Source organism: Dama dama, chromosome 30 (genome assembly GCF_033118175.1).
Source record: "Dama dama isolate Ldn47 chromosome 30, ASM3311817v1, whole genome shotgun sequence".
Classification (NCBI taxonomy): domain Eukaryota; kingdom Metazoa; phylum Chordata; class Mammalia; order Artiodactyla; family Cervidae; genus Dama; species Dama dama.
The window spans coordinates 79,509,735-79,581,823 of NC_083710.1; the positions used below are offsets into that span (position 1 = coordinate 79,509,735).

At 40.4% G+C, this 72,089-nt stretch overlaps 1 protein-coding gene, 1 non-coding gene and 1 pseudogene across 2 annotated transcripts; 2 read left to right on the forward strand and 1 right to left on the reverse strand.

Annotated features, from left to right (window-relative positions):
- Window positions 1-4,610: 4,610 nt before the first annotated feature.
- TM9SF2 (transmembrane 9 superfamily member 2) lies at window positions 4,611-57,068 on the forward strand. Its single transcript, XM_061133553.1, has 17 exons — window positions 4,611-4,952; window positions 21,018-21,085; window positions 24,557-24,650; window positions 27,593-27,720; window positions 32,402-32,531; window positions 33,839-33,963; window positions 34,852-34,963; window positions 36,035-36,114; window positions 36,894-37,002; window positions 41,091-41,223; window positions 43,574-43,693; window positions 45,855-45,912; window positions 46,651-46,810; window positions 50,061-50,212; window positions 51,279-51,390; window positions 53,231-53,402; window positions 56,374-57,068. Exons 1-17 carry the CDS (start codon window positions 4,788-4,790, stop codon window positions 56,439-56,441), a joined length of 1,986 nt encoding a protein of 661 aa, XP_060989536.1. The 5' UTR covers window positions 4,611-4,787; the 3' UTR covers window positions 56,442-57,068.
- On the reverse strand, window positions 21,662-23,240 carry LOC133049119 (heterogeneous nuclear ribonucleoprotein A1-like; annotated as a pseudogene).
- A 9,285-nt stretch (window positions 57,069-66,353) lies between the features above and the next one.
- TRNAG-CCC (transfer RNA glycine (anticodon CCC)) lies at window positions 66,354-66,426 on the forward strand. Its single transcript has one exon. It is a non-coding gene; the product is annotated as a tRNA-Gly (tRNA).
- Window positions 66,427-72,089: the final 5,663 nt, after the last annotated feature.

Sequence of the window (72,089 nt, forward strand, 5' to 3'; positions counted from 1 at the left end):
AAGGGGATGACAGAGGATGAGATGGTTGGATGGCATCACCGACTCAAGGGACATGAGTTTGGGTAAACTCTGGGAGTTGGTGATGGACAGGGAGGCCTGGTGTGCTGCAGTCCATGGGGTTGCAAAGAGTCGGACACAACTGAACGACTGAACTGAACTGAAAGTGAGTGAATTGCTTGTGAAAATTATACCTCGATAAAGTTAACAACAGTAATTCCAGAGAAGACCAGCTACATAAATCCAGCAAACATTCTCTCTCTATAAGCAAACTACACAAGCTACGTTGTAAGCAGAAATTTGGTTGGGACATAAATTCAGAGCAAGTTGAACTGGCTATATGTGATTAGAATACTTCCATTTACATCACAGACACACAATCACTTCAGATGTGGAGTCTATACTTTAGTGTTTGCCTCTGCGGTTTTCATTTTTCTAGGTTCTGCTGGCCAAATAAGCATTCTTCTGGTACAATGCCTACTTGTAGCCTACAGATCAGGTTATGTTGTCCTGGGAACCACTTTTCATCTTAAAACTTCAGCTATCTCGGCTCTTAACTACCATGAGTTGTGTTTACAGCGTCCAGGCCAATTTTGTTTCCGAGTTGCAGTGTTCAAACTGGGAGGGAAGAGGACAATGGTTGACTTTTTGTCCCTATCACAATTTTACATCAGAAACGGAATGGCAATGAGGTGATTTTTATCTTATAAAAAAATTTCTACAGGCACACAACGAGCAGGGCAGAACTGCCTCTCTTTGCAACGTGACACGAAAGTAAGGCTGCCAGGTAAAACATACCCAAGTCCCACAGAATATTTGGGATGCACACAGACTTAAAAATTACTCATTGTTCATCCGAAACTAAAATTTAACTAAGATCCTGTATTTCATTTGCGAGTAGACATAGAAGCCCTGGGAATTGCAGAAAAACATACTGTCCAAATAACTTTGGCAAAAAAAGAGTGGAAGACCCAAACTCCAGGCTGTCAAACAGCCTTGCATCGGAGTTGGCAAAAGCTACCTGTAGCAGAGTAAAAGAGAAAAATCCGAAGTGTTACAGCCGAGTGAGAAATGGTAGTAGTCTTGGGAGGAAGGGCAGGATCACAGTCCAGGGAAGGATGGAAGGAGAACTTCATTTCTCATAATAATTTCTGATCAAGAATTCCCCACTCAGCCTTTCTACGTGGCAGCGGCCAGAGAGCAAGCGCCTACAAGGAAGGAGCTCCACTTTGCGGCCTGGGTGACGAGTCGGACGATTTTCCCACGCCAGTCCCTAAGACACCTGGCAGGCGCACCTGCGCTGAGTAACCGAGAGAAGCCCGGCCAGACCGGATGCGGAAGTGAGGAGTGCGCTCCGCCACGCGGCCAAGCTCCGCCCCGCGGCCGAGCCCCGCCCCGGCCGCGCCCACCAGGCCTGGCCTCGCGGGGTGACGTGTCTGAACTGTGAAGGCGGAAGCGGGGACGAGGTCGCCCGGGTAGGAGTTAGCGAGGTGCGGCTGGTTGTTGGGTGTACGCACGCGCAGTCCTCGCAGTGGGCGGGCCAGATTGCGTCTGGAGCCGGGAGACCATTGTTACAGAGGCAGGCATCCCTTTTCCGGGTTTTTGCTGATGCTGAGCTCGGCGGATAGAGGTGGTGATGTGGGTAGGGAAGCGAGAAGACACGCCTTAGACACCCCCACTGCTGCGGGCTGGGTCTCCGGTAGCCTTTCGACGGCGAGCCGTCAGCCGCCCCATTTCTTTCCTCTGTGAATGGAGGAGGATAAACGCGTGTGGAAAACGTCAGGTTTTTGTCAGCGCCGAAAGTCTGTTGTTTTTCAGTCGCTCAAGTCGTGATTTTTTGCTATCCCAAGGACTGCAGCACGCCAGTGTTCCCTATCCTTCCCCATCTCCCCGAGCTTGCTCAAACTCATGTCCATTGAATCGGTGATGCCGTCCAACTATCTCATCCTCTGTCGTCCCCTTCTCCTGCCTTCAGTCTTTTCCAGCATCAGAGTCTTTTCCAATGAGTTGGCTGATCGCATCAGATGGTTGAAAGTCTGTGACTGTCAATTCAGATCTAGAATTGATGTGGTCTGGCCAGTACCAATTCCAGTAGTGTTCCAGTTACTAGCTCCTCCTTCACGTTCTAGACGCTACTGTAGGCTCCCCGGGTGTAGAGCTAATGGGGGTGAGGGGTGGGGGGTGAGGCAGTCCACAAATAACCACGTTAGTGCCAGGAAGCGGTAAGTGTTTTGGAGTGTCAGCGTTAAGCAGAAGAGTGGAATTGAGTGCTTTAAAGATTTTATAAGGTCGCTATTGTCAAGAGTGGACGCTGGGAGGCTATTGCAGGAAGTACACGTCCGAGAGAACTTAAGATTTTGGCTTGGACTAGAGTGTAGCTGTGGATTTGGAAAGTATTGAAAGGACTTATCGTACTTAAGCGACCCAGCGAACACAACTTGTTGAAGGACTGTATGTGGTTATCTTCTAGGTTTGGGGCTTGAGAAGCAGGTGATGTGCAAAACAGGAGGAAAAGGTTGGGATGGGGCCAGTGAGATAGTGAAGATCAAGTATTTAGTGGCACCGGATAAACAGTGGACAAGAAATGTTTATTTTTCTGCCCCTTTCTAAATGTAGAGAACATTTGCTTCCTCTTATTATATTGGAAATCTCTTTGACTTCAAGTATGGAAGTCTTTTCACAGCCCAAATAAATTCAACAAATACGTGAATTGATTTGCCCAAGGGAGAAGTGACCTAGACAGGATGCCACCGCTCAGGCCCCTTCAGCCTCCTACTCACACCCCCCCAACCCCAGCTTTCTTATAAAAATGGCTCCCTTTTCTCTTTCCTCTACCCTGCGCTTAACGTATATTCTGGCCCTCTCTCCCATCCTCCCTTAATCTTCCCAACAATCTAAAGAAGATGGACAACCTTTTTACTTCCCAGTTCTATTACCTGGAACTTGATAAATTAATTTGCCCAAGGTGCACGTTACTGGATAGTAGTGTTCTAAAGCTGCAGTTCTTCGTGGGCACTACTACCTCTGCAAGCAAGAATTCTTCCATTGTTCGGTTATCCCCACAGAATATAGATCAGTGGTTCTTAGCCTTTTGCTGGATCATAGATTCCTTTGAAAATTTCATAAATGTTATAAAATTTCCAGGGGGGAAACGTGCAGATACTCAAAGAATTTAGATAGAGTTGCATGGGGCTCCACACTTTTCTGAATTATCCTCTTAGCAAACTTGCCCATCCTTGAATTCTGAGCTGGGGGTACGTCTGGGTTATAATTCCTTGCTATGTGGTCTAAATTGATGCCTTCTTCTGCAGATTTGATTGAAAGTTAAACACGTCAGAGGAATGGACTTTGTAAACAAAAACTGTGGTCCATACTTCCAGTTCTGCAAGGACCAAGCCATTTGCTACTGCAGTCACCCAACAACAGTGCATCCTGAGGGGAATTCAGGATGGAGGAAAAAACAAAAATATTCTGTGCTTTGGAGCCTGGCCCTGGAGAGTTAAAATGTATATCTAAGGAATAATTTCACTGAACTCAGATGCTTGCATCTGCTCATATATACAAAAGCACTAAAATCTTTAACTTGAGATGTCTATTCTTTGTGATTAGCAGTAACCTTTTGATATTGGCCTAGCTATTTTGCTCCAGCCAAAAAACCCATATACATCCTGTCTTCCTCCCTTACCTCTTGAGATCGGTTCTTCAGAGCTATCTGAGAGGGGGTTTTCTATGCTATGTTCCTCAGTAAGGTCCCTGAATAAAACTTAAAACTTCCATGTTGTGTTTCCCCTTGTCACCTAAAGCAAGTTTCTCCTGGAACAATGTAACACACACACACACACACAAGTACATCGTGACAGGCAGCGCGTCACTTCAATAGGGAAAGTGACAAATTTGCTCAAGTATGATCATACCAGATTTCTATTTTGCATGAACTACATTTCTCACTGGGCTCTATAGAGTAGGCCCATGTCTTCTTTTGTAAAGAAATGTCAATCTCATCTTCCCCTACTTGCCTAGTCCCATGTTCCTCCCCACCTCATTTCCACTCACCCTTAAAGGGAGTCTTATTTAGTCTATGCAAACACTATGCAACAAACAAACAAATAAATTGTCCCACGCAAGGAGCCACTGCATCCAACATTGGGAACCGGGCCCTGCAAACACCTCTGAGTAGCTACTTGAAGATTGGGGGCTGGTTTCTCCCCCCTTTTCTTCCTCATCCTGCACCTAACCGTCTCCCAAACTTCTCCTTCCCTCCGCCAACTCAGCCTTCATCAGCAAGTACTTTGTGTAACATTCCAAGTCCGTAATGGGGGTTGGTGTGCCTCAGGCACTGAGGTGAAGAAAACAGTGGGAAAATAGGGCAAGGCAGCAAGCCTGGGGCGCTGGGCAAGTGAGACACGCTCCCCGACGCCCCAAGGGGGCTCCAGATCGGAATTTAGAATCGGAATGCGGGCGCTGGAACCTCTCTCGCAGCAACAGCCCCAGCCGGCCCGCCGAAAACATGGAAAGTGGATTTCCTCGCCGCTCCCTCCCGGAAACTCCCCGGGGCGCTCGCGGCCGCTCGCACGGAGCATGTGCGGGCGGCCTCGCGCATGCGCCGTCAAGGTCCGGGTCGGTTTCTGTTGCGGAACCCGCGGCGTCTCCTAGCGCCACCGGAACTCTCCGTCGCGGGGCCGGCCTCCCTCAGCTCGGGCGGCCTGCTCGTCGTCTCCGAGCCTCCCCCCGTCCCTCCTTCCCTCTCTTCCACCCCGCGGCTCGGCCTCCCTTTCCCCGAAACAGCCGTCATGAGCGCGAGGCTGCCGGCGCCGTGTCCCCCTCGGTGGTGGTTGCTGCTGTCGCTGCTCCTGCTGGGGGCGGCCCCGGGCCCGCGTCGGGGCGCCGCTTTCTACCTGCCCGGCCTGGCGCCCGTCAACTTCTGCGAGGAAGAGAAGAAGAGCGACGAGTGCAAGGTGGGCGCGGCCCGGCGGACAACACTCCCCTCACCCTGCCCTGGGAGGAACTGGGGTCCGAGGGGAAGGGGGCGTAGCCGCCGTGGGGCGGGAGTTGGGCGATCCGTGTCCCCCCTCTCAGAAGCGCGGGGCCGTGAGTCGGAGGCGGCTCCAGAACGGCCTCGGTGAGCGGCGGGGGTAGGTTTGTGGAGGACTCGGTGGGCCTCGGCGCGCCTCAGGTCCGACGGGGCCAGGGCGAGCGAGCAGGTGTGTGTGCGTGTGTGTGTGTGTGTAAGAACTGGGGGCGGTGTGCTGCGCGCGGCGGTAAGTTGCGTGCAGGTCGGCGAGCGCTCCGCGGGTGAGAGGGTGTGTTCGCTCCACGGCGCCAAGGAAGGGGCCCCCGCCAGGTCTTGCAGGAACTTTTTCATCTCATGGCTTCCTCAGTTTTCTACTTTTCTGGAACCCTGGTCGGTTATGAGGACTTGTGCTTTCTAGGACTTGGGGGTGTATTTTTAACCTCACGATTATGAGTCGCTTCCTTATTTGTGGGGTTGTTACACCCAGAACCGTGTGACTTGCATTTAATAAAGAGTTGCTGTGATGGCTGAGACCGTTCAAGTCTTAACCGTTTAAGTGTTAAAAAGTTTTTAGTATGCAAAAATATGTGTATAAGATCCCACTGTTTAGTTTCTCTAAGACGGTTTTGAACACTTAAAAGGAGCAGGCGACGTTTTCTTCCTAGGACAGACCTTGAAAACTTTGTGATCTCTTAACGACCTTAAACCCAAGGCTTTTCAGTTTTAACTACTTTGTAAAAGAGACAGAAGTAACCTGCTTTGGGGTTATTCGGTGTAGGGCAGGACAGTATACCTACGCAATTATTTTAGATGGCTAAAACTTACCCTTTGGGCGCGAGAAAAGTCTTTGAACCGTTAATAATTTTAACAATTCAAATAGTCGTTCAGCAGACTTTTACAGTCTATAAATAGGTTTATTTACTAAGTTTGAATTTTTTAAGCTGGTGTTAATTTTATTACTACTAGCTTTACTATAGTTGTGAATTTTGAGCTTATTTTAGGGCACTAAAGAAGCTGTTAAATTTTTCATGGCATTTTACAGTTTCTGTTTAAAAAATTGGATCTCTAAAAATGTCTAAAGATCTTTAAGTTTCACGCAGGTTAACAGCGCTTCAGTGCTGTAACTCTGGTACCTTGCAGTGCAAGGCGCTTTCACTCAGAGTTCTGACTGAAAAAAAAAAAAAAAAAAAATAGTGCTTCCAAGCGAAAGAGAGAGCTAGTCCCACAAGCACACTAGTTTTCCCATTAAATATTTTAGTAACCAGCCTTTAAAACTTAGTGTTTGGTCTTTAAACTTAACAGCAATTGTGTATTGTATAACTCGAGCCGTTAGAGACAGAAATATTCCTGTCTCCCAGGAAACTCAAAGGTCATAAGCTTATGACAGATTATCAAAATGTGATGTTATAAAAGATGTATGTCCAAAGTGCTCTAAAACACAAACGAGGAAACATCTGTGGATTGGAGTCTTCAGGGAAAGCTGCAGAGAGGAAGTGACATTTGAGATGGACTTCAGATATGAGTATGAGTGAAATTTACAGGTGTTCTTCCAGTTAGGTAATTTTGTTTCCTCAACAGGTCCTTTAGGTAGCTACTTTGTAAACTTTCAAAATAGTAAATTCTTGATTAATTTCAGGGAGTCCTTTTTTGGTGTTTTCATTCTCACAGATGTAGGGATAAAACAGGCAAGACAGATCATGTTTGATTTCTGAGATGTTTGGATTTCTTCTGTGTGGCCAGCTGCATTCACATCTTGGTCAGTGGTAGCAAATCTCAGACCAGTACAAAGATGTACTTTTAGCAGTTTTTCCCTAGAATTTGACTAATTGGTTTAGGGAATTTAAAGTATACTTTAACATTTCTTCTCTTTGCCTCTCAAAGGAGAAAAACAATAAACAGTCTAAACTTTCATTACATCAATCAGGGAATTAATAATTTTTTTCTCATCATTCCATGTTTGTTAAGGAAGACAGTCTTCTGTATACTGTCAGAAAAATGAAAAGAACTTATTTTTAAAATTGGAACTGGAATTGTGAAATGGGAATAATTATAAATAATTATAATAATTATAACTATATTAAAATACATTAAAATTATAAATATATAAATATTATTATAATTATTATAAATGATTATTTCCAGAAGATGCCATTCAGTTCAGTTCAGTTGCTCAGTCGTGCCCGGCTCTTTGCGACCCTATGAACCACAGCACGCCAGACCTCACTGTCCATCACCAACCCCCAAAGTCCACCCAACCCATGTCCATTGAGTCAGTGATGCCATCCAGCCATCTCATCCTCTGTCGTCCCCTTCTTCACCTGCCGTCAATCTTTCCCAGCATCAGGGTCTTTTCAAATGAGTCAGCTCTTTGCATCAGGTGGCCAAAGTATTGGAGTTTCAGCTTCAACATCAGTCCTTCCAATGAACACCCAGGACTGATCTCCTTTAGGATGGACTGGTTGGATCTCCTTGCAGTCCAGGGGACTCTCAAGAGTCTTCTCCAACACCACAGTTCAAAAGCATCAATTCTTCGGCGCTCAGCCTTCTTTATAGTCCAACTCTCATATCCATACATGACCACTGAAAAAACCACAGCCTTAACTAGATGGACCTTTGTTGACAAAGTAATGTCTCTACTTTTTAATATGCTGTCTAGGTTGGTCATAACTTTCCTTCGAAGGCTGCAATCACCATCTGCAGTGATTTTAGGTTAGGAAATCAGGAGTTGGATGAACTGGGCAGGTCATTGATAACTATTTCCATCAGTTTTTTTCCCATCTGTAAAATAGAGATCATCATATATGCCTGTTACATGGTGGTGGTGGTTTAGTCACTAAGTTGTGTCCCAACTCTTTTGTGACCCCATGGACTGTAGCCCACCAGGCTTCTCTGCCCATGGGATTTCCCAGGCAAGAATCCTGGAGTGGATTGCCATTTTCTTCTCCAGGGGATCTTCCTGACCCAGGGATTGAACCTGGGTCTCCTGCATTGTAGACAGATTCTTTACTGGCTGAGCCAATACAGACTGTTTATTATATATTCCCCTTGAAGGATATTTTGCCTTCACTAGAGAGAAAGTACAATATTTATCATTGTTGCAGTGTTATACAGTATTCATAGGTGTACAGATGAATCAAGTTTATCTTCAGTGTAAGTGTAATTTATGGAGTATAGTCTTTACATAAGCTGTGAAGTCCATGTCCTGTATCTAGCTCACTATGTATACTGAGAGACAGTCAAAAGAACCCTAAGGATTCAGTTATTTTCTCCTCTCAAAATTATTTTATGTTCACTTTATTGGCATAGAATCAGGAATCCAGTGAACATCAAAGCCTATTCATATTCTTCTAGCTTCTGATTTATGATCTTCATTTACCTTTATAAATGGTATGACTGTGTTCTATGGCTTTGTATGTGTGTGTGTGATTTTTTTTTTAGCTTGCTATCATTACATATACATTTGAACATCAACTTGGTGCACGTTTTCATGAGGTTTCTATTGAATATATAGTATTTCATTGTGTTAGTATACTATGGTTTCATTTCTTGCTTACAGGGCATTTCAATTGGTCCCGATTTTTCTCTACTATAAATAACATTGCTAGGATGTATTTAGCAGGAATTACTTGCGTATTCACAACTTACTTGGTCAAAGGCAAGAAACAGTTTTATAGCCCTATTTAATATCTCCAGGTTTTTTCCAAGAAAGATAGATTTGATTTACAGTGCCTGTATGCATGCTAAGTTGCTTCAGCCATGTCCTGCTCTTTTGGACCCCATGGGCTCTGTCCTTGGGATTCTCCAGGCAATCATACTGGAGTGGGTTGTCACGCCCTCCTCCAGGGGAGCTTCCTGACCCAGGAGTCAAGCCTGTATCTCTGTCTCCTGCATTGGTAGGCAGGTAGTTCACCACTGATACCACCTGGGAGGACTGTCATGAGCTAAATGACTCCCTCTGTCTCTGTAGAATTTTATAGTTTTTATTTATAAATTTAATAGCTTTGTCATGGTACCCAAAACATTTTTTTAGTGCTGCATTACTTTTGCTGCTATTAACGTTTCTCTTTTTTTTCTCTTATTTTGTTAGTTTTTGAAGCCACAGTATTAAAGAATTAAACCATGGTATTCCTTTCCTCTAGCATTTTACTTTCTTAAACTCAGGGGATGATGTGTTGACTACAATAAGTAGAATAAGTCCTGGTCAAGAGTGAATAGATCTTCACAGGGTAAAATGTGCAGTTAGCTTTAAACTGAGTCTTAAGTGTACTGAGTGGCATTCTAATGGCTAATAGCTGAAGATTAGTAAGCAGTTCTGGAGAAGGCAATGGCACCCCACTCCAGTACTCTTGCCTGGAAAATCCCACGGACGGAGGAGCCTGGTAGGCTGCAGTCCATCCTAAGAGTTGGACACGACTGAGCGATTTCACGTTCACTTTTCGCTTTCATGCATTGGAGAAGGCAATGGCAACCCACTCCAGTGTTCTTGCCTGGAGAATTCCAGGGACAGGGGAGCCTGGTGGGCTGCCGTCTGTGGGGTTGCTCAGAGTTGGACACGACTGAAGCAACTTAGCAGCAGCAGTGAGCAGTTCACCCTTGCTGCTTTTAACTTTCAAGCAGTTATTTAATGGCTTGTGAATATGAATAAACTCTAGAAAATGTCTGTCGCTTTTTTACTGTTTGATTTATAGATAATGTTCTTAGATGAAAGATTAAGATTTTCTTTCCTGTCTAGTAAGGGGAAATGACCAAATGTACCCCCTAGTGGTTAAGAAAAAAAGTTTAAATTGAATTAGTTTAACAACTTTTTAAATTAAAAATCAGAACCTCACTTTTAAATTTCCTTTCTTGGTAGTTATTTTTAGAAGCTTTTAATAAATTCTGTGTCTGTTATTTTGGGAGCAGTTGCGTTTTATTTTAGAATTAGTCAAATTTAAGAAAACAGTTCTAAATGTTGCTCTGAACAGATACAAGAATGAACACTCATTTACTTGTTTTAACTTGACCATAGAGACAGTTTGGAAATTTTGAAAATTTAAAGAGAAACTGCTCCCGCGTCTCCCTCATTGCAGGCAGATTCTTTACTGTCTGAGCCACGAGGGAAACTCCTTTTTTTTTTTTGCATAAAATTATTTTAAAGCTGTGGTTGTTCATTATAGTGGATGTGAGAGCTAGGATTAGGAAAGCAAGCATGATTGGTATAGATAAAATACGGTCCTACTGTCTCTGGCTCTCCATAGAAGGGAGCCTTGTAAGAGGTGTGTTCTTGAACATCTGAAAACCACAGCCATGTGCCGCACATGCAGACACACGTAAGTTCTAGAAACTGGTCTGTGCTCTTTCAGTCTCAGAGCCCAGTTCCCGAAACCCCTACTTTGACTTTCCATTGCAGTTTACTATCGCCATGTCTTCTTAGTCCGTGTTGTACTGTAGTTAATTGCAGCTCCCGTGTATCTGCGCTCTATGAGGCCATTCTTTGTTGCCATGAAAATTAACTAAGTATCTATGAAAAGCTTTGTAAGAAATTTGTGAGTGTATTTTTCTCTAAGAGAGTTCTTCTCACTCTCACCTTTCATTCCTATTTAGTGCCCTTTGCTAATAGCAGTGATAGAGACTGCAGTTTGTATACTTTGTATGTGCCAGGTATGTATTAACCTTAGTTGATCTTCAGAACAGTCCTGTGGTTTTTAGATGGGGACCCTGAAGGCTGGGTAGGAGGCAGTGCCCTCCAGTCAGGACGAACCGAAGGTGCGGCTCCAGGAGCTGTGAGTCCGCAGCCTGGGCTCTTCCCGTGGGCCGAGCAGATGCCTCTTCCGCGGCCCCGCCCTGCAGGTGCCCGGCTGCTTGTGATCCTGGACCTGCACAGTTGCTGCACTTACAATGAAAAGCTCTTCATCTACGTAATCAGATTTTAACCAGTCACATTTATGTCTCTTCTTTCCTTTGATACAGTCTAAAGTTAAAATTTTATTTTTTGATGGGGGAGCAGAAGAACCACCTTAGGATCTAGGAGAGCAGCTTCTGGGCCCCGTTGGTGAGGTAACTCAGCATTTGTGAGTTCCAGCATGTCTGTTGGGATTTTTAAATTACATCCGTGTTAAGGTTTTCCTTCTTTAGACGTTTTCCTACTGTGGACTTCTCCATTATTAAAGTAGTTGAAGCTTCCATAGTTTTCCTTTCCTATGGCTATACCTTGGCTTTCCCCACTGGCTCGGCTGGTAAAGAACTGCCTGCTGATGAAGGAGATGCAAGAGCTAGGAGTTCGATCCCTGGGTCAGGAAGATCCCCTGGCAAAGGAAATGGCAACACACTCCAATATTCTTGCCAGGGAAATCCCATGGACAGAGGAGCCCGGGTATAGGCCTTGGGGTCACAAGAGTCAGAAATGACTTAGGGGGCATGCACACACACCTTGGTATCTCAGATCTTTTTGTGACTAGTCATTTATATTGGTCATTGTACAAAGTGACTTCTTTGTTTTTTTGGCCGTGCTGAGTCTTCATTGCTGCCTTCAGGCTTTCTCTAGTGTGGCAAGCAGAGCCTACTCTCTATAAATTGCGGTGCATGGGCTTCTCATTGCCATGGCTTCTCTTGCGGAGCACAGGCTCTAGGGCAAAGGGGGCTCGGTAGTTGTGGCCCACAGGCTTCATTGCTCCATGGCATGTGGAATCTTCCCGGACCAGGGATCGAACCTGTATCCCCTCCAGTGGCAGGCAGATTCTTAACCACTGGACCACCAGGGAAGTCCCCAAAGTCAAATTTCTTCCCTGAGATTTCTCTCTACCTTGAAAAACAATAGTAGCTGTAAGATGGGACATATGTGATGGCAGTTGTAAAAGCAGAATCAAAACAAAGGAACTAGGAAATTGGAAATGCGGTCCTACAGCAAGGTGTGCCTTGAAGCCATAAAGTAGGGTGTAGTTGTGACCAAGGAGAAGGAAATGACAGCCCACTCCAGTATTCTTGCCTAGAGAATCCTGTGAACAGAGGAGCCACGGGATTCTCTAGGTGGGCTGCTGTCCATAGGGTCGCACAGAGTTGGACACGACTGAAGCGACTTAGCAGCAGCAGTTGTGACCAGAGTTGGGATCAGAAGCGGAATGGGCCGATGGGGACTAGAAATAAAATTGTATGTTTGGGAGGAGAAGGATTTAGAAGGGGGATGATAGAACTCTCTATAAAAATATTTTCATAAAAGATTTCTTAGGGTGATGTTGTAATCAGTCTTGTTTTGTCTATGTCTTGCTTTAGGATTTACAGTCTCGCTTAGGATTACTCTGTACCTTTCTTATGTTGTCACAACTTTTCATGCTCGTAAGATCTTGAGACAGTCTGAAAGTGGGGATGTTGAAAGTAACCTTAAGACTCTTCAGAGTCATGTCAGATTTTGGAGTTGGCGGTCTCTAAGGCAAATTTCCAGATGGAGATGCACTTAATTAACGTATGGATGTGAAATAAAGATGTTTAGAATGGAAAATGACCTTAAAGTTAATCAAATACTGCTCTCTTATAGCAATTGCCATTTTAATAAAAAAACAAACTAGATCCCATAGATTTAGAAAACTAACTCCTAGTAGCTACCCCCAGAACACATAAATAGCTTTGTCACTTTTTTCTTTTACTTCCTTCAATGAATGCCCTCTCTTCCTCACCTGGATTATAAATTCTTTAAAAGGCAAAGCATTCGTGTGTTTTATATTATTATAGCATTCACAGTGTCTAATACAGGACATTATGGGCTTTGAATAAATGTGTTGAGTGAATGAATTTCTCATGGTTTTTCAGGATTTGTCGTTTTAAGTATTCTTCGGTTTTCACATACATTGCAAATTTTAGTATTTCCCCCTATTTATTACTTCTTTTGAAGTCATCTTTCCTGCTTCTGACATGTTTCCACACTAAATTTTACTCTTTCGTCTTTATTTCTTATTGCTTTCATTTGGCTTCTGTCACTTGATAATATGACTGAAGTCCACTCTTATCTTTAAAGCCTTTTCTTTTTCCAACTTTTAACTGCAGCAGTTTTCAGAATTCAAGAGTTGAAAGAATAATGATCAGTATATCCACTGCTTAGCCCGCTAGAACCAGTGTCTGTTTAAATTTTCTTCTATTTATTGTATCTGTGTGTGCACTTAACATTTTTTAGAGACAAATGTCATGTTTGTAGTGTACTTTTGCCCTTCATGAAACCACATACGCTCACTAGCAGTCTTAACTTGCTTTCTCCTTTCTTGCGATTTTTAACATTTATCCTACAGTCGTATAATGAAGATCTAGTAATACTATTTCTATGATACTTATAATACTTTTGAGATTCTTTTTGATTGTAACAGTCAATATTTAAAATAGAATGTTATAAATGTAGCATATTTACAAATATATTGTAAGTTGCTATATTCTGTGTGAAAAGGTCTCATTAATTTTAATTTACAGTTCTTATCATGCTGTATTTTTTGGTTTTTTAAATTAAAAAAAATTCTTTTGTCATGCCCAGAGTATGTGGGATCTTAATTCCTCCACCAGGGATTGAACTTTCACCCCCTGCTATGGTGTTAACCACTGGACTACAAGGGAAGTCCCCTTAGTATGTTGTAAATGAGATGTCTTAAATTTTCAAAATCTCACAACTTTAAAAAGGGAGAATGAATGAAACTGTGGCAGAAATAGCCAAGATGAACTGAATATCCAAGGTGTGTTTTGATTAGTTTACCAGATGACAGGGAAGGGTCCATAATTTAGTGGTGATATCTATGATGGACCAACTTTCCTATAAAAGTAATTGTGGGGAAAAAAAAAGTAATTGTGGAAAAGTGTCAGAAGGAGAAAAGTGGAGGACTGAGAGCAGCAGAAATTAAAAGTGGTAGCAGCAGTTCAGTTTACTTGCTTTTCGGCAGTCCAGTTTTTGAACTTTTTTCTTTGTATTAAAGTAGAACAAGTAATCCCTAGGTCATAAGGTTATTATGAGAGTTGTGCTTGATAATTATTACCTTCCTCTTCCCTAGACTAATAGCCAAGAAGGGAGTAATGAATAGGCATGAACAGTAAATGAGAAGCCACTGTCCTTAGTATCCTTTAATGAGAGGGAGATGGGACAGCCTCTCCCAGAAACCCTCAAGGTTATCCTTACACCGATAGGTATTCAAATTGAAGAAGGTCCAGTTTCTCTTAAATAATAGATAATAATAGCTATCTTTAGCTTATAGTTAAGCATTTATTGTTATAGTTTAGTCATTAAGTCGTGTCCAACTCTTTTGTGACCCCGTGGACTCTAGCCTACTGTCCATGGGATTTCCCAGGCCAGAATACTGGCGTGGGTTGCCATTCCCTTCTCCAGGGGATCTTCCTCACCCAGGGATTGAACCCCTGTCTCTTGAATTGGCAAGCTAGTTCTTTGCCGCTGAGCCACCAGAACCCCCAGTTAGACATTTAACTTACTAGTTATTGTGTGAAAACTATAAACCTGTATTGTTTTCTTTTTTGTTATTACATCATTCATTCTTCACGTTCAAAATTACTTGCCCGTAAGCACGTGTTTGTTAACGGTAGACCGAGGGTTGGAAACGAGCCCAGAACTCTAGCCCTATTCTCCCTCCCAAACTGAAGTCTTGTTCTCTGTTTGTATGTCGTGTGTTAATTTTTGTTTTTAGGTGAAAGATTTGTGGGAAGGATTTTTTTTTTTTTTTGCTGTTTTGGAAAATTGTGTGGACAGCCCTCCACAAATTGTAGACATCCTTATAAATCACAAACCAAGAATGAAATATGTTTCTTAGGTGATGTTAACATTTTTGTTATTAGGAGTAGAATTCAAAGCTACTTTAACAGATCAGGAAAAGTTGATAGGTAAATTTAATGGGATGTTGATACTAGACAAAATGCCAAATGTTAGATGGATAAAAACTAGTAATGTACAACTAAGAAAATAGCAAGGGAGAGTGTGTGAGTCTTTGGACTCTAGCCTGAAATGCAGTAAGTGTGGTAATAATCAGTTGAAATGATGCTAAGTTTTGTAATCAGAAGACTGGCAGGATGTCTAGAAGAGAAATTTTCCTGGCTTCTAGAGTTTGATTCAGAGACTTAAAGTAGAGGAAGCCAGTGAATTTGATTTCTAAATTTGTGACAAGATAGTTGTTTTAAAAGGTTAAACTGGAATTTAAAGTGTTGTGGGTTTCCTAAAGGCGAGTGAAGTAGGGAGTAAACCATCAGTTCAGTTCAGTTCAGCTCAGTTGTGTCCGATTCTTTGCAACCCATGGACTGCAGCACGCCAGGCCTCCCTGTCCGTCCAGCTTACTCAAACTCATGTCCATTGAATCGGTAATGCCATCCAACCATCTCATCCTCTGTCATCCCCTTCTCCTCCTGCCTTCGATCTTTCCCAGTATCAGTCTTTTCAAGTGAGTCAGTTCTTCACATCAGATGGCCAAAGTATTGGATTTTGAGCTTCAGCATCAGTCCTTCCAATGAATATTCAGGACTGATTTCCTTTAGGATAGACTGGTTGGATCTTCTTGCAGTCCAAGGGACTCAGAAGAGTCTTCTCCAACACCACAGTTCAAAAGCATCGATTCTTCGGCACTCAGCTTTCTTTATAATCCAGCTCTCACATCCGTACGGGACTACTGGAAAAACCATAGCTTTGACTAAAGGGACCTTTGTTGGCAAAGTAATGTCTCTGCTTTTTAATATGCTGTCTAGGTTGGTCATAACTTTCCTTCCAAGGAGTAAACGTCTTAATTTCATGGCTGCAGTCACCATCTGCAATGCTTTTGGAGCCCAAGAGAAAAAAGTCTGTCACTGTTTCCACTGTTTACCCATCTATTTGCCATGAAGTGATGGGACCAGATGCCATGATCTTAGTTTTCTGAATGTTGAGTTTTAAGCCAACTTTTTCACTCTTTTCTTTCACTTTCATCAAGAGACTCTAGTTCTTCTTTGCTTTCTGCTATAAGGGTGGTGTCATCTGCATATCTGAGATTATTGACATTTCTCTTGGCAATCTTGATTCCAGCGTGTGCTTCATCCAGCTCAGCATTTCTCTTGATGTACTCTGCATATGAGTTAAATAAGCAGGGTGACAACATACAACCTTGACTTACTCCTTTCCCTATTTGGAACCAGTCTCTTGTTCCATATCCAGTTCTAACTGTTGCTTCCTGACCTACATATTTCTCAAGAGGCAGATCAGGTGGTCTGGTATTCCCATCTCTTTAATAATTTTCCACAGTTTGATGTGACCCACATGGTCAAAGGCTTTGGCATAGTCAGTAAAGCAGAAATAGATGTTTTTCTGGAACTCTCTTGCTTTTTCGTTGATCCAACGGGTATTGGCAATTTGATCTCTGGTTCCTCTGCCTTTTCTAAATCCGGCTTGACTATCTGGAAGTTCACGGTTTATGTATTGTTGAAGCCTGGCTTGGAGAATAAACCACGGGGAATGGTAAAAGTGGAGACACACTTCCAGAAGTATCTGAGGCTAATTTGGATCTTAAATTTAGCAAAAAGAAAGATGTGAAATGTTTTAATTTACTAGTAATATTAAGCTCTTGTAGTAATAAAAAGCCACTGGGAATATGCTTCCAGAAGCTCTCTTAAAGTTATATGAAACAAAGAGTAGTAAATTTGGTCATGGGTAAGATAAGAAAGTATATTTGAAGGAAAAGAGTTAAAAAGTATATCTTTGAGGTGATGAGATCTAAATTATCAGTTATAAAACATAAAAAAGAGATGAAGAGTGTCATTGAAGAATTTATGCTTTTGGCCAGAAAGGCTAATGAAAATTAACAATGTCATCCTATACATATGTGAAACTTTGATGTCTGTATCTTGAATTCTGCCTGTAATTCTCAATGGTACACCTTTCAAGAAAGATAAGAGAGTAGGGCAAGGTCCTGTGAAAAGCAGCTAGCATGATCAAGGAGATGGGAAATTCAGAAGATTAAGACCTTTCCGTTTTGAAAGATTAAGACTCAAAGGAGAGATGAGAGAAGTCAGAAAATGAGAATAGGGTTTTCCTTCAGTCTTGGAATCCTACAGCCAAGAGATGTACCATGAAACTTCAGAGAGTACACCACAGACTAGGAAAATACCTTGCTTCATCCATTAGGTGAAATGGAAGAAACTTTTCCTCTAAATTTATATGCTCTTCAACAGTGTCCTCATTTTTTTTTAATGGCATCAGATCTCTGAACCGTTTGCCCTGTTTTGGGTTTCCAAAGGTGGGAATTGAGAGAACGTTGAGAACTACCTAGCAGACAGAGCTCCGGGATGAACTTCAGGAGTCCTGTCCAGCGTGCTGTCTGTTTTGTAGAGTCCTGATCTAAGAATGGACTTTTTACATTTTCAAGTGATTAGAAAAAATTTTTAAAAAGAATATCATTTAGAGATGAGTGAAAATTACATGAAAATCACATTTCAGTGCCCTTAAATAGTTTTACTGGACTGCAGCCAGGCTAATTCACTTCTGTAATGTTTGTGGCTGCTTTTGCACTACGATCGCAGAGACTGTTTGTCCAGAGAAGACTAAAATATTTACTCTCTGGCTCTTTGGGGGAAAAGATTTGCCAACCTCTGGGATAGACTAACATTTGAGTTATTTTTCCAGGTAAAGAAAAGTTTGTAATGACTGAAGTAAAATATGAAGTGTTTGAAAAGGCTATATAAAGGGTACTAAGCAACATTTTATTTTTTTTCCCCATTACTATGCTGTCCTGTATAGAAGCCATTAGTCTCCTGTAGCCTCTTAAATGTAAAATTAAATACAAATTTAAATTCAGATCTTCAGCTGCACTGACCACATTTCAAGTAACCGATGGTCTCGTGTGACTGGAAGCTACTGAATTTGACAGTGCGGATAAGGCTGTTTTCATCATTGCTTAAAGTCTCTTGGACATTGCTGCATAATAATACTTACATAGTACTCTGTGACAGGCTCTGTTCTTGAATCTTCTCAGAAACCACTTGCAGCAGAGATTATTATTACCTCCATTCTACAAATGAAAAAACCAGGGCCCTGGGAAGTGAAACGACTTGTCCAGGATCACACAGCTAGTAAATGTCAAGAGTCAGGATTTAAACCCAGGCAGCCTGGCTTCAGAGTCTGTGTTTTTAATCACTTTGTACTGAACAAGGTCGAGAGTAAGGAGTGTACTTAATCATAGCACAAGGAAGCTAGCTTCTGTGGTGAAAATGTGGCTCTGTGGATTTTGAGACTCAAAATATAAAAAGTTGTTTAGAGGGACTTCCCTGGTGGTTGAGTGGCAAAGACGCCGCATTCCCGATGCCGGGGGCCCGGGTTCAGTCCCTGGCCAGGGCCTTGGGTCCCACATACCACAATGAAGAACCAGTACAAACAAATAAATAAAAATAAATATTAAAAAATAGTTGTGTAGACTATAGTAGCTACATTCCTTCCTGGAAAGAAATGTAAAGATGTGAACTGGATTAACTTTTTAGGAGCTTTTGTTTTTCATAAGATAATATATTAAGTATAGTGCTTGGATTCTGGTGTATCTTCATAGCAGTGTTGACCTCCTTATAATTAGTGAAAATTATTTTGGCAGAGTAGGCTGTCACCTGGGAATTTTGCCTTCAAAACAGTTACAAATATTTGTGATAATTACTCAAACAATCTGTAAGGTTAAATATCATGCCCTAATTGTCTTCTTAGCCAAAATGAGCAGTGGTACATTCTTGAGTATTTTATACAAGGAGACAGTTAAACTTTTTGTGTTTGAGACAGTGTTGCCATTGAGTTGTCATTTTATTTGAGTACGGTTTTAGGGGGGTTATGTGCTGCTGTTTCAGTACTGTGTACGGATGTCTTCCATCGTTGATCATGAATACTGGAAGAGCATTTTAGTGGGTGAGCAGTGTAGATTGGTCATTCCCTATTCTGAGTATCATTACATTTATTTAGTTTTTTTAATATAACAGATTCATGGCACTTCATGTATTAGGCACTGTTTGATGTACTTTATAAATGTTAACTCATTTAATCCTTATACCTCTCTGAGATAAATAACTATTATCCCCACTTGGAAGATAAAGAAACTGAAGCACCCATGAGGAAACTGAGATGTTAAATAATTTAACCAAGGATAAATAGTGGAGCCTGGAACTTGAACCCAGGCAAAGAGACCCCAGAGGTCTACTCTTGCCCACCGTTTTGGTGTTTTTCCAATGATAGTGTATTATTAGTTTTTGTACATTGAACATCTTGTCTCACTTTTGAGGTTTTGACAGGTATAGAGGACTGCTGACAGCACTAGTAAATGAGATCAAAATGGGAGATGTGGCTTCATGCACTTGCAGGTAGCCTTATGGTCAGAGTTCAGAGGCAGCCATAGTGATCTGACCCTATGAAATACAGGTAAACAGCTCCTGTTTGTTTGTTTTTGATTAGCACCCAAAGTACTTCAGGGCACAAATTACTTACTGACATTTTCAACTAAAGAATTCTGTCTTGAGTAGCAGTGAGCCAATATTGGGAGAAGGGTTCATGGGGTTCTATGGAACTTCAGATATGCCTTGGAGAATTTTGGGGAGCTTCAGTAGGCAGGCATGGCTTTAAGTTAGCCCAGGCTTCCTAGGAAGTTCATTCAGCTTTGCTCTCTCTGCCCTGTTGTTGAACTTGATTTGGTCTTCGTAAATTTCTTCTCTGTTAGTACCTTTGTAGTTAGCATTCTCAAATTGATCAAAGCTGTCCTCCAAAGCTAAACCATGTTGTTGTTGTCCGTCTGCTGTCTGCTTAAGAGCATGAGATTGTATTTCTAGGACAGTTGTTCTGTAAATTTCTTACCTACCTGGCATTTCTTTTTATTTCTTTAATAGTCCGATGATGTTTAATAACTAATTTTTTATCAATAGGCATATGCTGATATGTTTCTAGTTTTTTAGTGGACAAGTCTGCAATACACATTTTGATATATGGTCTCTTGGGCATGGATGATTTTATTTCTAGGGGGTAAGTTCTCCTAAGTAGGATTGGTGGGTGGAAGATTTTATGTATTAATATTTTGCTTTTCAAAAGGCTGTAACCACTTCACATTTCAAAGAGCCACAGGTGTTATATATAGCTTTTGCAATTTTTTGACCCAAGTTTACTAGTATCTCAGCTTAGTTACAAATGTGTCTCAAATTCATATCTCCAGATTTTTAAAAATAAATGCCATGACTGTTTATCCTCCTACACTTAGATATCTCAAAGGCACTTCAAACAAAACATATCTAAAGGCAAACTCATGATCTCTTCCCCCAAACCTAATCCTCTTCTGGTGTCCTTTTTTCTTTGACTTGTCCAGATCAGAAACTTGGACAAGTAATTCATCTCTCGTCTTTAAACTTAAGACATCTTTAAACTCAAGACATCTTTAAACTCTTACCTTTACTCTCTCTCTGACACACACACACGCACACACAACAATCAAAGTCCTGTCAAGTTTATTTTCAAAATATTTCTTCAGTTCAGTTCAGTCACTCAGTCGTGTCCGACTCTGCAACCCCATGAATCGCAGCACACCAGGCCTCCCTGTCCCAGAGTTTTACTCAAACTCATGTCCATCGAGTCAGTGATGCCATCCAGCCGTCTCATCCTCTGTCGTCCCCTTCTCCTACCTTCAATCTTTACCAGCATCAGGGTCTTTTCCAGGAAGGCAGTCCTTCGCATCAGGTGGCCAAAGTATTGGAGCTTCAGCATCAGTCCGTCCAATGAATATTCAGGACTGATTTTCTTTAGGATTGACTGGTTTGATCCCCTTGCAGTCTAACGGGCTCTCAAGAGTCTTCTCCAACACCACAGTTCAAAAGCATCAGTTCTTCGGCGCTCAGAATTATTTTGTTGTAATTTAAATGCATATAAATCTACTCAGTGCATGGATTTATAAGAGAACTCTTTATTTAAAGTGAGTTGGATATCATAAAATTTCACGTTTCAAAAGTCAAATTCCTTTTCAGTTCTAGGCATGACCTAAGTTTTGGTCTCCAGTTGCTTATATTCTTATTATTTTCTCATTTTCAGGCTGAAATAGAACTGTTCGTGAACAGGCTTGACTCTGTGGAATCTGTTCTTCCTTATGAATATACAGCGTAAGTTTCTCGGCTTGGTTTTCATACGAAATTTTGTGATTCATCAGGATTTTGTGCATTTAGAACTTTACTTTCTCCACAGTTAGTGGTAAGTTCACACGCATTTTAAAAATGTACAGGGCCTGAAAACATTTTTAAAGGGGGTATTCTTTATTTCTAAGGTAGGTTTAAAACATGGATGTAATCTCTTGGTGTTACTTTGCAACACCAACTAAAACTATGGACCATGGATTTCCTTTTTTACCTGATTGGACAAATAGCCAGATAGTTTTCTTTAATTTTTTTTATTATTAAAAAACCCACATAGTTTTAAACAAAATCCTTGTGTCCCACATAATCAGTCCCCAGAAAAAACTGCTTTGTTGTCTGCCCCCTGCATTTTTTTCTCTGCATATTCTAATGTATCTAACCACATTTTTGTTTTATTTATTTATTTTGGTTTTAAATTTTTTATTGATTACACATGATAATGGATGATACACGAGCTTCATTCCCATCTATAACTTTTATCTGGTACCATAATTCAATTTAGATATATTGCATAGGATGTGCCAACAATCATTAATAACCAAAAAAAAAAAAACAAACCTCCATGACTTTGCATGGGTGACCCTTTTAATGGTGAACTCTAGGTCACAACACAGTAACTGTCAGTTCAACTACACCAAGGTTCTGAAGACAACAGCTTCTCCACCAAGCAAGTTGTAAATAAATTTCAAATGGAACCTGGCATCACCCTGAAGGAATTCTAACTTCACACTGTTGGGGTAGTTTACCAAAATGGCTTCAGAGTAGACTAACTTTACACAGCACATTAAAAAAAAAAAAAAAGACATTTATTCAGTGTCATGATTAGACTATTATATTTAGCAATCAACAGCATTGGGTGCAAAAAAAAAAAATCTACATTAAAACCCTTTGTTGGAATGCTTGACACTTTCCACAGAACAGAAACTAAAATAACCTGTTATACAATTAGTCACAAGTACAGTCCTCGAGTTTTTTGCCCATACACATGAGTACTGTCTAAAACATGTCTTCTTTGTAGCAGCTAGGCCCTGCCACCACTGTGCTTGGCTGAGTTCACAAATCTGTTGTAACCTGTAGCTTCCCTGTCACTTCTCTGGCTCTCCTCTCCTGCTAAGCTTTGTTTCCTGGCAGTAAGTAAAACCTTCTGCCACTGCCATAGCTACTGCTGCTGCTGGAACCACCATAGCCACCTTGGTTTCGTGGTTTGGCAAAGTATTGGCCTCCAGCACCACAGGGGCCAGAACTTCTGCCTCCAAAGTTTCCTCCTTTCATGGGTCCAAAATTTGAAGACTGATTGTTGTAATTGCCAAAATCATTGTAGCTTCCGCCACCTCCAAAATTGCTTCCGTCATTACCAAATCCATTATATCCATCCCCACTGCCACCATATCTGCCCCCACCACGGCTGCCACCAAAGCCACCTCGACCACTGAAGTTTCCTCCACGACCAAAGTTGTCATTCCCACCAAAACCACCTCCACGGCCGCCACCAAAGTTTCCAGAACCACTTTGACCTCTCTGGCTGGATGAAGCACTAGCCATCTCTTACTTAGACAGGGCTTTTCTCACTTCACATTTACAGTGTGGTATTTCTGAATGACAATTTTGTCTACAGAGTCATGGTCATCAAAGGTTACAAAAGCAAAGCCTCTCTTTTTGCCACTGCCTCGATCAGTCATGATTTCAGTTACTTCAATTTTTCCATACTGTTCAAAATAATCTCTCAGGTGATGTTCTTCAGTGCTTCTTTAATGCCACCAACAAAAATCTTTTTCACAGTTAAGTGGTCACCAGGTCTTTGAGAATCTTCTCTTGACACGGCCCTCTTTGATTCCACAACTCTTCCGTCCACCTTGTGTGGCCTTGCATTCATGGCCGCATCCACCTCCTCCACCGTGGCGTATGTGACAAACCTGAAGCCTCTGGAGCGTTTGGTGTTTGGATCCCTCATTACCACACAGTCTGTGAGCGTTCCCCATTGCTCAAAATGGCTCCTCAGACTCTCATCAGTTGTTTCAAAGCTCAATCCTCCGATGAAGAGCTTCCGCAGCTGTTCAGGCTCTTTGGGAGACTCTGATTTAGACATGATGGCAGTGGAGGCGGGGAAGTCTTCAACGATGCTTTCTCGGTGGCGTCCAGGGGCAGAAAGCCACATTTTTGTTTTAAATAAAATAGGTTTATGTATTTTATTTGCAGCTTGTTTTTCTCACTGAATCTTCTGTGGACAACTTTTCTATGTTAATACACAGCTGCCTAAGTCCTTTTAGTAGCTGTTTATTATCCCTTTTTAGAGATCATGTGGCATCTATTTATGCTTTGTTTCACTAATTGTTTATGAACATTTCATTATTTCCATTTTTGATATTATAAAAAATTCTGCATAAATATACTTTTTAAAATTTGAGCACTGTATACCATATTGGGTGTAAAATACAGTTTCTAAATTTTCGTTGGGTTCTAAATTTCTGTATTATCTAAGTTTTGAAAAAAAATGTTTACTGTAGAAAAATACACAAAAAATTTAAGACGATCCTATGAGAATCCATATTCTTAAACATGTATAAGAGGAGGATACAGAGTTCATGAGCGAATGGACCATAATTTATGTAACTGTTGGAGACTTTTTTCTAGTTTTTGTTAAGTGAACAAGTCCCTGTCCTTAAATCTTTGTGAATATTCTTGGGAAAACTCAGTGGATCTCTTACATCCAGTAGATGGAAAATCTTCATTAGGGGACTTCTAGCTCTAGTTTTTATCACTCAAGATTCGTCTTCCTCTTATGGCTCTAACTAGTCTGTAGTCATTGTGCTGGTCTCAACCATAGTGAACACGGTACTGCCCTTTAATGTTCTATAGCAGGACTGAAATTTGGCTGTAGTGTTCAAACAGATCTGATTAGTAATATCAGGAAGTTATAGAGAAAAGCTTGTAGCTGACTGGTCATGGCTTCTGCACAACTGTTTTCTCAGAGGGTCTGTCTGGCCATGCTTTTCATGTTGGCTGTCATATCAGGATGAGACAGATAAATTTGACACATGTAAATATAAATTTGACACTCTTGAAAGGTCATTAAGTGAATATCTGGATTAGAAAGATAACAAAGGGAGATAAGTTATGCAGAATTCCCCTGAAGAATAGGATGTAAATAATTTTATCATTGGAATGAATAATAATAAATTATACTGTGTCCATTTTTAAAATTCTATAATTTATATCTTAATAAAAGTATTTGAAAATAGAAGTGTTATAAAGCATAATTTTCCGAGTTTTGTTTTGTTTTGAGGAGATGTGGTACATGGAACTTGGAGTAGGAATATATTTCTTATTCATCTGCTAGAGCTGCTGGAGTGATAGTACCTAATCTGTCCTCTAGGTTGGCTAGGGGTTTGGTATCTCATTGCTTCCTTTTTTGCTTAAAACCTTAAATATTCTTGTCTGCAGATTTGATTTTTGCCAAGCATCAGAAGGAAAACGGCCATCTGAAAATCTGGGTCAGGTATTATTTGGGGAAAGAATTGAACCATCACCATATAAGGTTTGTATACAGTGTTATATAAACGTCATTTAGTTGCATCTTTCCCCCTCCCCACCTTAGAGAAAGAAAGGCCTGTGGTAACTTAGCTAAGAAGGAATTCATTTCTCTTTTGCATCCAGAAATAACTTCTTAAAGTCACAGTTTAGAAAGATCCTTCCCCTTTCACAATATGTCATGAGTAAGTTTGTCCTGAGGAACTTGCCTGCAGTCAGTGTTGTCAATGATGAGTGCTCAGACCCCCTCGCTCACATTGCAGAGGGATCCAGAACCCTGCTTCCAGGCACGGTTCTCCGTACTACCCTCCTCCTCTTTGGGAACAGTATCCCTAGGTTTTCCCTGTTCGCACTTAGAGCACTGCTGCAGCTTTCCCATTGGCTTGTGCAGAAGCGAACTGTCCTATTTTGACCAGTGAAAGTATATTTGAGGTACATCTTTGATGCATTTTTAGGACTTCAGATAAACCAAGCTGTAAGGACAATATAAGATACTCTTTTTCAGTATATGTTCTTCATCATCCAGAATTAGTCTGCCCTTTAAATCTATTATCTTTTAAGCCTGTTATCATTCTGAATTCACAGTCCCTGGTTCATTTTATATATATATCTGGTCTCCTGCTGCACAAAGAATAATGGAGCTCTTTTAGAAGAATTAAACTCATTTATAATAATAATATATCACCATATACAAAGCTAAATGGTACAAAGAATATAAAATGAAAAGTTTCTCTTCTCTCTTTTGCCCTGTTCTACATCACAGTTTCTTATTAACCTTTCCTGAAATTTTCCATTTTTGCAAGCACATATAAATAGAATTAAATGTGTGTATTTATGTTTTAAAATACTGTTCTGCACTGTCATCTTAAAATATTTTGAGATTTTCTACTGTAAAGATGCCAGAAATTTAAAAAATTTTCAGACAGATTTGAGGGCCTGATGAGATGAAGTCACTGGGAGAGAAGGAACTCAAAATACATGGACATGAGCGATAGTGAATGGGGCAAGTGTACTAGCTGTGTAACATTTCCCTGCTGTGGTATGTTGAGATTACTTTGGAAATTGTCGCATTCTTTTTATAGCAGAGAGTGGTTTTATATAAATTATATCACTGCCCGAAAATCCTTGCTTAGTCTCTCAGCCCCATCTTTCTGTTTATATTCCTTGACCTTGGGAAATGATGGAAGGCGGAAGAGCATCAGGAAGTAACACCATCAGTGAACTTGAAGGGCAGCGGGTGTCTCTTGACAGTAAACAGTAGAATATTCAGATCCACAGAGAAGTTTTGTTCCCTTTGGTGCAGATTTTAAAGGCAAATTACTTCTTTAGTAGGATTCTACTCAGGGTTCATTTCTTTGTATATAAAGACTGTGCCTTGCTTATGCAAAAAATCCTTCTTTTAGGCCTAATTGCTTTTCAGGTTTAATTTTGTCCTAGGAGTTGAGGTAAAATAGAACAGAAGGAGCATTTTAAAATGGAGAAAGAATATGCACCTAACATTTTCTATGAGTTTTCTAGAATTTTTTAGGATCAAGATTTGTACTAAAACAAATTTTTTCTTAAAGAGACAGAGCAGGCATTTCTTAAGATCAAGGCATAGGTTAACAGAAACATAGACTAAAAATATCAGCTATTTTCCCCCCAAGCCAACCATAAATGTATTGCCATATTTTTGAGTGTTGATTGTTTATCTTTTATTTTCAAAGAATTTTGCCTTATTTTAGATCTGTAGTAAGAGCAATGGTAACAACCGGCAACAGAACAAACCTCAAACTGCTTTGCCGTCTTTTATCTACGACTTCTGTTGAGGTCAGGAAGAAACAGTGCAGGACGTTGTATGCATTAGGTGAAGCTGGAACTCCCTATCATAGGATCAGAAAGTCTCACATCTAACCACTCTTATTCACTCAGTTAACACAACTGCTGATGCCTTTCACATGCTGGGCACTGTGGTAGGTGTGAACAAGACAGAAATCTCTGTCCTTGTAGATATTGTGTTCTAATGGGGAGAAGGAAACAAAATGAATTGCTGAAATACATAGCATGTCTGTTGCTGATGAAAGAACTGTTGAAGATGAGTCAAGGAAGAGGTGGATGGAGAATTTGCAGTTTTAAATAGGCCAGAGAAAGTCTCACCTGATAATGTGACATTTGAACAAAAGACTTGAAGCAAGTTAAGGGAGTGAACCCTGTGACTACCCGGGGACGGTGAAAAAAGCAGCAAAAGCAGAGTCCTAAAAACTCAGAGATAGATTTTTAAAATTAAGACCCAAGTAGCCCCTGGTAAAGTAAGCCTACATGATATAGTATGTTGTGAATAATATGTGTGTATGTGTTCATGCTCTCAAATAAGTCCTCGATCCCAAAGTTGGAGGACTCCTTAGTTTTTAAACTTTGTTTTAAAAAATTGAAACATCTTGAAAATTGACAGTCTTTTCAGTTGTGAGTAAAAAGAATCACATTTATACTGATTCTCGACAGCCAGATTTGGGTTTTTCTTGTGTCATCACAGTCTGTTATTCACTGCTGAACCTCCCATCACCTGGTGCATAGGAGGCACTTAACAAATATCCACTGAATGAATGTATAGACAAAAAGGCTTGTCTGTTTATTACTTGAAAGCTGTAGGAGACATTACTATGGAGAGACAGGTGTTGTTTTGTTCTTCATGTGGGTTTTTTCCTCTCCAAGGATTCATTTACATTTAAAAAATCGGTAAGTTGGAATTATCAAAGATAAAAACTTATTATCAAAAGAAATATTGATGACTTAGGTTTTTAGAGAAACAGATTGAAATTTAAATGTGATTGAGCTATGAGGAACTCTTATGTTTGTTATCAATATTAATGCTCTTAATTTAATGAGAATGTTTTGCTTTTACTCTACTTATGTTATAGGTGTGAAGGACCTGGGTATTTTAATTTGCTTTCCACTTTATTTTTAATACAGTTTACATTTAAGAAGGAGGAGACGTGTAAGCTTGTTTGTACAAAAACATACCATACAGAGAAAGCTGAAGACAAACAAAAGTTAGAATTCTTGAAAAAAAGCATGCTACTGAATTATCAGCATCACTGGTAAGACATGGAAGTCTGGGATTTGGGGCTGTTTCCTTCACAGGAGAAGCTTCTGTTTCATTGAATGTGTAAATTACTTCATTGACTAAATAAAATGTAGCACATTTATTTGCCAGAGGATTACTAAGGTTGACAGCTTAAACTGTTGTCTTTGGACTGTGCTTAGATTATTGTGCTGCCTACTACTTGTTTTGGCACATAGACCTGGTACCTAGAGCACTTCTTTTATTCATGTGTAGTTTAAAGGAGCATATTTATGCTTGGCAAAAGGACCTGAATCAAACTTCTAGAAAAATACCGTTATTTTATACTTGTGGACCATGAAAAAGACCATAGGGGGGAAAATTTTAACTTCCATTTGATTTTTGAGAAATAGCATCTGTTTCAAATAAAAATACTTGTATTTTGTGTAATTTTTTTATTTTATAAGCATGATGTAACATTAACAAGCTGTTTTAGCAGTTTGCATCATAATAAAAAAAGCATTTAAAACTTTTTTCCTTCCCATGTACTATTTACCTACCATGCAGTATTCAAACAGTATTAAAAAAAGAGTTTCAAAAATGCAGCTTTTCAAGGATAACCAATTGTTATTCTTCCAGATAATTTTTTAGCAAATGCCTGTATTCTGTGGTCTACATGGTTTACATATGTTTTACCTTTTCCGAAAAGTATATGATGCTGGAGGTGGTGAACAGGATACTGTCTTGAACGTTGGTCCTGTCGCTATCTCAGATTGACCCCTTTGCCCTCCTTCATTGATCTCAGTTTGGACATGACCCGATTCCGTGATTCAGTAGGATAGTTGGTACCTCTCATTCCCTCTTGCGTTCCTCCCCATCATCCCCTCCATACAAATAAAGCAAAGAAGTCCTGTAGAGGGGCAACCCAGGGTCCCATGCTATTCACCAGCTAGTTTATGATTAGGGGATTCACTCTGATTGGCCAGACCTGGGTAGACTATACCTGAACCACATAGAAATGAGTTTCCCACAGCAGAGCTCCATTAGAAGGAAGGAAACTTGCCCATTACACCATGTCAGCTTCTTTCTCATCTTGAACCTCAGTACAAACAGCAACTTGAAAGTGCCCTCCATCTCCTCCTCATTTCTTTGGTTTCTGGTAAGCCAAGAGCATTTTTCTTCTAAGCTACTGTTAGATTACTGCTTAATTGCTGAGTTAATGTAACTTGGGATACATTTCTTACTCAAAAGTTTCCCTTGGTGTTTTTGCTTCAAAGTGTTCTGTACAGCCTACAGAATCATATTTAAGGCTCAGATTTGCCCCTGTCACCTCCATTTTCTCTGACAGCTGATCATTTGTTGAATGAATGAAAGAATGACTCTTAATGGCGTATGGGTGATTTTTTAGCTTTCTCCTTTGCCCTCGGTTCTTAAAGTACTGTTAGAGTCTTGCTCCTAAAGATAACAGAGGCAGCTCTTCCTTCATAGCTTCCTGATAATAAGGTTCTTAGAAATACTCTCAACTTATTTATAATGCAATTAACATAGACACTGTTTTAATCCCAGTATGCTTAACAGCAAGAATAAATAATGTAAAATAGTTGCAAACTTAAACTATTCTTCTTAAAAAAAATAAACTGGGAAAGTACTGGTAAAGTTTATGATTTCAAGTCTGAAGCCATTAACAAAAAATTCTAAGCCATGTCACAGATATACAGTCTGGTAAATCTACGCAATGGGGTTTAGTCCTCAAATCAGTTCATTACACATTTGGAAAATACTGATTCATGTTGATGAATTCATGTGAACCATTAGTTGAGTATATTTCTGTCCTTCAGAGTTTTTTTACTGTGTAATTTGATTTTAAGCACAGGTAACAGAGTTGACAGAGATAAAATAGCATGATCCTTTAGAAATATGAAAGATGGGTGATGAAGTGTTCACTGCTGCTCTCAGCTTCTTTCATCCTGCTCCCCAGGAGCAGCACTGTTTATTCCTCATGTATGTCTCCAGATTTCTGTGCATATGTAGGTATATAAAAGAGTGTGTGCCTTTTAAAATAACAGCTGAAATATTGTACACAGTATTGTACACAATTTTGCAAATTGGTCATTTTAAGAAAATACAGGCAATTTTCCATGTAAAGCATGTCTGTAGATGTATGTCTACCTCATTCTTTTTGTAATCATATAGTATTCCATCATATGACTGATCCGTAGTTCTTCCTCTATAATATTTTAACCATGCTACCTTTTGAATAATTAAAATGCCTGATTATTTGTTAGTGCACCAAGTCATTATTCTTGTTATAGAGAACAGTTAATTAACAGTAGTTAATATTCATATCTAAATTGATGAATACTTTTAATTCTTATTTGGGATTTTAGAACATAATTTGAGGATTTCTTGGCTTGCTCTGTCAGTAGCCTAAGCTACTTCTTGATTCTTGAGACTGAACAATAAATATTTTGATACCAGCAATAGACACTTGAATCCCTGTTCTCTTCATGACCTGTGATTATGCTTTTTCCCTAAGTTTTGCCAAAGACTTGGGTCTTTGTGATATTTTATTTATAAAATCATAATTTCTTTAGTTATCAAAGTACTTACATTTTTTTTTAGTATCATAGAATCGCCAGGCTCTGGCTTATTGGACAGAAAGGGGTCTTTGAAGATATTTTAGTCTAGTGAGTAGCAATCCTGGATCTCAGTTGGCTGGCAAAGAGGAACATTAGAGTGGGTAGCCATTGCTCTCTCCAGGGGATCTTCCTGACCCAGGGGTTGAATGTGGGTCTCCTGCATTGCAGGCAGATTCTTTACCATCTAAGTCACCAGGGAAGCCACAGAAGTAACCTAAATGCCAAGTTTCTTTGCTTTTTGCTGCAATTTTTTTGGGTGTATTGTGGCAACATGGGTTATTTCATTTTGGTCAGAAGCTCTAGAAGTTTTTGAAAAAGGAAACTCTAGGCATTAATTTATTGGGAAAAGCAGTTATTAATAAATGAAGCTTGATTGATAGAAGTGTTTCAGATGGAGCCTGTAAAGGCAGAGAATAATAGAAGGCATCCCTTAATAATGAAAAATTGGGGCCAGTTATTCGAGCTTTAATTTTCTGAGTTGTCTTACATATTCTTTTTCACTAGTTGAAAATAGTATTTTTAATATTTTTGGTGTTACAAATTTCAGTAGCTACAACTTTCTAACTTAAAAAGGCAGTAATTGAAAATTACATTCTTTGAAACTTATACATTTATATCCAGGGATTTGGGGGTTTGTTTTTTTTTGTTTCCAACCAGTAAAAGATTATATCAAGGCATTATATAAATGGTAAATTTAGGATATTCACCTTAGTTTCTCATTTTCTAACTAGCACTATAATTTTATACAGTACTTTCTCTGATATGATAGCATAAAGATAATTACAATTGATATATTACAAGTATATATTCATTGATTGAACTTCATTGTCTAAAAAATTGAAGCAATTAACTGATTCTTGAGGCCTCCTGAAAATTTGAATTATTTATATTATAAAACATAGTTTTCATGCATTTAATATTTTATAGTCTTTTCATGGGAACTGCTAGCCTGCTGGTTATAATAATAAGCAACTTAATAGTATAGGTGATTCTTAAATTTAGTACATTGGGTACTATTAAATAGCATTTAAATGTGACGAGATGTGTTTTATTAGGTCATGAATGTATACCTTGAGTGAATATAGAATCATAATTTTACTTCCTAAGGCATATGTTAATTAACAAATAAAACATGCCCTGGAGTGTTGTCTTATGACTGTAATAGAGCTAGTATATTTTTAGTAATTATTTTTATTTGTATCCTGTGGTGTTCTGGGCATTGGGAACCCCATGCTCAGACTTTAATGTGGTTATACAGTACTACAGAATTTTATTCTTAAAAAAGTTTCTTTTCACTATAGAACTTGAAAGATTTATTTCTTTAGCTAAAGCAGCCTTTCATTTAGACATAAGTTGGATTTACACAGTTTTAATAGATACTATAATTTTCTTTCTTCACCTGACCCTTAAGTTGAATATTTCCCCATATCTTGCAATTATATTCTTCTCCTTTTTTATTGAAGTCACTCAGTCATGTTCGACTCTTTGCGACCCCATGGACTATAGCCTATCACACTCCTCCGTCCATGGGATTTTCCAGGCAAGCGTACTGGAGTGGGTTGCCATTTCCTTCTCCAGAGGATCTTCCCAACCCAGGGATTGAACCTGGGTCTCTCCCGCATTGTAGGCAGACACTTTACCATCTGAGCCACCAGGGAAGTCTTTTTTTATTGAACTACCTGACTAATAAAAGATTTCTTTCTATACTGTTCCGTAAGCTGTTCCCAAGAAACTAAACATACTGTTTCATACCTATTTAGAGCTTTTAGGTGTTCTACTGAAGATAAATTATACTTAGGTATCTAGATAATGACATTGTTAAGTCAGTGATTGCAGTAAATTAACTTTTAAAGCTCCCTTTCAAAAAAGCTATATAGATTTTTTTCTCACTATAATGTGTCATATATTGGCGTAAAACTATCACTTACGAAATACCACATTCTATGTAATCTGTGTGTGTCGTTTTGACACCTTAAGGCATTTCTAGACATTTAAATTTTACAGAGTGATGACAGATGTGATGAGTAATTCCTAGTCATGTTTAATGGTTTGTAAGTTGACTTTCATTTCCGTGCACAGGATTGTGGATAATATGCCTGTAACGTGGTGTTATGATGTTGAAGATAGTCAGAGATTCTGTAATCCTGGATTTCCTATTGGCTGTTACATTACAGATAAAGGACATGCGAAAGATGCCTGTGTTATTAACGTAAGTTTCTGATAAACTAACTCAGCTACTTTTAAAAATAAGCTTTTTGGTAGAAGGATTCAGTCCTTATCTAGACACAAATTGTTTTATTCATCAAATGAGTACTGTTCACATGTTCTGAAGGACAAATAACTGCTCAGTCTATTTTGGGGGTTGGGGGTGCTGCGACACAAGGCTTGTGGCTTCTTAGTTCCCAACCAAGATTTGAACCTGGGTCACCACAGTGAAAGTGCCAGGTCCTAACCACTGGACTGCCAGGGAACTCCCATACTTGAGTTGCAGTTTATAACTTGGAACTAAATAATTCAGATGCAGTTCAACATTTACTGGCATTGTCTCTTACATGCTAAAATACTATGCTATGGGCTTGGACTTTGTATGTTCTGACTCTATTAAAAAAATGTTCTTATTGGACTGCCAGAAAGACCTCATTGTAAGTCCATGAAATTTGTATTGCAAAGTTAAGTCCATAGAATATTATTTTGCAAAAGTTTGGGTATTGTACCTTTTTAAAAAGGTATCAATCTTTGAGGCCATTCTTTTATGATTAAAAAAACAAAATAAGTGAAGGCATTAATTGAGAAAGTAGTCAAAATTATTGGAGAATATATATCAAATTTTGTATAATGAGGTCAACCTGGTTTAATCTCTTAATGAATATAACCTGAATATCAACCTCTTAATGATATTCAGACACACACACGCACACATAGTGAGATATTATAATACTCAGCCATGAAAAGGAATGAAATAGTGCCATTTGCAGCATGGACCTAGAGATTATCATAGTAAGTAAAGTAAGACAGAAAAGACAAATATATGATATCACTTACATGTGGAATCTTAAACAATGATACAAACGAACTTATTTACAAAGCACAAACAGATTCACAGACATAGAAAACAAAAACTTATGGTTACCAAAGGGGAAGGGGGGAGGAGGATAAATTAGAAATTTTGGATTATTTGATACAAACTACTGGGTAAACAACAAGGTCTTACTGTACAGCATAGGGAACTGTATTCAGTATTTTGTGGTACACTATAATGGGAAGGGATATACATGTATATATGACTGAATCACTGCTGCATACCAGAAGCTAGCACAACATTGTACTTTAGTTAAACTGTACTTCAATTTTTTTTTAAAAAGGGAGGGGAGTTTAAGCTTAAAACTTACTCATTTTTATGGAAAAGATGAAAATTCTGTCTAGGTTCAAATTTTCCTACATGCTGTGGCTCATTATAAAATTTTATGTTTTGATTCTTTTATAGCCAGTGTTCTAACACTAAGTTCTGTTCCACAGTCAGAATTCCATGAAAGAGATACGTTTTACATCTTCAACCATGTTGACATCAAAATATATTATCATGTCGTTGAGACTGGATCCATGGGAGCAAGATTAGTGGCTGCTAAACTTGAACCAAAAAGGTAACCATAAAATAGATTAAAAAAAAAATTAACTGTAAGCAAAGTTTAGACCCAAAGAATAAATATTTGGGGCCCAGTTAACTTTTAATCAAAGTTCTGACATATAATTTGATATTTTAATTGTTTTTACTAAAACTCCCTTTAGTATGATTTGTTATTGAGTAATGGGTTGTCCAGAGAAACCATATAAATATTTATTTTCCTGTCATGGTAGCTGGTAGGCAAACCAAGGTGCCTTTTTGTTTTGTTTTTCAGTCACTTTTTGACAGCTTTTCCATGTCAGCCTGGAATGGAGAACATGAGTGGTCAGGACCATGTTCCCTTTTACAGTGGAAAAGCAGAGCGCCAGATGAGCTGCTTAGCGTGTCGTATCGAAAGTCTTCGTAAAGTGTTAGATGCCAGTATGTGACAGGTCATTGCAGGGGCATCTCTTCAAATTATCAGCTTTTTTAGTGTGAACGTACCTGTCATTTATTTGGGAGATGCTTTTTTGGTTGAGTATTCTTTTTTTCCCCCCATGATTCCCCCCGCCCCCAACACCAACTGATTTAGCCATTTTCTCATGCCTCTAATGGTAAAGAAATGCATATCATAATAAGATGGCAGTTAATTTACACTCCCTCAGTGTTTGTTTTGATTTCTTTGAAGATTCTTTAGTGCTCTTAAAGTAATGTTTTCAAAAGTTTGGTTCTTGTTTGAGTAACAGTTTGAGTAATACGTATGTATAACTAAGCCCTTCATATGAAGTAAAGATTTGTACAGTTCAGTGTGATCTGAATCACTTTTGACTGTCAGCAGCGTTGTGAAATAACGTGCAAGATCTCTAACCTTTACTCCATTTAAAAAAACTACTTCATCAGCATCTTCCCAAAATGTTTCTTCTCACAGCTTCAAGCATACCCATATAGATAAACCAGACTGCTCTGGACCCCCCATGGATATAAGTAACAAGGCTTCTGGAGAGATCAAAGTTGCCTATACTTACTCTGTTAGCTTTGAGGTGAGTGTGATTCTATCTTTAGTATAAACTCAGAAATGGATTTTAAATTCATATTACTTAAACTAATTAAAAATATTAATGATCAGGCTTGTCAAGTAGATAAGCTTTTAATGAGCTGATTTTTGGAATAGTTTGTCAGTGCACCAGGCAACATAATCGTGCTCAAAACTAAGTCTTCATTGAACAAAAAGTATAGGAAATTGGAGAACTGAGCCTCATTTAAAAGTTAAGCCATAAGAGACACAAGCAAGGCGGAAGGTAGCAGAGAGGCATAAAGGGTGGTATGGAGGCGTCCGAGGTACGCAGCAAGCACTGGCCTGTGTGCTGCCAGAGCGAGCGCTGCGGCAAGCGTTTGGGGAAACGACACCATTTTTGAAACCAGAATTTGAGTGTGATTGTAAATGAAGTTTCCTGATGATAGATGATTTATTATACATTCACTGGAGGGTTTTATTAGGAGGAAAGTAAAGTTTATTGTATGAGAATCTTGGGCAATATTCCACCTCTATTTTTAATAAACTATTTTGGCAATCCAATATAGTTGTGACATTTTATGTCCCTATATAGTGTGTAATTTTGCAAGCCTGGTGCAGTAAATAGTATGCCTTTCCTTCTGGATATTAAGAGCTCAGTGTGGGTGACACCTGCTAGAGGCTCAGGTGTCTTTGGTCTGGTTAAATGTCCCAGATATAGATAGATAGCATCAAAGAGAATCAAGAGTAAGCTATTCCACTCAATTTTCTGAAAAAATTAAATACAGCTCCTAAATCATAACATTTAAAATAAGCCTTTGCTAATTAAGATTTAAAACAAGACTTTAAAAAATACAAGTAACTAGATACTGTTAGGAGCCCTTATTATTTTTTATTTACTGCTTAAATTCATCTTGATTTTCCTGAGTCTCGAGTAAGTCTCGCTCAGTCAATCTTATGACTGACTCGAGTTATGGTAATGAGAAATTGTATCTGTTGGTTGGAAGGTTAAGCTCTGAATGGCAATCTTTGGATTTCTAGTACACATTGTTGGCCCATTCTTATTCAAAGAGTTGTTTGTTTTTTTTTGTCTGTCTAGGAAGAGAAGAATATCAGATGGGCATCTCGATGGGATTACATTCTGGAGTCCATGCCTCATACCCACATTCAGTGGTTTAGGTAAGACTACAGCGTTAATCTCCTTCATGCTCTGTCCTTATTCTGTTCTCTGTCGCTTTGAGCATCTCATTCACTCTTAACTCTCGCCAGTTACTCAGAAGGCTGGACTTTTGAATTAGGTAGACTTGGATTCAGTCCTGGATTTTGGTCACTGGCTGTGAGTCAGGCCAGATCACCCAGGTGCTCAGAGTCCATTTCTTCATCTAGAATTACCTGTCTCACTGTACTGTTCTGAGGGTTGAAGGGAGGTTATGAAACAGAGCATTTGCGCACCTTACCTGGCATGGAAGAGGGCTCAGTATCCAAGCTGCTACAGCTGTTAGGACTGTTTTTGATAAATAATAGTTAGGGTTAGAGTTATTATTACTGTTATTCTTTCTTCAGAACATGACCCAGAACTTTTATCTAGAGAACTGTTCAAGGTACCATTACTCTCCTTTTTCTACTTCACTGACTAATCTTTTTGACACTCATTAATTTACTGAATGGCTTGTTTTTCAGTAGACTTCTTGAGGGTAGAGACCAGTCCTTTATTGATTCTTGCAGCTTGCAGTGTGTTAATTTGGGCATAGTAGTTATTAATGTTGACCATGGACAAAAAACTCTAGTTCTCAATAGGCCATGAAGTAGAGCACAGTTCATTGAATTTGCTTGATTTTAGGTCAGTTTTTTAATTGATCAATGCTGTTTTAATGTTACTCAGTAAATTGCTTTTAAAAAGAGTTCTGCTGATCCAATGATTAAGCTCTAAGTTAATCCTGACGTGCTTATTTCTGCAGCATCATGAATTCCCTGGTCATTGTCCTCTTCTTGTCTGGAATGGTGGCTATGATTATGCTACGGACGCTGCATAAAGATATTGCCAGATATAATCAGATGGATTCTACAGTGAGTGAAACATCTGAACTATTCCCTGGTCTGCCATGGATAGTCTTTATTTTTTTCTTTGGAAAATTTTTAAGTAATATCTTTAGTCAGAATCTGCTTTTAAAACATTTCTTCTCACAAGTGATCCTGAATTGACATTTTCAAAGAAGAAAAGGATCGCTAAGAGTTGGTTTTGTTGGTGGAGACTCGGTGCCTGCAGCTCTCGGAGCTGAACTGCTCGCAGCCTCGTCTGCGCCCGTAGGGGAAGGAGCAGTGCGAACTCAGGGCTCCGGCTCTGCCCTCCTTCACTCGCGTGCCGTCGACTCGGTCCGAGTTTGCTTCCGGCAGATGTTCAGTTCGGGAAGCAGCAGAGTTAAATAGAGTAGTAACTCCCAAGCAATTTTTATGTGTGTGTATGTTTGATTTTTTAAATTAATTTTAACTGAATTTATATCATTTCAACCTTTTGTTGTATTCAAAGTAATTTAATGTCTTAGCTTCATTTATTCTCATTTTAAGTTGTGTAATGTTTTGCATTTTATACTTTTTCATATCCCAGCAATGATTTGTAATGAATATATAAAACTCAGGTTTTCATTGTTTTCTCTTCCCTAGCTTCTTAGCCTCCCCACCCATCTTTCTGTCCTGTTCTAATTAGAAAAAAGAACATGTTAATATTTAGAAGCTTTTTAGCACTTACACGCTGCAGTTTCTTTCCCATGATATTATTGATTATATGCCTTATTACATATTTTATTGAAATAATTTCACGATACTCTGTTCATAATTGGTAATTCCAAATAATTGTTGAGTTAATGGAACTTTTTCCTTAATTTGTGTAGAGGTGTTTTGGGCTACAGGACGGAAAGCCCCATCTCCAGTCTTGCTCCCATTCCCTGCCTCCTGCCAGTCTCTCACGGTAGCTGTCAGAGCGAGTCTGTCCCAGAGTGTCCGGTCATTCCCCTCTGGATCACAGCCCTCCAGTGACTTCATCCACTGCACTCAGAGAAGCCAGAGTCGGCTCTCACGGTGACCCGCGAGGCTCTGCGGCAGCCCCTGGTGCTCTGCTCCAGCCGTGCTGGCCGCCTTGCTGTGACGCATCGGGCATGTTCCCATCTCCAGGCTCTTCCCTTACAGTTACTTTTCTGCCTTCCTCAAGTGTCCTCCCTCAGGGAGCCCCTCACGTTCTTCTGGTCTTTACTGAGATGTGATCTTCCCAGTGAGCCCTTCCTCACCATCCCATTAAGATTACGTCCTCTGCACCCACACCCTACGTCCATAATTCCTAACACCATCTCATGTACTATGTATTTTGCTTATTTTGTTCATTGTCTGCCTTTCCAATGAGAAGATGTGCTCACAGGAAGTTATCTGTTATACTCACTGCAGGATCTCTGGTATTTTAAACAGTACCAAGCATGTGGTTGGTGATCAGCAAATATTTGTTGGAACAAATGAATTAGCCCTTGATGTACCAGACATGATGCATTGCTGGACTTAGAACTGGTTAAAAAAAAAAACAACAAACCGAAGAATTTCCCCAGATCCACCCGGTCCCCCCAGGTTGAGTGAGGCTAGAGCAGGAAGCATTGCAAGCATGAGAGGTTGAAGTTCTCCTTTAGAAATATGCTTATATCAAGTTTCTAACCAATTGGGCAGTTAAATTGAGTCAGTGGTGAACCTCTATCTCCTCCTGTTTATTAAGCCTGGATTGTTGAAGCAGGCAGAATGATTCTAGGTTAGTAAATGCCTTCTGTTCTCAGCAGAATTGAGTAGAAATTGAAGGAAAGTCTTCCAAATTTGGGTTTGCTGGATTCTCCGCGTTTGAGGTTCATAACATTTGATCTAGAAATTCCCAAAAATTTACAATAAACAAATTGGTACCAGGTCCCAAATATTTCAGATATTAGGATTATTAATTACAGAGTAAAGATATGTGAAAAAGTAACAGCTAGGGTTTTCTAGCACAGAGGAAAGATGACAATCTGTTGATAAAGAGTACGCAGTGTATCCAAAGTGGAATAAATAAAATGAAATCCATACCTCAATCAGTTAGGCAAAACCATAAACACCAGAGAAGAGAGAAGATCTTTTCTTAGAATCAGCTAGAACGGAAAAAGACTGAGCTTTCTGCAAAGGAAAAACAATGAAATTGGTGATGGAAAAATAATATCTTTAAATATATAACCAAAAAATAATATCTTTAAATCAATGAAAAAAATAAATCAATGGTGAGAGAAATTAACTATTTACATAGAATCATGTACTCAGAGATGCTATCTTTCAAAAATGAAGGTGAAATACCTTTTTCAGACTAACAAAAACAGTTGACCACAAACAGACCTTCTCTAAAGGAATTTCTATAGAAATACTTTGAAAAGTGAAAGGGAAGTTGCTCAGTTGTGTCCGACTCATTGCAACCCCATGGACTGTAGCCTACCAGCCGCCTCTGTCCATGGAATTTTCCAGGCAACAATACTGGAATGGGTTGCCATTTCCTTCTCCAGATAGAAATACTTTAGTAGAAAATAAATAATAATCCTAAAGAGAAGTTTAAAAGGATTAGTGAACGAAGAAATTCCAAGTGAATATTTTCTATCTATAATAATAATGAGTCTAAATATGAATGTTAACAAAAGTGTATCAACAAAGAAAAGGTAGCTTTGAGGGATGATTGTAGGTGAGGTGGGTGGCCATCTGGAAAAAAAAGGTAAATTCCAACTTCATTGCTTATATTGAAATGATTAAGTGATAATGTGGAACTGTAAAATACTAGACCACATGGGAAGTTATTTTTAAATCTTGTCTACTGCTGCAAAGATAGAAATCTGAGTGGGAATTTGGGGGAGGGCTACAGAAGTACCCTGGACAAAATGTTAAGAGAGGAGGCTGAAGAAATAGCAGGGGCCACATTTTGAAGGACTTTCTAAGCTATGCAGTCAGAAGATCACTGAGAAGCTGTTGAAGTATACAAAACAGTGTTGACATGGCCAGGTTCATGTTTTAGGAAAATCACTTTTAACAGTTCGTGGACAGTTGTCCGGAGCTGGGCAAGATTGGAGGCCCAAAGACCAGTCAGAAGACTGTAGGGAATTTCCAGAGTCAGGGTGGTAGCAGGGAAAAAGTAGGGCAGTGGGCAGATAAACAGAGGGTGTCCGGGAGGTGGGGTGAAATGTTGAATGCCCAGTTGAGAGGGTGGAAGAGGAGAGAAGTCAGTGAATGATCCCATGTTTCTGATCTGAACCACCCGATTAGTTAAAAGGATCTTTCTGGTTCTGTGTTGAGATTCAGCTGAAGGGTAGAAAGCGGGACCAGTTAAGTGCACACTATGATAGCCAGGTGAGGGGGGATGGCTAGAACCAGGGGCTCATGGTGGAGCCTGTGGGTGGATTTTAAAGCTAAGCTGTAGGAATTGTTAAAGGATGGTATGAACTGTGGGGAAAAAAAAGACAGGCATTAAAAAAAAAGACAGGCATCAAGGACGACTCCAAGGTTTTGGGGACTGAGCAGCCGGAAGGCTTGAGTTTTTATCTACTGGGGGAGCTGCAGGTGGAGGTGGGGAGAGAATCAGTTCCCTTGTGGATGGTTCTGTTCGAGGTGTCCACTGAACGCCCGGTGGAGCTGTTAATTAGGCAGGTATATGTGTGTGTCTGGAGACTGAGGAGCAGTGTGAGCCAGTGACACAAGCTTACTAAAATTTTCACAGCCTACTATGCATGCAGAGTAGCTTTGAGAACTGATACCATTTGCTTGTTTTGGAAATTAGTTAGTGTGGGTTAAAAAGGATATAGACTATGATTTAAAATTGTCATCAAGTTGGATCATAAAGCTTGACTGACTAGGACATGGTATCCCATTATCTTTGTATTTATTTTAAAGTATCTCTATAACTATTTGTAGACCTTAACACACACATTTCTTTAGAAACAATTCAAGAAAGTTATATAAAGTTCCATGAGTCAAGCTTTCGTACTTCAAAACTGAAATAAATTAATATCTGTAAGTTTTTCTTTAAATTTCTGTATATGCATATGCATATCAACAATGAACAAACTGCCTAGTTTTCTTGACGATCCCATGGTGATGAAACTATTTCCTTCCCTTCTCAGGAGGATGCCCAGGAAGAATTTGGCTGGAAGCTGGTTCATGGTGATATATTCCGTCCTCCAAGGAAAGGGATGCTACTGTCCGTCTTTCTGGGATCGGGGACACAGATTTTGATTATGACTTTCGTGACTCTGTGTAAGTGTTAAGTGAAAACTAAAAAGTAGAAAATATTTTTTAAAAATAATTATTTGAAATCCAGTTTTCCTAAGTTGTAGCTAGTCTAGATTGTTGTTTTGAGAGTTCTTTTGGTTCTCAGAATCTGTGTTCTTTGACCATAAGTGGCCAGGGGCGGGGTTAGCCGTGCCCAAAGCTGACTCTTCAGATGGCTCTCTTAGCTGCATAGAGACCAAGCGCTTGTCGTGGGAGCACGGGAGCTGCAGATGACCGGATCCTCGTCTGGGCGGCCTGGAAGCAGGGTCACGTGGGTTGGCTGTCCTGCCTCACCGGAGCATATGATGAAAATCCCAGGACATCTCTGGCTTCAACTGAGAGGGACAGAACAGAGAGGAGATGGGACAGAACCCAGAGGGGACGAGACAGGAAGCTTTTGGAGACCTCCTTGGCTTTTTGCCACCTTGGCAAAATTTAGAAAGCAAGACCTCTTTCTTTCCCCAGCAACGTTGAGGAAAGATCTTCCTACACAAAAAAAATATCTCTTCCTTGTGACTCTTGAAAGCCTTCAGAAATTTTATTATTTAAGGTTTTGTCAGTTAGGTCAAATTGTAAATTTTTAAACTGTCAATTTCGTCAATTAGGACAAATTTTTAATTTTTCTTTTTTAAAAAATAGAACTGCCTTAGAGGTATTCATCAGCTGCAGGAGTGGCCCTGAGACTCCTGTCTCCAGACAGGAGTTTTAATGCCATGGTCTTTGAGTTTTCCAAGTTATCAGAGAAAAATATATTTATGAAAAGAGTTTCCTGAATTTTGCAATTATTTCCTCATGTTCTCTTGTTGCCTGCTACTGGTGAACAAGTAACACATGAATGTTACTAGAAAAATTCAGAAACCACTGACTTTTCAGTGATTTTCTTAGCAAACACTTGTTCTTATGTTTGCATATTAATATGTAATACTATAATCATTTTCTGTAAGTAAAATTGTCCCAAGTTTTTATGATATAGTTAACCACGTAAGTGTTTGGAAAGAGAATGAACCGATTCCAGGTGTCTGGCACCTGAGTAAGTTTGGGGTTGACTGATTTGCACCTTCCGGCTCGGTTGAAGACTAACTAGAACATATTTATCTACTAACAACTTAGATAAGGTGATGTCGGTGTGATGGGTGAGGCTAGCTAGCAGTGTAAGTTTATTACACTGAAGAGGGGAGATTGGGAAAGAGGTTTGGACACAGTCAGACGATTGATTGCAGAGTCCCCAGAGAGCCGAGGTGGAGTTCCAAGTGGAGTGGATGCTTGAGGGTGAAATTCTGCTTTCAAATTGGATCGAGAGTGGCCTTCTGCCCCTCTCTGATCTTTGTTGGTGTCAGCTAGAAAGCGACCTTGTCATGAAGGACAGTTTCAGAGAGCCTCAGTTAGAAAATGATAGGGATTGTTTCCTTCAGGGCTTGTATATGGACTTTTTGCTTCAGAACAATCCATGGCTCAGGCCTGAGAGGACTGGGGGAGGGTGCGTCTTAGCTAAAATTTCAGTAGATCCTCTAGTTACCCTGTTTGGTTTCCTGTGATCGTGAGTTTCTCCTCTCCAGTTGATGATGCTGGGAAAGTGTTTACTTGGCTGTGTACTCCTGGGGGGAGACACTGGAAATTTCGGTGCTCCTGGGCTGAGAGAGCCACGTGCATCTGTTCTTGGATTTCTTTCTGAGAAAGTCATAGTATCTGACTTCCAGTTTAAAGCTCGGAATCGCTATAAATATAAGATGGTGGTTTTTTTCTTAATTAGTTGGGAGGGTTATATAGTGAAGAACAAACAAGCTAACCAGCTAAGTAAGAGTAGGAAACAATTTCCCAAGTTACTGACCAAGCCCTTCAGTAGCTAGTATTCACAAAGCTAATGGTGCTGTGAAATCTTTTTTCCTCTCTTTTGTCCTTTGACTAGATTCTGCCTCATCTCTGATGTTTGAATGTTACAAGGTTTTTTTTTTTCACCCCAGAGGACTCAGTATTGTTTTTAAAAGGAACAGAAAGTAAGAATATTTTACAGTGGGAGTATTTTTATTGATGTTAATGTAAAAGCTGTACTTGAATCTCAGAAGAGCTGAAAGCACTCTTGAGCTTGCAGTCAGCCTCCGTTGATAACAGAAAAGGTAGACCCTGACAGGAAATGTCCAGATTGGAGCTCGCCTTACGTGTGATCCTGTTGATGCAGTGCCTTAGATATTACTAAGATTCAGTGTGGCTGCGTGGTAAGGGAGCGTATTTTCATGATGTTGTATTTAGTTTATTGTTTAAAAAATGAGTGGGGTCTTCTGTCACTTCAAAGGAAACAGTAATAAAATTCATAACTTTCAATTACTTATTTTTTTAGTTTTTGCTTGCCTGGGATTTTTGTCACCTGCCAACCGCGGAGCTCTGATGACGTGTGCTGTGGTCTTATGGGTGCTGCTGGGCACTCCTGCAGGCTACGTCGCCGCCAGGTTCTACAAGTGTAAGTAGGAGCTGCCCTGCCGGCTCTCAGACCAGGAGTCTCTAACCTGCCACGTTGGGGGTCTGAGCCTTGGTGTCTGGTAGTTGAGGCTCTTCAAGCACTGTGTTTAAAGAAGCTTGTGAAATGGATGACTGTCCCTAGATGTGCTTGTTAATCATGCTTATTAAACAGTGGCTTCAGCAAGTTTAGGTGCTGCCTCTCCATTGTCCCCTCTCTTCCTTCTTGAGTTTTGATTTAATAGTTTTGGCTGAACAACTTAGCTTGGCTACATTCATAGAAATATATTTAGTCTAGTAAAGGGAAAAAAGTTATCAGTCATTTATTAAAACAAATAGCACACACATATATATAGGAATACTTTATGTGAGAGCGGTCATACTTACATTGATTTAATATTTATGAAAGTACACTGTACTTAAATTCAGATCTCACTGTTTTGAAGAGCCCCCAAATAAGTTACTCTTGTAGCAGGGTTTAGTTGCATTCTCTTGTTTTCTTGCTTTCCAAAAGTAAAATTAAGTTCAGTGAAAAAAGAATTCAGAACCACAGAATAAGGGTGGGATAGGGTTAGATGACTTAGAAAGCAGCTTTTCTTGGTCAGTAAATGCCAAAGTTTGCCCTACTTAGGAAGCCTGTGGTCCAGTTGAGATGATCCTGTCGGTAATCTGTGATTGAAAATGCCAGGGAGATGATGACACAGGGCTAGGGTTCCCCAAGGTCTTCTGATAGATCTAAGGTTTCAGCTAAAACACATAGGGTTACTTAGGTGACCTTAAGGTGTGGTTGGCTAGACTCAACCCCAAATAGAAGTGTTAGATTTTGCCAGATGTGTAGAGTATGTGAAGGTCTGTGTGCATGTGTGAGTGAGTGAGTGTGTTTACTTGCTGTGAGTTTTGTCAGCCTTCTTTTTCCTTTCATTCTTTGCTGACAGACAGGATTAGGCTGGTCATACGTACTTTAGCACAAAGGAGACATGGCTGGAGCCCAGCCTGCTCCCCTTTCTCACAGTCTCTGTGCACGCGTGTTCCGCCCGATCCTCACTCAGGCTTTGCACCTGCACACCTCCCACCTGCTGCGTGGCCCTCTGGCCTGCTGTTCCCTCCACTTGACTGCCCACCCATACTCCCTGCCCGACAGACACACCTCCCCTCACCTCCCCTCTACTTCAGACCTCCTTGCTGCAGATTAAGTAGCATATTCACCAGGCAGAACATTCGGAGACATACTGTCACACAATGCTTCATTGTATAGATTCATTTTTAATGTTTCAAATAATATTTGAATTTTGATTGGAATTGTAGTAAACCCCCAAAATTCATAATTTCACAGTAGTCTTGTCAGTAATGCTATGAATTCAAATCATATATATAAATTATTTTAGACCAAGAAGTACTTAAACTTATAAATTGTTAAAACTTGTTTTAAAAATCAAAGCTGTGTTCAGATCTCAGCCAGTTTTATCGCCAACTTTTAAACTAGGAGTGGAGGAGTACTTTCATTTATTTTACTCTAGATACTTTATGTTTTTAAAGTGGGGGAAAAAATTAAAAGTAAAGAAGAGTAAAAAGTTGGTAAGTAAATTGTTCTGTCAGGTGGCCGCACCCCTTCTGTTCTTAGTCACCTGATCCTACACGCTGACCTCCCCACCCCCCGACTGGAGAAGCTGCCCTGCTGGAGGTACCCTGGCGATTCAGACCTCTTGTGGGCATTCAGCAGTGCTGCCTGTCAGGCCTGAGGGTTCCTAGTTTTATAACAGATTCTGAAACTGACCTCAAGGTAAAGGAGCATTTCCAGGGTACCCTTTCTTCATCCAGTCCCAGTGATTGAAACTGGGTTAGAATTTAAGGGTTTGTCTTGTTTTGAAGTTAAAAAAAGTAGAAGAGAAAATTGTTTGGATGACTTTCTTTTGATACTAGATTTATTTTGTGCTGAAACAAAAGTCTTTAAGAGGGAGACTTAATCCAGGCAGTCCAGGGATGTGTGTCTCTGGGTTTGGATCATTTGATGAGGGAGTATTAGGAGCTTTGCTCATGTCGTTTTTCTAGGAATAGGCACCCAGTGCTGTGTATTCATTTGTCCAGCGCCAGACCTGAGGTATGGACATTTGGTTTGCTTTGAAGGTACGTCTTTGTGTTAATGCCACTTTTGTTTTCTCCTGCAGCCTTTGGAGGTGAGAAGTGGAAAACAAATGTTTTATTAACATCATTTCTTTGTCCTGGGTAAGTGGAGTTTTCAATAAGAACTTGCTTAACATAGTTATATTTTAGTTCCCAGAATTTCTGTCCTGTAAGTCTAATCTTTTCTGTGTGTATCCAAGAAAATGAATTTAATTTTTAAAAAGTGAATGTTCTGGGACTTCCCTGGTGGTCCAGTGGCTAAGACTCTGAGCTCCCAGTGCAGGAGGCCCAGGTTCAACCCCTGGTCAGGGAGCTAGATCCCACATGCTACAACTAAGACCCAGAGCAGCCAAATAAATAAATAAAAAAAAAAAAAAAAGTGAATGTTCAGTGAACATTTGCAGAATGACTACTACCTGTTTTACCTGGAAAAAATTGCCTTTAGACAGGAGAGTTTTTTATGTATTCCTTTTCTTAAAAGTCTGTTTCTTAGTCTAGCAATCCCGAGCATGATGAAAATATGTTAAGGGGTAAATTTCATAAGGTGCTGATAGGAGTTTAAGTCAAGCAAAGCCAATTTGAAGAGCAATTCGGTTTTCTACTAAAGTTTTTTTATTTTTTAATTTATTTTTAATTGAAGGGTAATTGCTTTACAGTATTGTGTTGGTTTCTTCCAAACATCAACATCTACTGAAGTTTTAAATTCACATACCCTAATGACCCAGCAATTCCACTTTACTGTGTATAGCACAGAAATTCTGATACTCACTGCATATGATTGCCACTATATCATTTTGCTTCTACCTCAAATGTTACCCAGATGCCTATTGTGTCTTTCAGGATTGTGTTTGCTGACTTCTTCATAATGAACCTGATTCTGTGGGGAGAAGGATCTTCAGCAGCTATTCCTTTCGGGACCTTGGTTGCCATATTGGCTCTTTGGTTCTGTATATCTGTGCCTCTGACATTTATTGGTGCATACTTTGGTTTTAAGAAGAATGTAAGTTTATAGATGTTAACTTATTTGAATGAACCTCAGCCGTGGCAATTAGCATATGCCACCTTAAAGATGCAAGTGTCTAGAAGATAGAAACTAGCCCTGTGGGATCTGAATTTCATAGAAAATTGATGACTTCCTAATTTGACTGCAGTCATTCTTAAAATAGTACTCAGAAGTATGCAGTTAGAGAGAGGTTATGGATATAAACTTAGATTTCAAAGTTTCATAAGGAAATGTAAATGGAAACTGAAGTAGATTACAGGGAATGAAATACTAATTTAAACTAATGAAAAATATGAATTTATTACATTAAAAATAAATTGTTCCTTTTTTTAACTTAAAAAGTACATGTATCTTTTTTTCTTAGCAACAAATGTTTCTAATCTATATAACTTAACTAAGTAAACAGGGTAAAACTGAGTATGGGTTAGGAAGTAAAGCTGTAAAAAAAAAAAAATCAGTGACCTTACAGTAAGGATAGCAGCCTTTTTAATATGTAGTTTTGGGATAAATTTTATATACTTAGCTGCTAGTATTTGATTTTTGGAAGGATTATAATCAAGGCTCAGTCCCTCCCTCCAGTCTGTGTGTCTCCACGTCTGCTGCCCGCTTTCTACCCACAGGCCAAGAGGAAACTGAGAATCCATTCTTGTGTCCTTCTCTAACTCCGCTATCTTTGCTCTTCTCTGAAAATGTCTCCACAAGGTTAAAAGAAGTTACATAGTTCAGTACACCTTGTGAGGGGACCTGAAATACCTTGGAAGAAACTTATGTACTTTTAAGAGACTACAGAGTTTCCACTGCACCTACCATGCCAGGCTACTAAAAGATTTCTCAGTTCTTTGACATTTTGTTTATGACTTGAAATGTGTATAGCATAAATAGTAAACTGACATGATTTGAAATTTTTAAATTACATGGATGAAATAAGTACTTAAAATTCTAAAAATATAAAATTTGAAGAATGGTATAGTGATTCTCTCTGCCTCTATACATATACATTGACATATGAAATAATTGAGTTCACAGAAATATAATCTCAATGAGAATATCAGGTTTTAACTTTTGCTGTATCATAACGAAAACTATAGAAGTAGGTTTTGAACTTTTTTTACATAGGAAGTGAATTTCTGCATGTGTACTCTCCCCCCCTCCCCCTTGCGTTACTATGTTTAGGTACTTTAGGCTCCAGTTGTTTTTATACTACCATGTAGTGTGTTATAGAAAAGAATCATTGAGAACATCACCAATAGTTTATGATCATAAAGCTTCATATAACCGTTCATTATCTTCCTTGTGTTCTTAAGTCTTAGCAAAAATTGAGCAATTTTAATAGAAATGCCATTGTCCATCTCCAAAAAACACATTGACAACAGTTTCAGAACCAGCCCATTTCTTTTTTGTTTTTTGGTTTTTTCATTTATTTTTATTAGTTGGAGGCTAATTACTTTACAGTATTGTAGTGGTTTTTGCCATACATTGACATGAATCAGCCATGGATTTACATGTGTTCCCCATCCTGAACTCCCCTCCCACCTCCCTCCCCATCCCATTCCTCTGGGTCTTCCCAGTGCACCAGCCCCGAGCACTTGTCTCATGCATCCAACCTGGACTGGCTATCTGTTTCACGCTTGATAATATACATGTTTCGATGCTGTTCTCTCGAAACATCCCACCCTCGCCTTCTCCCACAGAGTCCAAAAGTCTGTTCTGTACATCTGTGTCTCTTTTTCTGTCTTGCATATAGGGTTATCGTTACTATCTTTCTAAATTCCATATATATGCGTTAGTATACTGTAATGGTGTTTATCTTTCTGGCTTACTTCACTCTGTATAATGGGCTCCAGTTTCATCCATCTCATTAGAACTGATTCAAATGTATTCTTTTTAATGGCTGAGTAATATTCCATGGTGTATATGTACCACGGCTTCCTTATCCATTCGTCTGCTGATGGGCATCTAGGTTGTTTCCATTTCCTGGCTATTATAAACAGTGCTGCGATGAACACTGGGGTACACGTGTCTCTTTCAGATCTGGTTTCCTCAGTGTGTATGCCCAGGAGTGGGATTGCTAGGTCATATGGCAGTTCTATTTCCTGTTTCTTAAGGAATCTCCACACTGTTCTCCATAGTGGCTGTACTAGTTTGCATTCCCACCAACAGTGTAAGAGGGTTCCCTTTTCTCCACACCCTCTCCAGCATTTATTGCTTGTAGACTTTCGGATAGCAGCCGTTCTGACTGGCATGTAATGGTACCTCATTGTGGTTTTGATTTGCATTTCTCTGATAATGAGTGATGTTGAGCATCTTTTCATGTGTTTGTTAGCCATCTGTATGTCTTCTTTGGAGAAATGTCTGTTTAGATCTTTGGCCCATTTTTTGATTGGGTCATTTATTTTTCTGGAATTGAGCTGTAGGAGTTGCTTGTATATTTTTGAGATTAATCCTTTGTCTCTTTCTTCACTTGCTATTTTCTCCCATTCTGAAGGCTGTCTTTTCACCTTGCTTATAGTTTCCTTTGTTGTGCAAAAGCTTTTAAGTTTAATTAGGTCCCATTTGTTTATTTTTGCTTTTATTTCCAATATTCTAGGAGGTGGGTCTTAGAGAATCTTGCTGTGATTTATGTCAGAGAGTGTTTTGCCTATGTTCTCCTCTAGGAGTTTTATAGTTTCTGATCTTACATTTAGATCTTTAATCCATTTTGAGTTTATTTTTGTGTATGGTGTTAGAAAGTGTTCTCATTTCATTCTTTTACAAGCAGTTGACCAGTTTTCCCAGCACCACTTGTTAAAGAGGTTGTCTTTTTTCCATTGTATATTCTTGCCTCCTTTGTTGAAGATAAGGTGTCCATAGGTACGTGGATTTATCTCTGGCCAGCCCATTTCTTACAGTAAATATATAACTAAAAGGAGAAGCTTAACTCTACCTTTGTATTAACTGCTATTTTCTGAGTCCTATATTGTTTCCTCCTGTGTGTTTCTTATTTTGTTTAAAGCCATTAGTATTTGGATCACTGCTGGAAATGGTGGTGGCTTGTTCCAGTAGACAGACTGACTATTGTACCTGGTGGTATCTGGTTTGGGGCTTCTAAATACAAGTTTCACTCTGATGACCTAGGTAGACTTGTATTGCCATTAGTGTCAGCATGGATGCTGAGAAAAAGCTGACAAATAATCTAGTACAGAGAAGAATTTCTTAAATAGATACATAATTATTAACCCTTTCTCTTTTTTTTTTTTTTTTACTGAAGGCCATTGAACACCCAGTTCGAACCAATCAGATTCCACGTCAGATTCCTGAACAGTCTTTCTACACAAAGCCATTACCTGGTATTATCATGGGAGGGATTTTGCCCTTCGGGTGCATCTTTATACAGCTTTTCTTCATCCTGAATAGTATTTGGTAAGCTGAGCACCAAGTCCTCTTGTTCTCGTTCCCATTGTATGTACTGCTGGCTTTCTCTTTTTGTTCATAGGGCTGACTGTTTATACCTGTAAATGTAAGCTTTTCTCCAGTAATCCGAGATCTTAAGAGATAAAAAGTTGTTTTATCTTTTCAGTATTAGAAGAATTGTGATAAGAATTATTATTAGTCAAGGGCTTATTATTTATTACTTAATTCTTACAGCTCTATGAGGCGGATATTATCCCATTTTACAGAGACGAAAATGAGATTTTGAAGGTTAAGTAATTTGCCTGTGTCACCCAGCTACCATGTGACAGAAAATTCACCTAAATCTCTCCAGTCCTGTGTTTTAATAACTAATCTGTACTGCTTCAGAGGAGTGTCTTTGAGCTCTTGATGGGAGGGGATTCAGGCAAGCATTGTTGAACTAGGCAACCTTCAAAGTCGTTTCTTATCCCAAGATCCCTTCATTCTCTGGTTTCTTGTTCAAGTAGAAAAACGCACCGTGGTAATTTTGAGCCGCTCATACACTGCAGTATGTTGTGATCTTTATTTGATCACATTGACATATGCTACAGAAAGTATCAGGGTTCCAGGTAGCATTGTCGGAACTACATTTGAATGTTTTTAGTTAATAGAGCTTGTCTTTCCTTCCTGTTTGTTATCGTGTTTTCCAAATTCAGCTGATGCTATCATATATGATAAGAAACAATCTGTACCCAATATAACCTTTTCTTAGTTTGGCTCTGTCTTTACATTAATTTTGGCGGGGGGAAGGGGGAGTGTCAAATTTTTTCTGACTCATCAGTAGACAGACAGACTAAGCATATTTGAATAAATAAGAGTTTCAAGTCCTCCTGGAACAGGAAGACAGTTCAGCCCATTGTTGTGTCCTGCCCTGCCCTGTCCTGCCGCATACATCACCGTCTAAACCTGTGAGAATTTGTCGTCGATTAGATGGGAGAAAAAGCAAACATTTTCAGTTCAAAAAAAAAAAGAGTGTGTCCTTTACTGTGTCAAAAAGAAGCTGTTGATCGGTTCCTCTTGACTTGTTTGATTGTAGGTCACACCAGATGTATTACATGTTTGGCTTCCTGTTCCTGGTATTTATCATTTTGGTTATTACCTGTTCCGAAGCAACTATACTTCTTTGCTATTTCCACCTGTGTGCAGAGGTATGGATTAGCAATATTCGCTTAATGTTAATTTGCTAACAGTATTTATAATTTTGGCATAAGGTAACCTTGAATACTATTAATTGAAGTAAATATGTGTTATTAAGGTAGAAATTGACCTATATTTCTAAATCAAATGCAGCCATCTTTAAGACTCAGTTAAGATAGTTTCCCAGTGCAGTATATTTATTATTTATTTAGAACTTAACTTTTAAAATGTTAATTTCCTAAGAATAGCATATTATGCTGAATTTTTAAAAAACTGTTGGACTTTAAAATTACTATTCTTACTGTGATACAGACACTTACAGACTGAAAATTTATTGAGAGCAAACATTTTACGTGGAAAAATTTATTAAAACATATCAGAGATTTTGTTTCAGGGAGTTATATACTTGGTAGCAAGACAAAATGATGATGTCCTTGGGTGACTTTTAAAAGATTTAGATTGTGTTAAATCATTATTTTATAGTTGTTTTCTATACAGGAGATAAAATCTTTTTTTTTTTTAGGAGATAAAATCTTAACTGTTAAATTTGATATGCTTTTTTAGAAAATTGAAGTTCACATAACATGAAATCAACCATTACAAAGCGAACAATTCAGGGGCACTTACTACATATACAGTATCGGGTAATCACTGTCTCCATCTCAGAATAGTTTCCTCACCCCTAAAGAAAATCCCGTACCCACTAAGCAGTTACTTCCTGTTCTCTCTCCCCTTCAGACCCTGGCAGCACCAGTCTGCTTCTGTCTCTGCAGATTTGTCTGTTCTGGAAATTTCATATAAATGGAAGTGCACAATATGTGTGCCCTTTTGTGTCTGGCTTCCTTCAGCTGGCAGTGTTTTAAGGTTCATCTCACTATAGCATGTGTCAGTGCTTCGTTCCTTTTTATAGCTGAGTAATTTTCCATCATGTAGTTACACTCCAGTTTGTTTATACATTCATTCATTGATGGACATTAGGTTTGTTTCCACCCTTTGGCTATTGTGAATAGTGCTGCTATGAACATCCATGTACAAATACTCATTTGGGTACCTGTTTGCAGTTCTTTGGGGTATATATGTCAGAGTGGTATTGCCGAGTCATATAGTTACTTTTTGTTTAACTTTTTGGGGAACCATCAAACTTTTCCACAGTGGCTGCACCATTTTATATTCCTACTAGCAATGCACAAAGGTTCCAGTTTCTCCACATCCTTGCCAGTTACCTGGTATTCTCTGGTTTTTTAAGTTATAGCCACCATAGTGGGTGTGAAGTGGTGTCTCATTGTGGTTTTGATTTTCATTTTCCCAATGACTAATGATGATGAGCATATTTTCTTGTGTATCTTGTTTGGAGAAATGTCAAATTCCTTTGCTCATTTATAAGTTAGATGGTTTATAATTTTGTTTAATTGTAAGAGTTCTTTTTATATTCTGGATACTAACCTTTATCAGATTATGATTTGTAAATATTTTCTCCCATTCTGTAGTTTGTCTTCTCACTTTCTTAATAATATGTTTGTCACCAAAGTTTTTGTATATTTCTCTTTTCTTTTAGGGAATCATACATTTTAAAATACAGCCTAATGCTTAATTATTCATAAACCATTTAAGATTTTTCTACATGTTTTTAGCCAATCTTTTAAGTAGCTCCATCAAAGATAGAAGGTGCTTCTCAGCACCTTTAGTGAAATTGGCAAATTTCAGTATGAAAAGGGACTGGAATCAATAGCAAAAACTGGGTTTGGGGGGCTGTTCCATTTAGCTATGTTCTCTATATTAACTTTCTTCAGCTGCATTACCTTTTAATTGGAAAGTAATTCTTGATCCTGAATTTTTTTCTCTTCTACCCAGGATTATCATTGGCAGTGGCGTTCATTCCTCACCAGTGGCTTTACTGCAGTGTATTTCTTAATATATGCAATACATTACTTCTTCTCGAAACTGCAAATCACAGGGACCGCAAGTACGATCCTGTACTTCGGGTATACCATGATAATGGTTTTGATCTTCTTTCTTTTTACAGGTAAGAATTAGAATGATTTATTTTTAGTTAATAACATTAGTTATAATTATTTATTATTTATAATTATTTTGCTTTTGTAAAACCCATGAAGGCTTCTACTACTTATTGCTCCTATTTTTAGTTCTCAGTGCAACTAAGCATAGTTTGGTCTGCCCCCCTGTGAGGGTGAGGTGAGTGCCAGTCAAGCAAAGGTGTGAAGACAGGACGTAGGGGAAGAAGACCACCAGGGACCATTGTTGTGCTGAAAGTACAGGGGCGCCTTGAGCAGAACATCTCAAGGCTTCCCCCTGTTCATCTCTTAATGGAACAGTCTTGCTTCTGCTCATTTCAGAAATAGAGTAAAAAGCTCTAGCTACCTAAATTGAGGAGTAAGTAGAAATTGGAGGTTAGAAATTTAAGATGAGATTGAGAATAAATGATACCAAGAAAAGATGAGCATAGGACATCCCTTATTCTCAAAGTTTTAAACTGCAGGTTTATATCTCCACTTCCAAACCCATTTACCTAGTGGGATAAAGCGTGCTTTACATTGGTATTTATATATGTACACCTTCTCTGTCGACCTAGGAAAGTTCTCTATATCTCAGTGCTTGGGTGCTTGGGGATGCTTAAGCCAGAATAACAAATGGAGGGACCATTTCTTTTATCTTAAGATTGTGTTGCATGCTATGTGAGGAAGTATAGGAGTCAAAAAGAAAAAGAAACTTGTTAAAAAATTAACTTTTCTACTTTCTACTCATCTGTTAGCATTTAAGAGAATTAGGTAGAGTTTTGAAGTGCCCCTGTTGTTATATCAGTGTATATAGCAGGATTCAGGCACTTAGATCAATTCTGTACATCAGGTCATTCATTGGTCAGACATAGTGGTGTAGGTGTGTGTATGTTGGGGGGATGTGTATCTTGGTCTCTGTGTGATAGATTTAGATCCACAGCCGTAAGTCTCCATAAATGATCTGTGAAACAGTCATAGCCTATGAAACGAGGATTACTGTTTGGGGGCATCTGTATCCGTGTCTGTGAATTACATATACAGTTTATTCCTTGATACACACAAAAAATCATGGTCTGGGTGAATGTCTTGTTTTTCCAGGCACATGTTATCATGATCTTTCAACCATCACCTCAACTTTATTGTTCTTGACTTTTAAAGCATTTTTATTTATTTTGAATAAAACAAATTTTCTAATCTAAATTCTGGAGCCACATCAAATTTAAATCAACCAATGAAGCCAGTGACTTTTAGTGTATTTCAGTTTGTGGGAAAGGGTCTCTGCATGGGAATGCTGAGCCCTTTCAGTGTCTAGCATTTTTCTAAAGTGGGAATACCCACATTTATCTCAGGACTCTGCACTGACACTTTTTTTGTCTATCTATTTTACAAAACAATAATTACTATTCTGCCACATTAGGAAAGATGCCACTTTTAGTATGTACACTGTACCCATTTAGTATTAAGAACAAATAAAATACTAGAAGTACTTGAAGAACAAAGTAAACTTAACTTTCTTGGAGTTGCTGGTATGATGATAAAATGTTTTTTCTCATCTTAAAATGCCTTCTATTATCTTGAAGTTCTTGTTTCACATAAAATTATTTCAGTGTATTTATGTTTTCACCTTTACTTTTCTGAAATTAACCCCAACCTCTTCTCAAGCCTTAATAATGACCCTTTGAATATCCAGAAGGTACATCTGTGTGTCCTCGAAAAAGCACATAGTGCATGGCATGTGCAGAGCAGGTGCTTGGTTACATGTATGATGTAAGAATGGGTATGATAACATTCATAACTTCTGTGGTAATGTCCCAACTATAGTCTCTTGACTTATAAAATCTTAAAACAATGGTGAAAACCATTGGAACTTTAAATATAAAACTTCCACAAGGGGCATGTGTATCCCCTTCTATATTCTTCTATAGCCCTACCTATTGACTATTTCTTAGGGAATAATCTTGGGGAAAATGCTATGCATCAATTCTAAAGTGTGGTAGGCAGTTTCATAATTTAGTACATATTCTCTTGCAAAACAGGGTCTCTGAATTTACATTTATTGCATGTTAGTATGGTACAGTTTAAAAGGATGCTACACTTGAAATCAGAAGTAAATCTGAATCCTGGCCTTTCTTACCAGCCACAGGCCCTAAACAGTTCCAAAGTCCCCCAGAGCCTCACTTTCATCAACTGTCTGGCATTCAAATTTTTTGGACTCTAAAGTGATAAAAATCAAGGCCTGTATCTTTTCATGAGTCTACTCGTTTATTCTGTGTAACAGTCTGTGGAGGCCGGGAGGGCAGATAAAATTCTCTCTCTTTAATGAGATAAACGGGGTGGAGATTCCAGGTAACTCATCTAAAGATGATTCACACAGCTCAGGACAGCGCTGCTGTGTGCTCCAGGTCTGTGCTACCTCTCATCTCAGAGGGCGTGTGTCTTTATTATTATTCTTTATCATATCACGTTAACACTTAATAAAATCTTTCTGAGTTATTTTGTAATAATAATCTTGGAAAACTGATCATTCCCAATAACTGTACTTAGAAAATATTCCCTTTTAATTCTGTGAATCTGATATTCTGATTTTTAAGCTGTTCATATCATATGTTGAATTAATAGCATTTTCCATTTTGTGATAAGAAAGTATTTTTAAATAGGAAAGTAAGATTGGCATCCTTTTTCTCTTCCAATTTTAGCCTTTTCCATGTAATAAGAAAAAGAATATATTATAGAAAGCTTTAGATAATCTTATAGCATAAAAAGTTTTTTTTAATCAATTTCTGTAAGAAATTTGATTTAAATTAGTTCTGTATTTTTCAGAAAAGTTTAGGGTCTTTGGTGTATTCCTGGTAATGGATTATAGTTTTGGTTTATAGTTTTATGGCTTTTTTAAGGAACCAGTCATTTTAAGCCTGTACTTTTATGTAAATCATGAAGCTGCCTTTGAAAGGAGGTTGACTTTTGTTTTTTCTTTTATAGGAACAATTGGCTTCTTTGCATGCTTTTGGTTTGTTACCAAAATATACAGTGTGGTGAAGGTTGACTGAAGAAGCCCAGTGTGTCCAGTTAAAACAGAAATAAATTAAATTCTTCATCAACAAATACCTGTTTTTGTGACTACCTTGAGTTTTACCAGACTTATTGGCCTAGTAATCCTTAAGAAACAACATGATTCTAAATACACCTCTCCCGGTACACCAGTCCCCGCAGAATGTGTTATCAACACTAAAACATTTGTATCGTGATTTGATTAAGTATATATTCAGTTGTTCTCAATGAAGAGCAAATTTAAATATTATGTGCATTTGTAAATATAATAGCTATAAAATTTTCAGTACTTCTAATGGCAGAATAGAAGAGGCCATATTAAACAATACTGATGAAATACAGGACAGTTCATTGTAAATAGGATTTTCTAGGCTCGGTAGGTGGAAAGAATTATTTTTCTTTGAAGGAAGTAACTTTTTATCATGGTAATTTTGAAGGATGATTCCTATGATGTGTATTGGGGTGGGGGGGATGCTGCTTTTAAAAAAATCTTGTATTGGTTGTAACTGTTCATATCTTCTTTTCTGTGTTGACTTCATTATTCCCATGGTATTGGCCTTTTAAACTATGTGCCTCTGAGTCTTTCAATTTATAAATTTGTTATCTTAATAAATATTGTAAAAACATCTTCATTGCATCATTACCTGTTGTATATTCATGGGGATTCTGTAAATACAGATCTAATTACCAATGGTGTTTTTAAGTGATTTATACTGTTTTATCAGATTCTACTGATTTTCGCTAATACACTTTCTGAGCTTTGAGCTAAATGAAATTCCAATTTCCCAGTTTTTGTAACAAAAGTAAACTTTTCACTATTAGGCAGTAACAGAAATTTTAGTCATGCATATCTAGATGAATTATGTAAGTATAGTAGTTAATATGAGCCTGCTGCATTGCCGTTAAGGATTTCTTTTTTTTTTTTACCTGTTTTTCAAAATACAGTATTTTTTATTTTTTTAAATCAGTTTTTATGATCTATACATTAACAATGACTAGCAGCTCTTCTTCAAACGTATGATTACATTTGTCTTAATTTGGATTTCCTGAACTTAAGAAATCACTGTGTTGCAGTGTGTTGACTGGGACTGTCTCCTGGACAGCAGGAAGCTAAGCGGGTGGGGCTGGATCAGCCGCACTGTGAACATTCACCTGTCAGCAGCGCTGGGGTGGAAGGAGCTTGGGCGCTCAGCATCCATCCCATGATACTGCCGCTGAGCCAGGACCCAGCCACGGGGTCCCCTCTTGGTGGCTGTCTCCACCGTGACCCCTCTGCTCTGGACAATGTGGCTGTGGAGAACTGGCCAACCCCTTGAGGAGGGACATGTTGAGAAACTGATGAAGCTGCAGAACCAAGGTCGTAGACTCTTCTCTCAGGACTTCAAGGAAACAGATAGTAAGGATTGGACCCCTGAGTGCCGTGGGAAAACGCGACTCAGTAAGTGTGATTGTGCAAACCAGCTGCCATCAGAAACGACTCTTCCCCTGCCCCCCTGGTTCATATGACCTCCTTGAGACCCATTACGTGAAGCTGTCAAAGAACTGGGCAGTCAACCTGTGTGGAATGGGGCCTCCGGAATCTGGTGTCTTTTGACAAACACACCCTGGGAGGCAGTGGTTTCCGTGGAGCCACAGGAGAGGCTTTGAACTGGCACCAATGCAGTGATGCCTCATTGGGCTTTTGAGTGTGTGTGTGCATGCATGCTTGTGTGAAAAGGAGAGTAGAGGTGATGCGGAAGGGACCCAAGTGTTAGATGGGATTGTTTCAGCCCTGTTCTACCACTAATTAGCAGATCCCTTCCAATATAAAGCCTTTGACGAAAGTATTCCCTTTCCATCCTCAGAACTCACGCTGCTTTGTTCAATACTGATGTCTGACAGTTCTGTTACTGTCCTAAATATTAATATTACTCAAGATTATTGTATAACTTTGCAGGCTTATCCTTCCAAATAGATCACAGGCCTTTCAAGGGCAGGAACCACTGCTGCTTCTTTGGTTCAGGCCTCAAGTGTAACAGGACTTTGCATTTGGTAGGTGTGTATTTGGGAGTGAAAGAGGATGAGACGGTTGGATGGCATCATCGATTCAATGGACATGAGTTTGAGCAAACTCTGGGAGATAGTGAAGGACAGGGAAGCCTGGTGTGCTGCAGTCCATGGGATTGCAAAGAGTCGGACACTGAGTGACTGAACAACACTAAGGCATGTATTTGTTAATCAAAACTAGGCATTTAAATGATAAGTGATACTGATTTTAAATATTTAAATTGATACAATGATAGAAAGACACCGTTTGAATGTTTTGTTTAGCTCTCAGATGCCAGAATGTGCTGTTTTGATCTTGTGAAATTTTGCATTTTAATGTGCATCCAGCCACATTGTCTTGCACACTTGTTCTCTGTTCATTGACAGTTGTTAAAACAAATCAGCACTGGCAGAACTTGGCCAGCTTCTCTCTGCACTTAGTTTGAACTGTTACCCATGGAACCAGCTCAAACATAAAGCTACAAAGAGGCTAATTGAAATCAGAATGCTAGGTCATTTCTCATTCAAATAAAACAGATGGCCCTCCTTGCCACACTTCTGTCAAATCTGGGGTGGGTGGGGAGGGAAATGAATGTGTTTTTAACTCCCACACAGGCTTACTCTGCTCCTTGAAGGCCTTACATGCAGCTACCAAAGGAAGTGTGGCGGGGGATGCAGGAGGGAGGGCTTTTTTAAATAGCAGAGCGTGTTTCCCTTTATTTTGAAGATTTAAGAAAAAGCACTTTAGCAGGGATAGTCTGTATTCACAGTTTCAATTTAGATTCTGAATATTTAATTTTGACATTCAAATTTTTCTTTGGAATAGGTAATCCACACACATGGTTAACAATTCAAAATGTATAAGAATATAGAGAGAAGTAAGTCTACTTTGAACCTCCAGTTACTGACTTCTCTTGCCTGGAGACAATCATGGTTAACCATTTCTTTCCAGAAATTGAAATTTTGTTCTTAATGTACCGACTTGAAACCTCTTTTTTGATTTCCTATTTAACTGACAGTATTAAGAGTATTCCGTTTCAGAGTTGGTTGTGAGAGTTTTAAGAAAGCAACTGTGGAGATTGTATTTTTATTGGGCAGAGTATGTTTGATATATTAGTACAAAGCATTGCTGTTACAAAGTCACCTCATTGATACTTAATAGATTTGTAAGGTGGTATAAACCACCTCTTAGGACTTGTTTGGGGAAAGAAATCTGAGAAAAACTTGAAGAGAAAATTCTTACTCCATAGCGAGGTTGTTGCCACAGCTTCACTACCCAGAGACCACACGATGACGAGCGATCTGATGAAAGACCCCAGCTCACAAAGGATGTTTCGTAACGAGTTGAGGTTGTGCACCAGAGTGGGTCCCCGAAGCACGTGGGTGCCTTGGAGAAAACTCTCCCATCCTGGGTACCGAATCTGTACCTAAGAGAAAATTACTTCTGAAACAAGGCAATTTTATGAGTGTTTAAAGGAATCCCCCCCAAAAAAAAAAGACCTCAGCTCCTGTGGCCCCTTGTTACTGATTTTTTTTTTTTTTTTTTCCCAGTGGGTTTTGTCATACATTGATATTGTTACTGATTTTTGGAAAAGCAATTTAAAAACAACCTGGTGCCTGGCTAAAATGTGCAGTTGGCAGTTTGTCTTGATGCTCGCACATGCATGCACATGCACACAGACACACACACACACACACACACTGTTTGCCTCAGGAGCTGGGTGCCCTCCCAACCCAGTCTTGTGAAAGCTTAATTTCAGAAGAAGACACGATGTGTGTTATTTCTGCCTCAGGTGTGAACTTTTTTTTTTTTTTTTCACATCTCTGTCAAGGCAGTGGCATTTTTAACCGTATGGGTAACAGTGAAATGAGCTTTGATTCCTGGGGGCAAGAAATCCAAGGGTCAGCGTGAACAAATGGGGAGCCATTCCTTCCCCGCACCCTTGTCGTTGCTCCCCTGAGGTGGCTGGCTTCACGCTCCCGAGCAGCCCCTCTGGGCGTGAAGGGACCCCCCCTTGTTCTCCCTCACTGTCCACAGCTTGACTATGGCTGCGAGCCCAGGCGCACAGGAGCCTCAGACACTTGGGGCCCAGGCTCCGGGTTCGGGCAATCCCCCAGGCACCTCCTGCTGTGTGTGCCCTGGCAACCAGGATAGTCCCAGGAGGAGACCCCCACCCACCGAAGCCCAAGGTGCTGGTGGGGAAATGTGCTCCCAGGAAAGCAAGGAGAGACGTCATGCCTGAGTGCCCGTGAGCTGCCCTCTTTCACTGGAAGATGTAGCCTACTTCCAGAACCATGAAAAATCTGTAAACACTATTTGATCCCACCTGACTGACACTTAGATTCAAATATTTACTCTTCAAGAGAGCGGCAGAGGATGAGATGGTTGGATGGCATCACTGAATCTATGGGCATGAACTTGGGCGAACTCCGGGGGATGGTGACAGACAGACAGACCTGGCATACTGCAATCCGTGGGGTCACAAAGAGTCGGACATGACTTCGCAACTGAACAAGTGTGAGTCAACGTATGTGAATGTGAAGTTCTCCCAGCAGGTGACAAAAAGCTCAACGGGAGCTGGATACGGATGTCATCGTATATTAAACCACAGTTACGTCTGATCTTCTCAATGTTCTAGTTACAAACCCGATGATTTGGCATTGCAATGTTCATCCTAATTTTATCCGATTTTCTATAGCATTTAGATATTCTATATGTGCATTATGAAGACTAGTGCATTATTCATTTTCTTAAAATCCTAGTGTGACCAAACAGGAAGGAGAGGAATTGCTAGAGCATGTGAGCATTGTTGGGAGAGGGAGAGGCCAGCTGACCGGTGGTGCAGGCAGAGGGTTTACCTGCTGACTGGGTGGTGGAAGCAAGCCCCAGTCCCCTCCAGTCAAGGCATGGGACGCAGGTGGAAACCACTGGAGGTTGACCGAGAAGTGTTTGTTGACTGCTGGCTGAGAAGCCCAGATCCACCGGCTTTCTCATGAACAGAAAACATAAACAAAATACAGAATAGGAGGTGGCAGCTGAATGATAACTGTTCTTGAATCAAAAGGTGGGAGTTGAAGGAAGGACGGTGACTTGTTCAGTTTCCGAGCCTGACTCCCACCCTCCTGCCACTTGCTCTGTAAACTGCAGGGCAGCTCAAGGTGTCCTTGGTTCATGCCTTTCCTGTCCTTGTCCTTGTCTACATCGGGCAGGGCAGGAAGCCAAAGTTCCACCTGTCTGTGAGCACCCTGTAAGCACTTGGAGAGGCAAGTGGGCAGGATGCTGAGGGATGTAGGGGGAGGGAAGTTCCAGAACTCTCAGACCAGGCAACCGGCTTTCCTTGGAGAGAGGAGCTGTGCCACTGACTCCCTCGTCTTCAAATGGGATTCGATGAGCTCCTCAGTCAAAGTCCAGGCTTCCCTGGTGGCTCAGACAGTAAAGAACCTGCCTGCAATGTGGAAGACCTGGGTTCCATCCTGGGTTGGGAAGATCCCCTGGAGAAGAAAATGGCAACCCACTCCAGCATTCTTGCCTGGAGAATCCCATGGACAGAGGAACCTGGCGAGCTACAGTCCGTGGGTCGCAAAGAGTCAGACACAACTGAGTGACTAACATTTTCACTTTTCAGTCAAAGCCAGGTTCTAGAACCTGCTCAGGGCCTTGATGGACTAGGATGTGGCTGCCCGCTCCAGTATTCCTGCCTGGAGAATCCCATGGACAGAGGAACCTGGCGGACTACAGTCCATGGAGTTGTAGAGTCAGACACAATTAAGCATGCACGCAGGGCTTTGATTCAAGAGTGGCTGAGCCAGGCTGAGCCTCCTGGTGGGGTGTGACTGGACCGACACCCCAGACAGACTTCTCTCACAGCCGGAAGCTGCAGATTGGGGTCCCCCAGGGCCCATCCTGCTGGCAAACAGGGCTTTTGACATGCAGTGCCCATGAGGGCACGGAAGACCTACTTTATAGTTTCTTAGGATTTCTGGCAGGTTCTGAGGTTTGGCTGGGCTTTGGTGACCAGTTACTTCCTGAAGAAGATGTTCCAAGCACTTGTCTACTTCGCATAGAAACACAGGCCTTTCTAGGGAATAAATAAAACATCTTTCTACCTTCTCTGACTTTCTCCCTTCCCCCTTCACATCCAGCAGAAGCACCAGAATTCCTCAACTGGCAAAGCATCCAGCACATTTCTCTAAGGAGGACTGGGACACAGCTCACTTGCTTTTTTTTTTTTAATGACAGGAATAGGTTTTTTTTTTTTTTCCCCTTTCTTTCTCTGTCTCTTCTTTTGAGAGAATTGTCAATCTATATGCAACTTTAAGAAACAAAACAGATGACCCCGGATTACCTTTTGCCCAGGTCCCCTAGTAATGACATCTTGCAAAACCATCGCACAATATCAAAATCAGGACATTGACACTGATTCATGAAGATGCAGAACATCTCTATCACAAGGATCCCTCGGGTTGCCCTTTCATAGCTACCCCCACCTCCTTTAGCCCCCTCCCACCGTTAATTCACTCTCCATCTCTAGAATTCTACCACTTCAAGAATATCATTTAAATGGACTCAAGCAGTATGTGATCTTTAGGACTGGCTTTCCTCACTCACCAGCAGTCTTTGGAGATTCATCCCAGTTGTATCGTGCACCAGTTCACTATCTTTTATCGATGACAACATTCCAGAGTATGGATGTTCAGAGTTTGTTTCCCACATTGAAGGACATTGGGATCATTCCCAGTTTGGAGCAAATATGAATAAAGCCTCTCTGAACATTTTTATACAGATTTTTGTGAGAACATGAGTTCATTTCTCTGGGATAAATGCCCAAGAATGAAATCGCAAGGTCAAATGGTAGTTCCATGATTAGTTTTAGAAGAAGCTGCCAAACTTGTACAGAGTAGCTGTGCACCATTTTACATTCCCGCTGGGAACATGGGAAAGATCCACTTCTCCACATTCTCACCAGCCTTCGTTGACGTCACTATTTTTTATGTTCTGATAGGTACATATTGGCATTGTGGTTTTAATCGGTATTTTCCTTATGGCTACTGATTACTGGATATCTTTTCATGTGCTTAGTTGCCATCTTGGCAAAATGTCTGTTCACGTCTGTTGCCCATTTTCTAATTGGATTGTCTGGTCTTGATCTTTGAGTTCATCTCTCCCTTTCTATAATGGATTGCAGGGTGGAGATGGGGGAAGTTCTCAAATTAACCCAGTAACTGTTGGGTCTTTGCTCATCCCCTGGATCTCTTAGCCAAGGATTATTAGCAAGGTGGGGGTGGGGTGAGGGACTTGCATTTGAATCCCTATTTTCTGCTTTCAGTGGGTGACAGGACACACATTCACAGCAGCTTAGAAGCAGGGATGAGCGTCTTTCCTCCAACCTGCTCTCTGAGGAGGGGCAATGAGGGAAGGGAGAAATGATGGGCTTCATGTTTTATAATGATGGCCTCCGTGATCTCCATCTGTGACCACCAGACCCAGCGAGACTTAAATCAGTGCCTCTCAAACTTCCACGTGCCTGTCAATCACCTGGAGATCTTAAGATGCAGATTCAGATGCACCTGGCCTGGGATGAATCCAGAGAGTCTGCACTTCCCATCAGCTCCAGGTGGTGCAATGCTCCTGGTTCCTGGCCCAGGTTTGAGTAGGAAGGGCCTAAAGAGCCCCTCCCTCTCACAGAGGAGGAAACCGAGGCCCAGGTAAGTTAATTTACCCCAAATCACAAAGTTCACAACCAGCTCTCTTCCCACTCCCGTCACCACCTTCACTGGCAGCATCCCGTGTACCCCCACCACCTGCTCAGGGAGAATGCATTCTTCTCAGGAAGCAGCCAGAAAATCCTGCCCTGGGATGCATTTGAGTCAATGAGTTAGTGCAGTCTCCTCCCAGGGATTTCTGCAGTTTGGATCTGGTCTTGAGTGGTTTTGTGTCCACTAAGCAGATTCGAGGCTATGTCAATACATAGTGAGCACCTTATTCCATAAACCCAATTTCATCAAATCAGCAAACTAAAAACTTACAGGGCATGAGAGTGGTGTGTTTAGGGCTGACTCGTGTGCCTGTCCCCTTCCCGCCCCCCCAAATTCGTATGTTGAAGCCCTAACGCCCAGTGCCTCAGAATGCGACTGTATTTGGACACAGGGGCTTTAAAGAGTTCAATGAGGTCATTAGGGTGGGCCCTAATCCAATATAACTGGTGTCCTTATAAGAAGAGGAGATGATAACACAGAGGGAAGATGGTCATTTACAAGCTAAGGAGCGAGGACTCGGGAGATATCAAATCTGCCAATACCTTGAGCTTGGGCTTATCGCCTCAACACTGTAGGGAATTAATCTATGTTTTGTAAACCATCCAATTTATGATACACTGTTATGGCAGACCTACAAAACTAACATACCAGCTAATAGGAAGGGGAGAGAGGGGAGGTAGCAATATTCCTTGGCATATCCTTCAGACAGGTATGCTGGAGGGCGGCCATCTTTCAGCAGATTACTTCCTCATCTGTCCCCAACCCTGCCTCGATTTTCTGCATAGTTACCTACCTCTGTGTTGAACCTTGAGACTCCAGGCATCCTCGCTGTCCCCCACTTCACTCCTATTTACCTCTTTACCTGTTAAAGTATAAAATCCTGGAAGGTAAAACATGACTCTCAGACAGACCTACACTTCTTGCTTGTTGAAGATTTTATTTAACTTATTAATCAATGAGAGAATGAGTAAGAGGTTAAAACCAGGTCAAATGAGATTTAGACTTACAGGGATTTATATTTTCCACTGGATAAGATTCTTCTGCATTACTATGAACAGGACTCACTGGCATGGCTCGAGACAGAATGTTTGCCTGACTCTCCATTTTCTACACGTTTACTTCTATCTGTACAAAACTAAATACTAGTCTGATCAAAAGCAATCAGAGGTGCACACACCTTTATAGGATCTGGTACTCCTGAATGATCTGGTGGACAACAGACCAGCATTTTACTGGAAGGATACTAATAATCTCGTTTGCCCATTTCCAAACCTTTGGCCATTTTCCTAGCATACCTATTTTGCAATGTGTAAGGGGGTCCCTGAGAGTGAGTTCACACCCAACTTGGTGGGGGAGGAAACTCACTCAATCCTGACCTCACCTGGGATCTGGTCCAGCCTGTCTCTCATGGGCCAAGCTAAACTCATCCTACCAGTTGACCTCCTTGCAAGGCCACTTGAGACCCACTTGAGCCACATCTACATCCCTCCATGCGTCCTAAGTGCATGCTAAGTTGCTTCGGTTGTGTCCGACTCTGTGTGCCAGCATGGACTGAAGCTCCTCTGTCTGTGGGATTCTCCAGGCAAGAATACTGGAGTGGGTTGCCATGCCCTCCTTCAGGGGATCTTCCTGACCCAGGGATCGAACCCACGCCTCTCACGTCTACCTTCACTGGCAGGCGGGTTCTTTACCACTAGCACCACCTGGGAAGCCTGACATCTACATCCCTGGGGACCCACAGTTACTTGATGCCTGAGGGGGGGAACAGACCCTCTGCCGTGGTTCCAGCATTCTCCTTCTCAGAGTTCGCCACTTGGTCTTATTTAATGCACTTGTGAAAGTGCTGAATGTGGTAACTGATCACCCACAGCTGGCCCTCAAACTCCACATCCGCTTCCTTGGTTCCGAGTTGGGAAAACCAATATCTGCTCCTTTAGTAATATACTTCCTCGCTCATTCTATGACATAGGCAGATAACAGCTCACAATGGGGCAGAAAGAGGATTTAGCAGAATAGACATTTAACAATATTTGAAACATTTATTCAACTTGAGTGCCTTTTATATGTTCGGCTTTACAGTAAGAGCTTAGATAGATTTTTTTTTTTTTTCTAAGAGTCAACCTGGGACTTCCCTGGTGGTCCAGTGGCTAAGACTCTGCATTCCCAATGCAGGGGGCCCAGGTTCAATCCCTGGCCAGGAAACTAGATCCCGCATGCCTATGACTAAGAGTTCTCACGCTGCAACTAAGACTTGGTGCAGTCAAATAAATATTTTTTTCTTTTTAAAAAGGGTCAACCTTCCCATTCTAATGGGGATGATAGCCAGGAAAGCAGATAACTAGCAAACTAATGATCTGAGACGGGCCACTGCCATGCATGGCCTTCTGATATCCCATCTTTTAAAGGCTTGTCCCTTGGCCCAGATGCCCCCTAGCTAGAAGCTCTTCAAGAGCCCAGTCTCTGAGTTACCTGAGTATCTGTTGTTGTGCCCAGTAAGGACTTGTTGGGACAGGCCATTGCTACGTGGGCAGAGTCTTCCTAGTCTCAGCCTGGAAATTCTGTGAGTCATAGTTGTGTCAGTTACTATGCTTTGGGGGAAACCTGGGTTTGATTAGGAGAAAAGAGCACAGGGTCCTGGGGTGATATTATGGGTTAATCGTGTCCTCCCAGAAAGGATGTGTTGAAATCCTACCCCCGCCCCCCGTCCTTCCCTGGCCCCACCTCACAATGTGTCCTTATTTGGAAATAGGGTCCTTGCAGACGTAATTAGCTAAGTTAAGGGTATACTGGCGTTAGGTGGACCCTGTTCCAACAGGACTGGCGTCTTCATTAGAAGAGGAGAGAGCCACGTGAGGACAGAGACCAAACGGGAGATGCCACGTCACAACTAAGAGCGCCTGGAGTGAGGCCCCTGCTGGCCAAGGACGGCCAGCAAATCCCGAGAAGCTGGGAGAGGCGAGGAAGGACCCATCTCCGCAGTTTCAGAGGTGCCCTGATTTTGGATTACTAGCCTCCAAAACTGTGAGAGAACATGTTTCCGTTATTTTAAGCCTCCCTTCACCCCCCGCTGCCCATTTTGTGGCGACCTGCTTCAGCGGCTCTAGGAAACTCAAACAGCCGGCATCCAGTAACCTCCCATATTCAGCAGGTAATGAAACAGGCCCTCTGGTGTTCCAGTGGGTGCAGCTCTGTGCTTCCAGGGCAGAAGGCGTGGGTTCAATCCCTGGCTGGGGAACTCAGCTTCCACAGGCCATGCAGATCCAATAAAAGAATTTTTTTTTTTTTTTTTTTTAGTTATTAAAAAATTAAACAAAAAAAATGAAGTGGGAACAGAATTGAAATTAAAATGTCCACCTGAGGGAGCTCTAGAGCCTTCGCTCCCTCATTCCTATTTTGACGCGAGCCTAGATGAGGGATGAATAATAGCTGTTTTCCTGGGGGTGACTCTCTTAATCACCTTTCAAAATGATTTTGCTTATTTTCAGTTTCTGTGCTATTGAAATATGGATTCAGACCACGAGTGCCTTTATCGCACGGAAGGCTTTTGACCCGAGGTGTTTGGTTAAAAGGGCAGGACTTTGAGGGCGACAGACGCTGACTGACCCGCTAACCCACTGCGACCGTCCTAGCCAGGGCTGGGCGCTGGGCCAGTGTGATCGATGGCAGCTTTAGTGAAGGAGACTTGTCTGTGCTGCCTGCAGCTTTTGAGCATGGGGTATTCCCAGGGGACAGGAAGAGCTTTTGGGGGGTATTTTTTCAGGGGACAGGAAGCCACCAATCTACTATTCTCTGTAAATTACTATCTGGACTGACAGCAGAGATGTTTTCTCAGTCTGTCCAGTACTTCCTGCCAAGCCTCTGCGGTGTTTGATTTTCTTAGCCACTCACTTCTTCTTGAAGCTCTGGCGGCTCTCAGCGTGGTTCCCAGACCACCAGCAGCAGCAGCATCTAAAAACTTGTTAGAAGCCCACATTTTCAGGCCCAGGCCCAGGCCCACTGGACTGGAAACTCTGCAGGGGGGTGGGGGCCACCCGGGAAGCTGAGGTTAAATGAGCCATCAAGGTGACTCTGAAGCTCCCTGATTGTCTGAAAACCAAGGCTTGAATCTGTTGCCATCTGCTCAGAGCCTTGTCTTAAGGGACTTACCAATCTTTCTAGCTGCTTCTTCACTTCTGTAACATCTTACAGAGAGGCCACAATGAATTTTTTGGCCAACTCAGTACATATTGACTCACTGGGAAAAAACCTGATGATGGGAAAGATGGAGGGCAGGAGGAGAAGGGAGCGACAGAGGATGAGATGGTTGGATGGTGTTATCAACACAATGGACATGAGTTTGAGCAAACTCTGGGAGACAGTGAAGGACAGGGAAGCCTGGCAGAGTCAACTTAGCGACTGAACAATGAACAACAATACATATAGTTTTGGGCTCTGGGTCTCATTCTGTTTTTGTTTTTCTCTCCACACCATGACCTACTCATGCAGCTGTATGAACCTCTTATTCATTGCTAACTGCCTTGCAGCCCCCACGGCATGCACCCAGCACAGTTGGTCTGTCCTTCCCTTTGATATGACTGGTCTGACTCCAACAGCCTGCTTCCACAAACTGCTGGGATGCATCCTTGTACACCTTCTCTTGCAGACTGGGGTAAACTTCCTGAGTTGCATGCAGGCGTGGGATTTCAGACTGATGGGGTGTACACACAGGAGCTTTGCTGAGCTCTGCTGAGCTGCTCTCCAGAAGACGGCGGAGTCTACCTGCCCATCTGCGTTGCGTGCTAATTTCCACCTCCTTAGATCTTTCTCAACAATTGCAATCATCTGACTTTCTAATTTTTCCTATGGTGTGGGTGTACAGGGGGATTCTCCTTTTACATAATTCGCATTTCTCTAACAGTGAGGTTGGGTTTCCCTGGTGGCTCAGTGGCAAAAAACCTGCCCTCTAATGCAGGAGATGCAGGTTCAATCCCTGGGTCAGGAAGATCCCTTAGAGTAGGAAATGGCAACCCATTCCAGTGTTCTTGCCTGGGAAATCCCATGGACATAGGAGCCTGTTGAGCCACAGTCCATGGGTTGCAAGAGTTGGACATGACTTAGCAGCTAAACAATACTGAGATTGAGCGTGTCGTCATATTTCCTCTTGGCCTATTGTTCTACCGGATTTCTGACTTTTTTGGTTAGTTTCCTTGTATATTCTAGATAAGATGTCAATACGCTTTACTGTAAAGGCCCAGGCAGTATTTTAGGCTTTGCCGGCCATATGCTGTCTGTTGCACCAATCCAACTGTGCCACTGTAGCATGTAGCAGCCATAGATGGCGCGTGGTGAATGAGTGGGGCTGTGTTCCAGTAAAGATTTGCCTACAAAACAGGTGGCAAAGCTGAATTTGGCCTGTGAACCACGGTTTTATTGACCTCTGTTCTAGATATGACTTCCTTGTTGGATTTTGACATCACAGTTCTCTTCTCCTGCTGTCTGTGGTGTCCTTGGTTGATTATTTCATTTTGATGGGTTCAAATCCATCTGTTTTTGTCTCACAGTTTAGAATTTATGACGTTCTTCTCAACCTCAAGATAACAAATGTATCTGATTTTTTTCCCTCTTGGTTTTATGTTTTTCATTCATTCGTTCAGTCACTAAGTCATGTCCGACTCTTTGCAATCCCATGGACTGTAGCCCTCCAGGCTCCACTGTCCATGGGATTTCCCAGGCAAGAATACTGGAGTGGGTTGCCATTTCGTTCTCCAGGGGATCTTTCCAGATCAGGGATCAAACCCACGGCTCCTGCATTGGCTTGTGCATTCTTTACCACTGAGCCACTATGGAAGCCCTTTATATTTTTATCTTTCACACTTTAGACTATCCAAAATTGACCCTTATGTGTGATGTCTATTTTTCTCTATATAGTAAATTGGTTTCCTAACGCCACGGATTTGTGGTGTTGAGAATCATACATCAGTTCCCATATGTAAATGACTCTGTTTTCATTCTGTCCCACCAGCTTATTTATCTGTTGCTCTGCCAACACCACATTGTTTTCTGGGCTTTGTCCTGTTTTGTTTTTTCACTATGGCTTTGTAGTAGATCTTCATATCTTACAGTGTGATTCTTGTCATGTTTCCTTTCAAAAGCCCATGAATCCACGTCTATTTCAACAATGCAGACTTTATGCCTTTTCTGCTGCCATTTGGCTTCAAGGCCTTTATAGGAAGAAGCATGAAATATGAAGTCAGGCAAGCTCTAAGAGTCAATTCCCTACTGAACGCTGTTCAGCTGCTATTTCTTGAATACCTGCTGATTTAGGACTCAGTTTCAAGAGCCCCAAACCCGGCTCAAACTATATTAATTAAAAATGTAGACCCAGGGTTTCTCTCTCTGCAGATATTTCCCTTAGAATAATGTTTTTAATCAGATCCAAAACCTCTTCAACTTGTTTTTTGAGAGGACAAGGATAGAATCTGGGTTTCTAACACCACTTTTGAGGCTCTTACTGCTGAAGAAATAAGAAAGAAATTTTTTCCATAGTGCATTAGAACAGAGATGTTAAAACCGATTCTTGAAGCATGCTTTAAATTTATCTAAAACAATGATTATTTGAACAATTTAAATACAAATGTGTGTTCAAATTGATCTGTAATTATTATATTTTGCGCATATCACCCTTTTAACCTGTGCCTAACACAGGTACTTAATTTTTTTCTAATGTAAAAATATTATTGCCTATAAAGGGTTTCCAGAGCCAAATGATGGCAGTGAAAAATTCTTTGGAGGTTACATTGAGAAAATTTATCGGAGGAAATTCCCTGGAGGTCCATTGGTTGGGATTCCACGCTTTCACTGCTAACGGCACAGGTTTGATCTCTGGTTGGGGAACTGAAATTAATTGGAAAAATAGGTTTGGATTATGCCAGAATCCCATGGACTGAGGAGCCTGGCGGGCTACAGTTCATAGGATCGCAAAGAGTCGGACACCACTGAAGCGATTGAGCATAAGCATATGCCATTTCTAAAGTCAACTATTACAGAGTCCTCAATAATATGTTTTGAATTGACTTTGTCTCAGAACTAACTGTTACATAATAAATACATTAACCAGGAAAAAAAAAAAAAAATATATATATATATATAGGGAGTTCCCTGGTCTCAGTTTAGTTCAGTTCAGTCACTCAGTCGTGTCCGACTCCTTGCGACCGCGTTGGTGATGCCATCCAACCATCTCATCCTCTGTCGTCCCCTTTTCCTCCCTGGTCTAGTGGTTAGAATTTGGCACTTTCACTGCTGTGGCCCAGGTTCAATTCCTAGTCAGAAACTGATATCCTGTAAGCTGTGCAGGCAAAAGAAAACAAATAAATACATACAAAAAAGTACATACACATAAATGTATTATACACACACACATGCAAATACTGGCTCATGTAGCTGGAAAGTCCAGTAGATGGCTGTTAGATCTAGGGGTTCAAGCAATATCACTGGGTTCAAGCAATATCACTCTCTCCTTCTATCTGCACCTCTCATCTAGGCTACCTGCATTCTCAGGCAATTTCTTTCCCCAAAGCAGCCTAACTGAACTGAAGCATTCACTCAGTTGTGCCCAACTGTTCAGGACACCATGAACTGGGGCCCATCATGCCCTCCTGTCCATGGGATTCTCCAAGCAAGAATACTGGAATGGGTTGCCATTCCCTTCTCCAGGGGATCTTCCTAATCCAGGTCTCCCACACTGCAGGCAGATTCTTTACCATCTGAGCCACCTTCAATATATTCGAGACTTGTAGTGTCTTTACTGTTCCTAATATTAGAAGAAGCACTTTTCTCATCAAACATTCATATCCACCCCACCAAAGTGGACTCTCATTGTCTGATTG

Excerpts from the sequence above, each read along its gene's own strand:
- TM9SF2 (XM_061133553.1), top strand. The coding sequence starts at position 4,788 with ATGAGCGCGAGGCTGCCGGCGCCGTGTCCCCCTCGGTGGTGGTTGCTG. Across the intron at positions 4,953-21,017 it reads AGAAGAGCGACGAGTGCAAG|GCTGAAATAGAACTGTTCGT; the intron begins GTGGGCGCGGCC and ends TCTCATTTTCAG. Across the intron at positions 46,811-50,060 it reads ACTTTGGTTTTAAGAAGAAT|GCCATTGAACACCCAGTTCG; the intron begins GTAAGTTTATAG and ends TTTTTACTGAAG.